The following is a 72,089-nucleotide window of genomic DNA, read 5'->3' as shown; positions in this document are numbered from 1 at the left end:
GTATCACCAGCACCCTCCTTAGCCTGCTTTTCTTTGTAATAAGAAAAAAAATGAGGAGTTCCCGTCGTGGCGCAGTGGTTAACGAATCCGACTAGGAACCATGAGGTTGTGGGTTCGATCCCTGGCCTTGCTCAGTGGGTTAAGGATCCGGATTGCCATGAGCTGTGGTGTAGGTCACTGATGCAGCTCGGATCCTGCATTGCTGTGGCTCTGATGAAGGCTGGCAGCTACAGCTCCAACTAGACCCCTAGCCTGGGAACCTCCAGATGCCGTCGGAGTGGCCCTAGAAAAGGCAAAAAGACAAAAAAAAAAAAAAAAAAAAAAAAAAAAAAAAGGGGAAATTCTAGGGACTTCTAGACACACATTGCCATTTACATAGAGGAAGAGAGAAAGGGATTTTATTCCAGGCAACCAAACAAAAGTTGTGAGGCTTACCCTGACTAGACGGGATTAAGACTTAATAATTCATGGGGCTAGGATGATGAAATACAGTGACTGAATCTAAGTCAAGGGTTCTGAGGATACAGGAAGGCAAGTGTAATACGCATAGAAGGTGAGTGTAATGCACCCCCATTGGCTACCCAACAATCCTTTCACCTTTCCAACAGAAATCAGATTTTATTCATGTCTCTACCCAATATTCATGCAGTCCATGTGACCCAGAAGAAGCCACTCTATCTCTGAGCTAAATTTCATGGTTAACTCCTGATTAACCTAATACAGTCATCATATGGAACTCCCCTGGTGACCGTTGAACCAACCAGATAAAGAGGAAAGATTATATTCCGTGCTTAGAGAAGAAATTTTCCTCTCTCCTTGATGGAAATAAATACAAAAGGCTAAGGCCCGGATTCTCACTGGCTGTTGTTTTGGGACAGACTTAGAAGGAAGCTCTTGCTTTTGGAGATTGAAAGGACCTGGTTTGCCGGAGGCCAGCTCCGGTGGCCAGGGACGACACATCTCGATCGGAGATGGCAGCGTAGGCGAAGGAACGGAGACAGCCTCTTTGGCCCTTCTTTCAGGGCACTGGACTGCTCAAATTTTATTGGCATAAGTCATTAATTATATAGACAGTTTTTCAGTACAAATTACATCATAGTGTTAAAAGTACATTGGTGAACTATTAGGCTTTGTTTTTTGATCACATGGTACAGCAGCAATAAGTCATGTTTTAAAATCTTTGGTCTAACTAAATGTAGTGAGAACAATTTAAGAACAAACAGACACAGCATATCATGTGGGAAAGAGGAGACCCAGCCCAAACCGTCTCATGGCCAGCTAATTCCCACAAGCTGAAGAAGTTACAAACACAAGAATCCTGTCTTTAGACTAGTTTCTATCTTCAAAGTGTCCTTGGCAGGGAGACAGTGTGAGAAAATACAAATCAACTTAGCTAGCTATCGCTAAAAGTTTCTAAAATCAAGGACAAGACTCACAGCTGGGTTTATTTTGATCAAGAATAATATATGTCTCACTTCTATGAACCTCATTAAAATCCTAACTCTAAAGTTTACTGTATAACTGGTTAGTAGATAAACACTGTGTTTAATTAAGTTGGATTAAATAGGGGAAAGTCCCTTGAATGAAATTCTTATTATATTATTATTGTTAAATCACAAATCATCACAGGAAAATAAGAATAATAAGTAAATAATCAGGACAGACTGAGGAAACCTGAATAACAAATAAAACAGCAGGAAAGACTAGGTCACCTGAGAAACAATCCATGATCTCCGGCGCAAACATGGAAATTGTTTTCCAGGAAAGCCCCAATTCTTCCCCATCAACATCAAAATGAGAGCTATGTTTAACCTGAGGCCTGCCCTCGGCTTGTACCATGCAGGCAGGCTTTTATCCTGTCCAGAGGCCCACCTTCGGCATGTACCGTTCAGGTGAGCTCCCTTCCTTGGTTAGAAACCTGCCTTCAGGTTTTTCTGCCATCAGGCAAGGTCCTTTTTTTGAGTCCTAGCATCGCCTCGGCTCCCCGCATTGGTTATCAGCAATATTGTTGACCACCTCGTAGCTCTAAGCCTGGGCCCTTCCCACCCACAGCTCCTGTACTTTCCATTATTTAACTGTTCGGGTGGGGATTTCTACTCACTGAACTCAAAATGATCTTTACTGCACAGCTAGAATGGATGTAGGAGAGGCTGTAATAGGCAGATGTAACCTCATGGGATTCCTCCGTCATCTATCCATTGGTTCAAAATCTACCATTGAAGAATTTAAGAATGAGTGCCCTCCAAGATGGTGCAATATCTTAAGTCAGCTAACATGCCTACCTTCGAAGTCTATCCTTCAGGCTCTTACTCCCAGGGCATTTGATAAATTACCTTATGACATGGCATCATCATGTTGGTAATTCTCCTCTGCAAATATAACAAACCTTACAGAATTGGGCACCATATGCCAAATGCTGTCTGGTCTCTAGGTGTGAGGAAACCATTATGCTCCATACATATGATTCAACTCGGTGTAATGGAAAGAAAACCAGAGTAAGTGTGATTTTAATGGATTCAGGTCCAGGATCCACCCACTGTAAGCAAATCTCTTAACCACACTCAGCCTCAGCTTTCCTTTTGATAAAGTGGGGAAAATAATCCCTGTTTACCTCAAAGTGTGGCTATGCAAATCAGATAGAAGAATAGATATAAAAGTTCTTTGTAAATTGTAAAACTATTCAAATGTAAGAAGTGATGATTAATGCATCTTAAGATGGTGTCAGCTTCCTTCGGCGGTTGTATCACACGGTTTAATTACACCCTGCCTTGTTTCAGAAAGAATTTCAGGCATCTTACAAGAGGACATAAAAAAGACAAGACGGCATAAATTAGAAACACAGTTTTTTAAAAAAGGAAAAGAACAGTGCCAGGAAGCAGATATTGAAAATCTGGCTCAGCGTAGGCACTGAATAAACATTTTTCAATGAGTATTGGAGTTGTTCAAAAATTTTCCTCTGCGTTTTCTAGAAGCCCGTGTGATTACAGGCATGACGTCTATTAATGCAGTTCTTGATGCCCGTGAAATAGAAATGAATGTAACCTCTCTGTTGGTAGTTTTCTGGATTTCCTAGCTGAGAAGACACATTATCATGGCATTTACATGAAAATTTCAGGACTCATGTTTACATAAATTACATTAGCATATTACAGAACTTACACCTCTGAGTTGTGGCTCTATAGGTCCAGAGCCATCCTATGAAACTCTTCACTGCGTTTCTCCTTGACTAGCTTCCAGGCTATCTTCACAGGGCAAAGGGTCATGGATGCCCTTTGCACCATGAAAGCATCTTGTGCGTGTTCCTAGTCCCAGCCCTGAGGCCCTAAGTGCCCAATAGCTCAGAAGAAAAGAGAGATTCTATTTTTTTTTTTAATTTTTTATTTTATTTTTAAGGCTGCATGCATTGTATATGGAAGTTCCCAGGCCAGGGGTTGAATCGGAGCTGCAGCCACTGGCCTATGCCACAGTCACAGCCACAGCCATGCAGGATCCTTAACCCACTGAGAGAGGCCAGGGGTCGAACTCACATCCTAGCCAGCTGGGTTCCTTGCCACTGCACCACAACGGGACCTCCAGAGGTTCTATTCTGACCCAGACCAAAGGCCACCTTCTGTATCCTCATTTTCATCGCACGATCTGCATCTGCTCATTAGATTGGCAGACTGTTCCCTGCTTTCAGGAAACCCAACCTGATCTAGAGACATGTGACTCTCCTCTCCGGCCCCAACAGGACAACCACATCAACGTGCAAAATTTCCACCTTAGTACAATTCCCCAGGGTAGCGTTTTTCAGTCTTAGACAATGTCTACTGTGTTCAGGTTGAACTTTGCTCCTCAAAGCTGGTCTGCACGGTCCCTTTAGTTTGAGGGGAAGACCAAACCTCCTCCAAAAAGCAGGTTTGAGAAGGAAAGCATGAATAAATAATGCATGTGTTTTAAAGCAACTCTTCTGAGTTACGTTTGTATAGTTGAAGTGCTCACATCTATCAAAGCAGATGTCATCATTACTGAATAATTTTATACAGCTTCCACTTAATTTCAAAGAAATGCTGCAATTAAATGTACACATAAGGAAATTGGGGATTAGAGTCAATAGGAACCCTTCAAGGTTGGCAGAACTAGTGAGCAGCAGTCCCAAGGGTTGGATTCAGACCCACCTAATTGTCAATCCTATCACTTAACCTGGCATTACTGCAGTGATGTAGGACAGGACCTACAGAATTAGCAGAAGAGATGAATTAATTCAACAAATATCCCTTGATCTCAAACTATGTGCTAAGCCTTGTCTTTAGCCCTTCAGCTCTATTACTTATCTTTTATTAATGAATTTATTAATTTTGCCAATAAAATCTTTAATCTCTATTTCAAGCAGTACAGAGACTCCTACTTGGGTTTCTCCTTCAGGATATTGCCTAAGAGTTGGTACCAAAGTGACAGGTGCCCCTCAAATGCAGAACCGTTAGAGAGAGAGCACAGCACTTCCTCCCTTCCCCCATGCTGTACCACTTAGTTTATGCATCCTTTCACCTTCCATTAGCCTAGGGAGTTCCTTCCAAAGCCTCAGGCAACTCTTTCCAGTCTTGGCATTTATCACAGTTCACTTTGTCTTGGGTGGCCTGTCATCTGCACTGGGGGACCTCCATCTTTGTTTTTCCTACCAGGGGGCACTGTAGCATCTGCCACTGTCCTACCAATGCTGACTCAGGACCTCACTGGAGTCTGGTTCTGATAAGCACACAGAGGGGGCTATTACGTTAGCCTCTCAGGCCAGTGAGTGACTTGGAGAGACAGGACAGGTCCCTAAAGCCGGGACAGTCTATGCAGGAGAATGCGTTTGTTGGAGGCGTGCAGCTGAGAAAGGGTAAATCTCCTGGTTAGCTGGAAATGAATACAAATCAGCCCTCATTTGTATTCATTGATTCTGCAAGTGAGCAGGTTTGAGAGGCTACGGGGTGTGGAACACTCCAGACAGGGAAGGAAATGCTTGGCTTCTTGTCTCGGCCCTGCCACTAGCGTACAAGAGAACTTGGGCATATTATTTGCTGTCTGAATCTCAGAATTTCTCTCCGTAAGGCAGGTTCATTAATAACTGCCTGTCTACAGGGCAGTGGTGTTCTCACGGGCCAGACAGGCTCATTCTTGGACCCCAGCTCCGCCGTTTGCTGGTTTTGTACACTGAGCATGATACTTAAACCTCTGAGCCTCAGTTTCCTCATCTGAACAGTGAAAATGAAGATAATACCTAAGTCACGGGGCCATTGCGGACCTAAAGGAGGCAGAGCATGTACAGTATTTAACATGGCACTTGGCACATGGTAAGCACTGATATAAGGTCAGTGGTTGTCATCAGAGTTATTCTCTCACAGGGTACTTGTAAATGGCAAATGAGACTTTATGTGTACACCCATTTGACGCAACCCCCTGAAGTAATTGTAATTATATATGAACAATAAAAACTGCATCATGGGTTTACAGGATCATTGATACTGAGCTGTACTCAGCAATATACTAAGATAATAGAGACATCTGTCTTTAGACTAACAGGATTTTTGAGATGATCTCATCAGCTCTCTTGTTTTATAGGTGAGAATCCTGAGGCACAATGAAATAGACTTACTTGCCAATATCCAGAGCTAATTAGGGCCAGATTGGGACTGGAAACCAGATCTCATGACTCAGCATATGGTTATACTTGCATCTGTTCCATTGAATGTACCAGGAAGCCAAAGCTGGAGAGACCATGAGTTGGAGAGACAATGAGTTGCCCGTGGTCTCATAGGTAAATAGCAATCGAGCTAGAACACATATTTATAAGAGCTTGCCCTTATGGCGGTTTTTTGTAGATGCCAAGCATTGTTCTCAGTGCTTTGCATATATCAAAAAATGTAATCGTTCCTACAGCCCTGTGAGTTACTCTTAGGACTGCCATTTTTCAGAGGTGGGGATGGAGGCACAGAGAGGTCAAGTAAATTGTCCAAGGGTGCACAGGAGTCAACTGCGTTAGAACACAGACCATCTGGATTTGAGTATGCATGCTGCCTCTCCACAGTGTTCTGAGTCTCTCCACCTGACCCTGCTATTCCCCTGCTCCCCAAATACCATTACGTTTGAGCTCTAGCTAGAGAAATAAGGTATAAAGATAGGGAACAGTGTCACTAGCAACATTCCAGCCAGTCCCTGGGTGGTGCGAGAGAGCATGTTTGCCCGGAGGTAAAAGAGCCTGTGGGTAGCAAAGGGGTTGGTATTTATTTTGAGCCTGTTGCTTTTAAGTTTCAGTGTTATTAGAACCTCCCTGAGGATGGCATGGGACATATTTATCTAAACTATCACTAATCTGTCATAGCCCGGAGAAGGATCGATAGCAGTACCTGCAGCTCAAGGTGGCGCTAGATCTGAAGGATAGGCCAGTGGTGGCCTCCTGGATCAAAAATCTGCATTCCACAGGCTGTGGAGACTGCCATGCCCTCCACCTACGTATCGTGGGAAAAACACTTCTGGACCAACCTTGGTCTCACAGCAGCGGAACAGGAGCTTCCTTTACAATGTGGGCCCAGATTTTCAAGTCAACCCTGTATGAAGCGATGGCAGCAAAGGGAGGCCCACCTATGGCTGGACTGTTTGCCAGCTCTCTCTGTAAAAGCATCTGTAAACAGACCTGCCTCCTTTGCACTGATGAAACATTCTCGGATCATTGGAGAAAGGAGGAGGTTCCCCCATAAGGAAACTCTGAGCTTCTTGGTAATCTGGGCATAGGGGAAGCTTGAGCAATTAATTGTACTATGAAAAGAGATATGACTTTATTTGTTCTCCAGCTAGTTACATGAACTAATAGCGGGGACACTTAATGAGAACTGATGAGGCTCCAGGCAGTGTGAAGTCATTTACATAACTTACCCCCTTTCATCTCTGCAACATGAAGGCATGGGCTGTACTAGCCACATTTTACACCCAAGGTGACTAAGTCCCGGGAAAGGAAATCACTTGTTCAAGGCCACAAAACTGGGCTGTGGCAAAGCCAGAATTCAGACTCAAGATTTCTGAGAGCAAAGGCTATCCTTTCCCACTGTGAAACACAGCCGTGCTTGAAATGAAAGACGCAGAAATATTATAGCTAATGTGCTAGATTAAAGGATGTGTAGGTATTTTTTTGTGAGTTCTCTGGCACAGAACAAGCTAAATCCTCAGTGTGTCTTACTTTTTAGAGAGAAGGTTTAGTGGAAGAAACTGGTGTCCAAATGGAATGGATGGCCCTACTGAGTTTACCGGCTGCCAGGTAGACGTGGCCAAATGGATTTTCTCTCTAGTCTAAGAGCAGCCCAGCTGGAAATCCAGGCACAGCACAAGTGGCTTTGATCTGAAAATCAAATCTCGTAACTGAGCCAGGCTTTGTCCCTGGGGGAAAAAATGCCACAAAATGAGAGGCATGGAGCGTCCTTTTCTAACCACCAGAGCTATTCCAGGGCTGTGTGAAAATGTGCCAGGAGGCAACGCAATTAGCAAATCCTGACACAGTGGCTGCTTCTCTCCTGGGCAATGTCTGTGTTGGAGCCAACACCTGCCGGCTTACCTTGCCCATCCAGGATGGACGGAAACTGTGCCAGCCCTGCTACCCACACACTCCACACCAGGCACACTCGGCAGAGCCCTGTCCCCCGCGGGGTTTGTGGCATGCCCATCTTGAAAAAGGGCCCAGCCTAAAGGCCCCCGGTGGCTCCCCAGTCAATGCCTCTGCTGCCCACAGAACCCCTTCCTTGCCTGTAAATACTGACCACGGCCCGGGAAGACAAGATAAGCACAAGAAATAAGATTGAAGTGGACACTGAGAATATTAGAAGGTCTTCGCCGCAAGGCGCCTGCAAAATTTGTTTGTTCAACAGAACTAATAACATTAGCTCGCACCGCCTGAACGGAGGGATTCCGTGCGGGTTCTTCTTCCACGTGTTTAGTGCACATTAGCTCTGAAGGTCCTTGGAGCGCGGGGAGGAAGGTGAAATTACACATTCCATTTTGCAGATTGGGAGACTGAAGCTTGGTGAAGATCTGATGTAAGTTAAGAGACTGGCTAAGCTGAAGGTCGTGAAGCCATGGTTACCGTTAGAGAATGGAACACCGGTAACTTGTAGTACCCAGTGGTAAAAATAGTACCTAAACGATCACGTGTGGTCATCTGGCATGAAGCTTCTCTTGAAGGCATAGCTTTGGCCAACAGAGTGGTAGCTGCGTGTGCTCTGCTAACACCTAGTACTGGCATCTGACAAAGGTAGAGTGGACGAAGATAGTGAGCGAAGGAGCGGGTCTGGCTTACCTTCTTCTCCCAACAGGTGTCATACTTTTAAAACAATTTTTTATTATAGCTGATTTACAATGTGGTGTCAATTTCTGCTGTACAGCAAAGTGACCCATTTGGACATACATATTACTTTCCCCTCAACAGTATTTGACATTTTGCCTGAAATTGGCGGAGGCACCGCCACTCTGCCCTATCATTCTAACAAATGAAAAATTACTACGCTTATGGATAAGTGCGTCTGTATGTGTTTTTACATCGAGTGAGAAAGAATTACTCCCTCAAAAATAACTACAATTCATTTTAAGGAAAATAAGGCTGGCTTTATGGTCTTTATGGATATGCTAATGCGTTTTTGATTTTTTCCACAAACTGTCCAGCCCTCAATTTCTTTCTAATTTTTAACGATTTTTCTTTTTCCATTATAGCTGAATTGCCCATTTATCAAAAGCCCTGGAGAATGTATGCTCTCTCCACTTCACCCCTTCCCAGACTACTTGACAGGTCCTACCACTTGGGAGATTTGGACTGATCCTACTGGCAACATCCATAAAGAGCCCCCAGAAATCCTCCCTCACAATTCAGAACTGTGTTTACTAAAATATGCAGTGAGGTTTCCTGTTCTGGTCCCAGATAATATTGCCTACATGAGAACAGACTGAATCTATGCCACGCAGTAATTGCCAGGCGCCTCCAAAGTTGATGTGTTTGACTATGCAGCAGAGATAAAGTTTCTCTAAGGACTGACTCTCAGCATATTCGGCAAATTTAATTTTATATTCTTACTTACAAGTTTTTTTTCTTGCATTACTTATTAAAAGAATATAAAAGTGCTGTGACCGTTTTTCTTTTGATAAGACTCAGGCAGCCACAGCTCAGTCTTCCCTTGGGTCCTCAACAAAGCAGTTTTATCTCTCCACCTCCTGACCACCGACCACTCAGAGATCAAGGCTTCTGCAGCCCCTTCTGTCTTTAATAGAGAAGAGGAAAAGAGAAGCTGGGCTGCTGAATATGCAAATCCTCCCCAGCAGACAGCCTTTGTTGTCTGTTCTTGATGTGGGGAGGCTGAACTCTAACCCCAGCATCCAAAAAGCTTAGAAGGAGGCCCTCTGAGGTGTCCACAGAGAGGATACTGAAGGTTAAAGAAGAAAGCTAAGAGGAATCTCAGTGAAAAGGAATGGACCATGGTGGATTTTTTTTTTCTTCTTCAATTTACAGGATAAAATGGTAGTTCCATGTTGAAAGAAAGGAAAAGCATGTCCCTGGCCACACTGACCCTAATGAAGTCTAGTCTCTAGACCGTTTGGGGGTTTGGGGTTTCTCAACCAGGTCCTGTAGGCTGCTCTAGTCTTTAGGGCCATCTGACCATAGACCAGATAATGTCAGTAGTGATACTCAGCAATACTGACTCTAGATCCAGGGGTATCTAGAAGTTCCCATTGTGGCGCAGTGGAAATGAGTCTGACTAGCATCCATGAGGACATGGGTTCGATCCCTGGCCTTACTTGGTGGGTCAAGGATCTGGCATTGCCAGTGAGCTGTGGTGTAGGTCAAAGACAAGGCTCTGATCCCATGTTACTATGACTGAAGTGTAGGCTGGCAGCTGTGGCTCCGATTCAACCTCTATCCTGGAAACCTCCATATGCCCCAAGTGAGGCCTGCAAAAAAAAAAAGATCCAAGCCAGCAGGATAGAAGAGTGATGAGTTCCAAGTACCAGGGTGTGGCATCTAGGATTAGAGTTTTGCTACCTTAATTTCCACAGGTGTGTGTGTGGTGGGGGGGGGGGGTCTTTTTCTCTCTGTTTTCCTTATTCTGCCTTACTTTTTTTTTTTTTTTTTTGTCTTTTTGCTATTTCTTGGGCCGCTCCCGCGGCATATGGAGGTTCCCAGGCTAGGGGTCTAATCGGAGCTGTAGCCACTGGCCTACGCCAGAGCCACAGCAACGTGGGAAGCGAGCCGCGTCTGCAACCTACACCACAGCTCTCGGCAACGCCGGATCATTAACCCACTGAGCAAGGGCAGGGATCGAACCCGCAACCTCATGGTTCCTAGTCGGATTCGTTAACCACTGCACCACGACGGGAACTCCCTGCCTTACTTTTTGATTGACTTCCCAGCACCACTCTTAGTACTAGAACCTGATCTCGCTTGGTCCCTACCCGCTGCAACCTACTTGACAGGCTTCTGAAAAGCTGCCTGTTCATGTCTGTCTGTTTCACCACTGTTTCTGCCTCCTCAGAACAGGGGAGACAGTTCTAATCCAGGCTGATGGGAATCCTATGGTTTCTACCATAAATGACTCAAGTATTGCTTCTTCCTAAGATTTCTTCTGTGGGCCCCACTCACCAGATTTTACCCCTATAATAGCGATTTGACTCTCATCAACTTGTCATGAACTTTGAATAGCAAAACTATAGCTTTCCCTGAGATGAAACTTTTTTCATTCATCAAACATTTCAGTCTTGGGATCTGGAATCCAGAGAAGAGTAAGGATGTGATCCCTGCTTTTGAGAAACTTAGACCCTGGTGAAGCAGATGGGCATAGAAACAATATTTCAAAAGAATCAGGTGTTGCCAAAAATAAGTCGAGGGGTGTCTTATACTGTTTGGGTGCTATACCTAAATATTACAGATTGGGTGGCTTATAAACAATAGACATTTTTTTTCTTTTTTCTTTTTTGCAGCCATACTTGTGCCATATGGAAGTTCCCAGGCCAGGGGTCCAATTGGAGCTCTAGCTGCCAGCCTACACCACAGCCACAGCAACATCAGATCTCAGCCACAACTCGTGGCAACCCATTGATCCTTAACCCATTGAGTGAGTCCAGAGATTGAACCTGTATCCTCATGAACACTCATGTTGGGTCTTTAAACTGCTGAGTCACAGTGGGAACTCTAGCAACAGACATTTATATCTTCCAGTTCTAGAGGCTAGAAGTGTAAAATCAAGGTGCCAGCCTGGTTGGGTGAGGGCCATCTCAGACGTCTTGCTGAACCCTCACCTGGTGGAAAGGGCTAGGGAGCCCTCTGGGGCCTCTTCTATAAAGGCATTAGTCTCCTTCATGAGAGCCCTACTGTCATGTCACCAAAGGTCACCCAAAGGTCCCATCTCCTAATACCACACTGGGCAATAGGATTTCCACATACCAATGTTGAGGTGACAAAAGAACACTCAGACCATAGCAAGGAACCATGTGTGCTAAAATATAAAGAACAAATAGGAATTTCATTGGTGATGAAAGGGAAAGACCATTCAGCCAGGGGGAACAGCCTATAAGAAGACATAGCCTTGTGAAAGGCTATGGTGCTTTCAGGTTGCATGGGAAATTCCATTTATCAGGAGCGGAGGCTGTCATTAGGGGTTAGGGCACAGAGTGCTCAGATGGTCGCTGGGATTCGGATTGTGGAAAGGTTCAAGGTCTCATGCTTAAGGAGATGGGAGCCCTTGAGTGACTCTAAGACAGGGGTGGACAAGCTACAACCCATGGGCCCAGTCTGGCTGGCTGCTTCTTCTTGCATGACCATGGCCATTCATATACTTGCTGTGTCTGGCTTTTCATTAGCTCTGCAAGGGTAAAGTTGAGTAGTTTCAACAGAGGCTGTCTGGCCTAAAAAGTCTAAAACCTATACGATTTGGGCCTTTATAGAAAGAGTTTGCAGATTCTTGTGTTAATCCAAGGAATGATATGGTCAGATGGGCCTTTTAGAAAGATTATTCCGAAAACTGTGTAAAGCTCTGCAAGAGACCTCGTTTGGAAAAATAAAAGATGATGTTTCCAGAAGACTTGAAAACCTCCAGACTGCTTGATTATGTGCGGCATTATTATGATTTTTCCACTTCCCTCTAACCTGAAATCATGTTTGTATAGCGGTTTCTATAAACAAATTCCTTTAGAGCAAGGAATTTTAGCATTTGATTTTTGTTTTTTGTTTGTCTTTGTACCCCTGATGTCTGTCTCACTGCCTGCCACCTCTGGCTTCATAACTGAATTTAAAGGAATTATTGAATTACTGCCCAGGGGGCATGGAAAACCACAGTCATCTCATTCACTTGCTCTGAGTGGGTGCCCATTTGCAAGTGGGACTGCTGAGAGGTGATGCTCTGGTCTTAGAAAGACTATGACTTGAGAAGGCTATTATACTGGTGCATCTGCATCTCTTTTGCCTGCAGTTACCTGGAGAAAGTCTATTTTGAGGTCTTTTCCAGGCTCTGTCTCCAGGTAGGTATTTCCTTGCCTGAGGCCTTAGAGAAAAGGAAGCAAGGTGAGGGCTGGGTTGACTCCTGGCCACCAGGAGTCCTGTATGGGGCTAATCAGCATTTGCAAATGAAAATTAAGAACCAGGAGTTCCCGTCGTGGCGCAGTGGTTAACAAATCCGACTAGGAACCATGAGGTTGCAGGTTCGGTCCCTGCCCTTGCTCAGTGGGTTAACGATCCAGCATTGCCGTGAGCTGTGGTGTAGGTTGCAGACTCAGCTCGGATCCCATGTTGCTGTGACTCTGGCGTAGGCCGGAGGCTACAGCTCCAATTGGACCCCTAGCCTGGGAACCTCCATATGCCGCGGGAGCGGCCCAAAGAAATAGCAAAAAGACAGGAAAAAAAAAAAAAAGAAAAAAGAAAATTAAGAACCAGACAAACAACCCAGCAAGGGATAACTGCAAAGCTGGCCTAATCTTAATGAAATCTGCAACATATATTTATATAAATCATAATGACTCTCTCTTGCTATCCATGTAATTTGCTCAGATAGCTTTGGAACGCCACAGCCAATTGTTTTGCCACTGGCTTTGCTCTATTTTGAAGAGCCCCTCAGCAGCCCACGCCAGGCTCACAGTGACATCCAGCTGGTCCCGTGGGACCTCAAGCCCATCGGAAATGCATTGTATTTAACTCCTTCTCCTCCCCCCAAAGCCAGGAATCTTTTAACCTGAATCTCAAAGAGGATGTGGTGGAGGCAAGTGTGGGTGTGATGACTATTACCGGGGTCTCATTAGCAGTAATATCCCTCCATCTCATCACAATTCTCCATCCTGATGTCCTCTGGGATTCCAGGGTTCCCAGAATGGAATTCTTTAGCCTCCACTGCTGTCATTATGACTCAGCTTACCAATCTGGGCATGAAGAAGCCAGAACACGCAAGCACCACAAGGCATAGAAGCAGGAGGCTGATGGTGCACCCTCACATCCTCCCTCGGAACCCCTCCCTCCCCTGTCCCCCAACACCTGTCACACCCCTCCTGTGCCCACTGAACAGTCTCTCTTCTTGACTGTTTAATTCAGCAGTTCTCCAAATGTGTTCCATGGAGGACCTGCATCAAAACCAACTCAAGTGTTTGTTTAAAGATTTTCTAAATCTTTTGGGCGGTAACCCCTGAATGTGATTTTCTAACAGATTCCCTGGAGACTCTTATGCTCATTCAAGTTTGAGAACCATTGAGCTTAACCTAGATGTTGAGGGGACTTTATTCTTTCCCTGTAGTTTGGGCCTGTCCTGTTTTTAATTGCTCAAGACACCATTCTGTGATCCCCTCAATTCTTTTTACGCATTTCTCATCCTTTTATTTTATTCTTTTATCTGTAGAGTCTTTTTTTATTGTTATTTCCCCAGTACACTTTTTTTTTCTACTGTACAGCGTGGTGACCCAGTTACACATACATGTATACATTCTTTTTTCTCCCATCATCATGCTGTCTGTAGAGTCTAATACTTGCAGTTTTGTCTGGCTGAACCAGGCTTATCCCATCACCCTGCATGGTTGGCTCCATCTCATTTTTTTTTTCAGGTCTTATTTCAAATGCCGTCTCCTCACAGAGGCCTTCTCTGACCATTAAAGTTCTTCCTTCAGCTTGGTCCCTATTACGTCACTCTGCTTTTCTTCAGAGCATGTGGCACGATCTATAATTAGCCTGTGGCTCATCTATTTGTGTTTGTTGTGTTATATCCCATGGGAATATAAGTTTTATGAAGTCAGGACCCCACTTCATCTCATTTTTTATGGGATCCCCAGAACTTAGTCCAGTGCCTGACATGTACATGCTCAATAAACATTTGCTGAATGAGTGGGTGAAGGATGGAATCAGATTTCAACAGAAGTCAAGCCATATGTTCCATCCTCAGCAAACGGTCTGAAGGTTCTAGATGGTGGGGCAGAGGCAGAGGTATGGTGTCTCACTCTGGCATTCAGGGCTCCCTACCGTGTGGCCTTAATCTATCATTGTATCCCCCTCTCTCATTATCCCCTACAAGTGCCCTGTATTTTGCTTAACTCTCCCTATTCCTAAATGACACCCTCGTATTCTTACCCCTAATGTCTTTCTTCATCTGTTCCCTCTACTAAGAATACTACTACTAAATGCTACCTGCAAATTGTGGCATCATAATTCTATTCCTTTGAAGGTGCTGTTGTATAAGACTCCATACATAAACACAGAAATAGGTAGCAAGTGACTTGTAGGTGCCTGGCATTGGGGCTTCATGGCTGGAAAAGCTGCCAGTATCTCTCTGTGTGACCTCAGGAAGCCACTTCTGTGGCAGTGAGTTTTTGGTGACTTATTTGCCACTGTCTAAGGTGATTGGATGGTCTCTCAGGCTCCTGGCTCTGAAATTACTCTGATGCTCATACTGGAACTGTGGGCGTTGTGTTAGGTCAGAGAGAAGGAAGAATATCTGGGGCAGACTCTGCATCTCCTCGAATGCTAACCTGTAGAAAAACTCCACTTCGTCTTTGATCGGCCTTTGTTTTCTCTCGCCTCAGTGCCTTCCAGACAGCCGGGCAACGTTTAACATTGGGCAAAAATCAATGCAGCCAATTTCTGAAAAACAAACAAACAGCTCCAGTGTCATGTTGAGGGTGATAATAGATTAGCAGGACCTTTGGTTCAGAGGAGTCCTTAAATATTGGGTTCCCCTGAGCACTTCCAGGAAAAGAAGCTTCCAAATCAGATTGAACCTGCCACAAGTAGTCAACCTGCGTCTCCAGTTGCCTCCCTGCAGGAAGAAGAGTTTGTTTGAATGTGAAGCTGCAAAGAGGGTCATGGTTACAGGTGTACTTACTGCCCAGCCAGCATTCCACCTGCCCCAGCTGGGGCCTCCTCTTGGAACAAAAAACACTAGAATGAACTTCAGTTCTCCCTATAGCCACATCCTTTCAAGATACAGGTGAGCTCTACGGACTCCCCCTAAAGCAATGACATTCAAGACCTTGGGGTTTGAGGCCTGAGTCCTTTTTTTAATGGCTACAGGACATTTATCCCGTTGCTTAATGTCTTATTTTCCTCTTTTGTCCGAGGAGCCATTAGAAGAATCATTAGCTATCATATGAAGTGCCTGGCAACATGCCAGAGATATTGTAGGCGATCAATAAACAAATGAACCTATCCACAAAACAAAAACAGCTCAAGGACGTGGAGAACAGCCTTGCAGTTGCCAAGGGGAAGGGGGAGGGAGTGGGATGGACGGGGAGTTTGCTGTTGGGAGATGCAAACTATTACATTTAGAATGGATGAATAATGGGGTTCTACTGCACAGCCCAGGGATGTAGGTCCAATATCTTGTGTTAGAAGATGATGGAAGATAATATGAAAAAAAAAAAAAGAATGTATATATACATATGACTGGCCCACTTTGCTGTACGGCAGAAATTGAAGGAACATTGTAAATCAAGAATACTTGAATAAAAAAATAAAGTACTAACAGTATATAAAACTCAAAAAAAATTATGTTTCTTTTTCTTTTTGTCTGCTATTCAGCTTATCTTTGGCTATTCGGTTCTTTGACCATGCCCTGCCCCCCAACCTGTTTTTTCAGTCCAGTTGTATGGTGGGAGGTGTGAAGCTCTGCTCTCTCCCACGGGCCACATTCGTCCATCCAGCTTTCTGACTCACACTCCTCACATTGCCTATCTTTCCAGCGTTATGCTTATCAAAGTCGATCACGACTGTTTGAGCAGCGACTCAGCTTCCCTCCCAAGATGGAGAGTTATTTAAGGACCTGCGGGTTGTATTTGTTTCTATATCCCCATCACCGAGCAGAGTGCCTGGTATGTAAGAAGTGTTCTGATTTCCTGTGGCCCAGAGATTTGAAACAACACCCTGGATGAGGAGGAGGCACAGTGAAAGCAGGAAATTCAACAGCTGATGGTTTGGCATGGAGGGCAAGAGGGACACATCGCTCCATTTGTTACAGAAATCCAATATGTAACAACAGCACTTCATAGGGAAGAAATGACTTTTTATTCTCTGCACACTCATTCATTCAACAAATATTTATTGAACATCAATTCTGCATGCGATGCTATGAGACAGATCTAGAAATGAACTTCAAATCCAGCCTTCTTCAGCTCAACCCAGTTCAGTTTGGAAAGGACGGATGAGGTAGCCCTGAAACAAGAGCCACTATCAAACCGAAGATTTGCCCTTGGCCTTCAGGCAGCCCAAGGTCTGGCTGGAGAAACAAGATTAAAAGGCGAGGAGGAATGACAGTTTTAAGTTATTAACCACATTATCTGTCATGTTAGTGCAAATATTTTGTCAGTTGGCTGTTTGCTTTTTATTTTGTTTGTGTGGATTTTGACATGGAGAAACTTCTAATTTGTAGGCAGTCACATCTATCAGTCATTTTCTTTCAGCCTCTTTGGGTATGTGTGTGTGCGTATGAAGGGTCTGATTGTTTCTGTGCTGGTGGGATTTCTTTCTTTTTTTCTAACTGACAATTTTTGTTTCTATGTCATGAGACTATATTGAGTTTGCAATAAGAAAAACTTTTTTTTTTCCCCACTTTGCAAAGGATCATTAGAAAATCAATGGGAATATGTAGGAATTGAACAAAGAACCTAAGTATGTCAAGGAAGCATGAAAATACGTTCCAAACCTTCTAATGAGGTGAGGGAGGCAATGTGTATTACTTCCTTTAAGAAACAGGTCCATGAACAATATCAGACCAAAAAAGTTAAAATTCAGCTGTATTGAAAATACATTTTGGGAGACTAACTTCTTTCCTAAGCATTTTAATAAGTAAAGCATGATTGCAAAAATGAGGAAAGGGAGTTCCCGTCGTGGCGCAGTGGTTAACGAATCCGACTAGGAACCCTGAGGTTGCGGGTTCGGTCCCTGCCCTTGCTCAGTGGGTTAACGATCCGGCGTTGCCGTGAGCTGTGGTGTAGGTCGCAGACGTGGCTCGGATCCCACATTGCTGTGGCTCTGGCGTAGGCCAGCGGCTACAGCTCTGATTAGACCCCTAGCCTGGGAACCTCCATATGCCGCGGGAGCGGCCCAAGAAATAGCAACAACAACAACAACAACAACAACAAAGACAAAAAAAACAAACAAAAAAAAAAAAGTGTGTGAGGCATGAGGAAGGTTCCTCCTGTCACATCTGTGCCATCGTGGAAGTAACTGGGAAGGGAACAGACATGGGGGTTATTTGTGACTCAGATTCAACACACATTGATTGAGATCATTAGAATATAACGCATTTAGCCAGTGTAATGACTGTACAGATCTGTGCTTTTATTCCCATTGTAAAGATGAGGAAACTGAGATTCAGAGATATCACACTGTTTTCTTTAAGTGTGTACAGTTGAAATCAAACCTGTGACTTTTAATAAAATGCCACTGGAGACTCTCCAGAAAGTTCCCCACATGGAACCCCAAACCTCCCCCACTCCCCGCCCCAAGCTGCCTTGTGGCATCTTTCCTTTTTAGGGAAGCAGAATACCCAAGAAGACAAAACATTTCAGCCCTGTAGGCAGGGCTGAATTTAGCTTATTTCACGAACATAAGCTGAATGTCACTTAGGGTATTTTCTAGAACTATCTTTGATAATCATAAACAAACTTGCCATCTTCCTAAAAGAGTACAGGAATCTTCAATGGTCTGGAGACCCCATTGTAATAACCAGTCACTGTAAGGGGTTGTTTATTAAAACAACACCCTCATCTTTATAAGTCATCCTATAATGTCATGCCTCTGAGCATCTACCAGTTTTGGCTTTGATTTCTCCCAGTTTGTGTACTATTCTTTTTGTGCACGATAAACCCTTACTAAATTCTCTTTTCCTGATCTAGTTTTAATTTTTACTGTTTCTGGATTTGGGATGAGACACCCAGAACGTGGCTATTATCAACTATTTTTAGGAAGGATGCCCAGGTCTGGTTGCCCATCTCAGAGATGCACCATGCTTTTGCCACATGGGAGAAAAATAGGTCCTTGTTGCAACCTCCTGTTTAAAGCCCCTTTGGGAGTTCCCACCATGGTGCAGTGGTTAACAAATCCGACTAGGAACCATGAGGTTTTGGGTTCAATCCCTGGCCTCACTCAGTAGGTTAAGGATCCAGTGTTGCCGTGAGCTGTGGTGTAGGCTGCAGACACGGCTCGGATCCCGCGTTGCTGTGGCTCTGGCATAGGCTGGCGGCTACAGCTCTGATTCAACCCCTATCCTGGGAACCTCCATATGCCGCAAGAGTGGCCCAAGAAATGGCGAAAAGACAAAAAAAAAAAAAATAAATGCAAATAAAATAAAAATAAAGCTCCTTTGTTTGCAAGCATGCTCACTTGCCTGTTCTGTTTGTGTCAATATCAGGAAGATGTGTAGGTCCCTTTGGAACTTACATAAGACAAAAGATCTTATGAATCAATTTTCCCATAAGGGAGCAATTTGTCTCTTCAGGGGGTGGTTATCTGTGGGCTGTTCTCCTCTTCCTTCAGCACTGAGTGAGCAATAAGAGCTTTGGATCTCTTGCCCCTCATACAGTTTAAAAGAAGATGAAGGAAGATAATATGGCAAACTGTTACATTTGGAATGGATGGGCAATGGGCCCCTACTGCACAGCACGGGGAACAGTGTATGATTGGGTCACTTTGATGGACAGCAGAAATTGAAGAAACATTGTAAATCAACTATGCCTTAATAATACACACACACACACACACACACATATACATATATATATACATACACACATCTTTGGCTTTTTTTGTCTTTTGAGGGCTGCACCCACGGCATATGGAGGTTCCCAGGCTAGGGGTCTAATCAGAGCTGTAGCCACCGGCCTACACCAGAGCCACAGCAACTCGGGATCTGAGCCGTGTCTGCAACCTACACCACAGCTCACTGCAACTCTAGATCCTTAATCCACTGAGCAAGGCCAGGGATTGAACTCACCACCTCGTTGTGCCTAGTCGGATTCGTTTCCGCCGTGCCATGATGGGAACTCCTAATAAAAAATATTTTTTAAAAGAGAAAGAAGAGTGTACATATATGTATGACTGGGTCACTTTGCTATACAACAGAAATTGAAGAAACACTGTAAATCAACTAAACTTTAATAAAAAAGATTAAAAATAAAAAATAAAATAAAATGTATTTAGATAAGGCAAAAAAAAAAAAAATTCCCACCTTCACAAGGCATCTGGGTAAAGATGGTTCATTAAACATATATTTACTACTGCCACTTCCAACACCAAGTTCAATCAACAGTAGTCTTTTTGATTTTTGTTTTTAAGCCTAAACCTGTAAAGACAAAGAGAAAAGAAATGGACATTTTTTGGGGGATCTGGGAGTCAGATAAACCCAAGAAACCTAAAATGAAGTAGTGATGAAAGCAATTTCAGTGCTTGAGGAAGTCTCGGAACCAGGGTCAAGTCCAACAAATATGGAAGTGAATGAGGGGCTGCAAATAGAGGCATGATTGAAAGTCTCCAAAGGAGTTAACCCCATCCATTCCCCCCACCCTGGAAGAAGAGTGGTGTGTCCACCCAGGAGATAAGAAAAGAAAATGGCTGATAAAATGAAACGAGAATCGGTGGCTTTTTTTTCACCAAAAGAGTATATATGTCACCATCTTTCAGACCACAACACATAGAATTCAAACCAAAATATCAACTATAGAAATCCAACTTCAGGAAGGAATTTGATTCTTTTTTAAGGAATGTAGACAACAACATGTCAGCCGGAAAAAGGAAAGACCAAGATATGTTCAGACGTAGAAATATTTTAAGTGCAGAAGTTACAGAGCGTGAAGACCAAGACCCTCCCTACCCAACACACTCAAAAACTTTGAGACCAACTGATAAAATCTAGCCCCATAATCCTCCTTTTTTTTTTTTGGTGCACCTGCTGCATATGGAGGTTCCCAGGCTAGGGGTTGAATCAGAGCTACAGCTGCTGGTCTACACCACAGCCACAGCAATGTAGGATCTAAGCCACGTCTGTAACCTACACTGCAGCTCACAGCAGTGCCAGATCCTTAATCCACTAAGCGAGGTGAGGGATAGAACCCAAAACCTCATGGTTCCTAGTCAGATTCGTTTCCACTGCGCCACAACCAGAACTCCTGGCCCCATAATCTTGATATCACTGCAACAAAGTCTTTAGACATTAATAATAAGTTAGCTGGTGATCCTAGTATCAGCACAGTAAAGACTTTAGACCCTACAAATAGGTTAGTTCATGATCCAAATACCACAACAAAGCCTTTAGACACTAAGAAAAAAAATGAAAATGAGGAAGACATTTACCCTTTACGATGATGGGTTATTATCCTCGGCGTTTCGAGATGGCAGGGGATTGGCTAAAGAAGATGATCTCGTACCATTTTAGGAAGATTTCTTCAGTTTCGTTTCTGATTATCAGAGGCATTTACAGGAAATAAGTTAGGCTTAGCTTATGTTCATGAAAGAAGCTAGATTTAGTTCTGCTTACATGGCGACTTAAGGGGTTCTGTTTGGGAGATTTTTAAGCCTTGTCTCTGTTTTGTTTTATGGTAACACTTTTGACTGTAGAGGGTCTCATTGCACATGGTCAAGTAGATTACCTCAGTAAAGCGCCCGGACCCCCGGGAAAGAAGCCTTACCCCACCCACATAAGACTTACAATCAGCTTGTTAATGAGCCCTTCTCTCATAATGTGAACAGAAAGCCAGATATCACCAGGAAAGCTTCCAAAGACAGAAACAGAAAAGAAAAGAGAAGAAAGGAAAAAAGTGAAAAAAGCAAACGGTAGCTTGGAGAACATAGGGACTCATTCAGAGTAAGATAACTAAGAAAACTAGGAGTTCCCATCCTGGCGCAGTGGTTAACGAATCTGACTAGGAACCATGAGGTTGCGGGTTCGATCCCTGCCCTTGCTCAGTGGGTTGACGATCGGGCATTGCCGTGAGCTGTGGTGCAGGTTGCAGACGCGGCTCGGATCCCGAGTTGCTGTGGCGCTGGTGTAGGCCAGTGGCTACAGCTCCGATTCAACCTCTAGCCTGGGAACCTCCATATGCCGTGGGAGCGGCCCAAGAAATGCCCCCCCCAAAAAAAGACAAAAAAAAAAAAAAAAAGAAAACTAGATGTTCTGGCTGAGCCACTGTTACTCTGTATTCATGTAACAAACAAACAAAAAAAGATGCTATAAAAAGGAACATTCAAGAAACCAAAAAGAACCCTTCAAAATTAAAAAAATACGATCATATGAATGAAAAATTAAACAGCCAGTATGAAAGAGCAATGCGGGCAAATATCTCAGAACAGTGATCAAAAAGATAGAGACAAATAGAAACTGTAGGCAGAGAGAGAATACAGACAAGAGAGGCGGAAATTATCTTTTTTAAAAAAGAAGACTGTTTCCAGAACCTCAGGACACAAGTTTCTAGATCAAAAATTCCCCCAAATGATCAGTCTAATGGACGAAAAAGAAAACATCATGGGATTTCAGAACTCTACAACTCTAGAGAAAGATCCTAAAGATCTTTGCAGAGGAGATCCTTAAAATTTCTAGAGAATAGGAGTTCCTGTCGTGGCGCAGTGGTTAACGAATCCGACTAGGAGACATGAGGTTGCGGGTTCGGTCCCTGCCCTTGCTCAGTGGGTTAACGATCCGGCGTTGCCGTGAGCTGTGGTGTAGGTTGCAGACGCGGCTGACGTTGCTGTGTGGCTCTGGCGTAGGCCGCTGGCTACAGCTCCGATTCGACCCCTAGCCTGGGAAACTCCATATGCCGCGGGAGTGGCCCAAGAAATAGCAACAACAACAACAACAAAAGACAAAAAAAAAAAAAAAAAAAAAAAAAAAAAAAATTTCTAGAGAATAAAAAAGAAGTCGGAATCCAGAGACGAAGGGTCAGGATGGCAGGAGATTGCACAACGACAGCAAGGGAAAAAAAAAAAAAAGAAGAAGAACAAGACAAAGATAAGAGATGAAGAACCCTTTTATAATTCTAAAGGGATTGTAACAGTGCTGAACAACCTTCTTCAGCTCTACACTTGGCCAAAAGAATCAGTTAAGTATGAACAGCTACTAACTTAGATATGCAGACTTCAAAAGAGTTGCCTCCTTTGTAGGCTTTCTCAGGAAGCTACTGGAGGAGGGCTCTACCAAAATAAGGAACTGAGCCAAGAAAGAGAAGGTATGGGAGGCAAGAAACAGAGGAACCAACACAGGAGCGAGGCAAAGAAAATTCCCAAGGCGATTGTGAAAGATCCAGGAACAATGTCTGAGAAAACAAAGTTGATAAAAACACAAGGTGTTTGAGTGTAGTGAAGGGAAATTCACATACATGAGAGGTGTTGGGCGATTTGTAATAGGAACCCAGGGAATTATGTAACTGAATGCAAAATAAATTGTTAACTCCAAGGTAGGGTGGTGGGCATGACATAAGCAAGGAAATGAAGTCAGGGTATACTACCTGGCTTAGCTGTGAATGCGATTACCCAATCACGGTAACATAATCACGAGATAATTTCTCACCTTCTAATAGTTGGTCCTTAATATCTGATGACAAAAACTGGGTGGTTAAGATTTTGCAGTATAGGAGTTCCCCAGTGACTCAGTGGGTTCAGGATCTTGTGCTGTCCCTGCAGTGGCTCAGGTCACTGCTGTGGCCCGGGTTCAATCCTTGGCTCAGGAGCTTCCAAGTGCTACAAGTATGGCTTAAAAAAGGAAAAAAAAAAAAAAAGATTTTGCATTGTAGGTATGTTATTTTGAGATAGGAAATTTTATCCTAAAAAACACAACTAGAGGAGTTGAAAATGCTGAATGATGAGGTTGGGATCAGGGCCAGGGCAGAGGTAAGAACTGTTGTTTGTCATAATGCCTTATAGAGCTATTTGACTTCTCTCATAATATTCAGGTGCATCCTTAACAGAAATTAAAATTACATTTCAAAAATCAGGCAGAAGGCAGGTGATGTGCAGGTCATCCCTGGATAATGCTTTGCATTGCAATGGATAGGAAATAAAAGGAATGAAATGTGGCAGGGACCAATCATGCCATTGACGGAAACTATGGAACTAAAATAAGGATCAGAGTTTGGCTTGGAAAGGGAGGGATGACCTAAGTTTGCCAGACCCTGGAACCTCAAATTCAAAGCTACAAAGTGAGAGCACGCACTTTGTTTAATTCAATTCTCCTGCGGATCCATTATCCTTCTAGGAAAGGTAGTGATTTATCTACAATTTACAAATGAGGAATCTGAAACTCACAGAGATGAAGCTGCTTGCAAAGGGACCCAATTCATGAGAAGCAGAGCCGGGATGTCAAATGCCAAGTGCAGCACTCTTTCCAATGTTGCAGTGCCTGTTACTCTAAAAAAAAAAAAGAAAAGAAAAAAAATGAGCCTCAGCTTAAGGGTAGATGATTGATACAGAGAGCAAACAGCCAAAGAGGCACATTTATTTAAACAGTTCTTGACTAACCATCTACATTCACTGAGATGGTTACTCAGTGCTCAGCCAGAAGGTCACTAGTCACTGCCCACGTGTTCCGGAGCCAGATCCTATGGAGAAACCGGTAAAATAAAGTGACTCAGGTACTGGCGGCTTCCGCTCAAGAGCGGAGGCGTCTTTCTCAGACGTCCTGCCTTCTCTGCCTGGTTCTACTATCTATTTTCGGTCTGTTGATGTTCTCTATTTCTGCCTTTGGAAACGCTCCAGGCTCCCTATGGAGCTTAAGAAATGAAATCTGGTCTTGGTCAGTGACCAGCTTGTCTCAGTTTACCTGGGGCTGTCCTGGTTTTAGCACCAAAAGTGCACCCTAGGAAATGCCTTCATCTCAGGCAAAATGGGATGGCTGGTCAATCTAGGGGAGGCATTTCTTAGCCACCTTTAGGAATAAGAGCTAGTTCAACCCACATGCTCAAAGATGACCCAACACCACGTGAATGCTTCTCTGGGAACTCACTTTGTTTCCAGGTCATGGCTTCAGCTGACGTGAGAAGAAAGGGGACACGTGTTTACAAGCTTCCCTCTTGTTTTCCAGCCCCATGGGGCTCCTAACTGAGCACAGATCTGGCTACATGGTCTTGAGCAAGTTATTTAAACAGTTTTGGCTTCCTCTCTGGAGCTAGCAGTGCTTCAGCAGGGTGATATGAAGATTGAATTAAACCATTTGTCAAATGATATGGTTTACGATGTGCCAGAAATTATGCCTTTTCTGTATATTATAACTATTTGTTTTATTTTCTGCCTCCTTCTAAGAGAATGTAAGATTCATGTAGTTGGGATTTTTTTTTTTTTTCTTTTTATAGCTGCACTGGATGGCATATGGAAGTCCCCAGGCTATGTATGAAATCAGAGCTGTAGCTGAGGGCTATGCCACAGCCATGGCAGCACTAGATCTGAGCCACATCTGCAAGCTATGCTGCCGCTTACAGCAACACTGGATCCTTAACTCACTAAACGAGGCCAGGGATCGAACCGGCATCCTCATGGAAACAACATCAGGTCCCCAACCTGCTGAGCCACAATGAGAACTTAGAAGGTGGGAGTTTTATGTTTTCTTCAGTGCCATATCCCAGTGGTGGTGGTGGGGGAAGTGGTGGTGGTGGTATGTGTATACACACACACACACACACACACACACACACACACACACACACACATATCCTGAATATTTGTTGGGTGAATAAATGAATGATTATATTTAGTCTTATACAAAACTTTAGGGTAGCTATTCCCACCCCAGTTCTACAAATTAGGAAATTTTTTTTTTTTGTCTTTTGTCTTTTTAGGGCTGCACCCATGGCATATGGAGGTTTCCAGGCTAGGGGTTGAATCAGAATTGTAGGTGCCAGCCTACACCACAGCCACAGCAACTTGGGATCCGAGTCACATCTCTGACCTACACCACAGCTCACGGCAACACCGCATCCCTAACCCACTGAGCGGGGCCAGGGATCAAACCTGCATCCTCATGGACACTAGTCAAGTTCATTAACTGCTGAGCCATGACGGGAACTCCATGGGAATTGAAGCTCATTGGGTTTAGGTAACTTGCTGTGGCCATGAACAAGTGGAATACTTAGAATTCAAAATCAAGCCTGCCCAACCCAGAGGCCAGACTCTTGGCTGCTGTGCTACCTGGCTCATAGTCGGTTGATCAACCCCCTTCCTCTTGCTCTTCTATACCTCACTCTGATCACTGCTGCCACCAGCATAGAGACTCGGTGGCCTGTAAATTTAAAGCCCTGGAAACTGCTTCCTTGCTGCCTTCCTAGCACATCGAGGCCTGTTCCAATAAGAAGGCTGGGCCAGTGGAGCAGCATTAATCGCTGGTGACCAGTGTACACATCCGTGCCGAGGAAGTGGCACCTTCCATCAGCACTTGTCTCTTCACATCATCCTGGGCGTAATCCGACCTGACACCCCATCACCACTTGACAGGAATGTCACTGCCTGGAGACACAAAAATAATAAACAGGACATCCCCGGCAGAGTGACAGCCAGAACATCTGTGTGTGACAGTGGCGAATGGCAGCACAAGCAAGGCTCGACACATGCTGGTGGCTGCTCACCCCATTCCTCAGCCTGGAGTGCTCTCCATCTGGGACTGTCCAAAGTGTGGGTTAAGGGACATGTGCTCTCCTGGGTTTACATCCTGGCCGTGCTTCTTCAGAGCTGTGCTTACGCCAGCTCTTTGCTCTCTTCTTCCTCCCTGTCACTTACCTTCTCATTCTTCTCCCAAGGTCCACTGAGTTCGTGGAGGTTTGCAGCTGTTCTTTTATTCACTTTTATTCTCTCTTCTACTCCCAGAATTCACCTGCAACTAGGGCAAAACCCCTTGTCATTAAACTTATTTTTTTCCCAAATGTAGATAAAAATAGAATGCATGTGTGTATATGATAGATTTCAATGGAGACTTTGGGCAGCTGTCACAGAGCCATCAACGCAAAATCTCAAATGAGAAATTGTCCCAACGCCATCATAGATCTCTTCTTGCCCCTTTCTCTCTGCTCACACTGCCTAACTTCCCCCATCCTGCAAAATTCTCTCTCCCTTCTTTCTTTGCCCTTCAATTCCTCCCTCCAAAAAACAAACATACTGACAGCTAATCTCTGTTTTCCTTTGAATGTAACTCCGTATAGAATTGGTTTCCAGAAGTGCATACTTCCATGAGTTCCATGGTTCTTGTTACAGAAGCTTGCAAATATACAGTCAATTGGGAGAGTTATTGTGCAGGAGAAAGACCATCAGTGTTGGCTTTGAAAAATCTGCATTCAAATCCTGCTTCTCCACTTACTACTCAAGGCTAGGTGATAAACAGGGCTCACTTTCCCATCAGTTTCATCTTGTTATACGGGAAGAGAAATGTCAGGCAGTGAACATTTACTGAGCTCCCACTAAGTACAAACCGTTCCCCAGCTCAATTCTGAGAGCAAATCAGAGAGCAAATGGCCCTTCTAGAGCAACTGTCATCATAGCAAAGAGACAGAATACAAAGCAAACAAAAAATGTTTCAGGGTATCTTTACCCAGATGTTCAGACACATGACAACCTCAAAGAATCAGGGGAACTTAACATGATTTGAGAGGGTTGGGCATCCTTTAGTCCTGGTCTGTCTTCTTGAGGCTGTCTATCTACCTCTTAATGAGTCTTTTAGGTTTCCAGGTGATTTTATCTATATCCATTAAGACAAAACACTCGTTGGTACTCCATTTCCTGGACTTGTTAGGCATTCATTGGCATAAGTGAAATGAACTCACTTTTGCAAAGAGCCTGTCACCAGAGGAGGATTTGCAGCTAAGGGTCCTCATGTCTAAAAAAGATGTTTAGACTAGTTTTTGTCAAATTAGATATTTATTTGGCTTCCCTTTTTTCAGTCTTCTAAAAATCCTTCCCAGGGATTTGTGCATTTGTAAAATAGCTGGTTGTCTGACAGTTTTCTTTGTAGTTTAAGGTCTAGATGCCTGATGAGAATGATCCTTAAATAAAACTACTGTTTAAGAGACTCTATAGCCTCCTCTTGCTTTGTCCAGATCATTGAACTGTGTTTCAGAAATACCGCAGAAAGATGATTTCCCTAAATAGTGTAAAGATAATCAGAGGCTCAGGTGCATTATAATCACATAAACTAAACTCCTCCTTCAGCCCTATGCTTCACTAATTCACTGACACATTATTCTTTCCTGCTATTTTATGACTCAGGCAACTGGAGAAATGAAGCCACATGCACCAAAGATGTTCTAATGAGGTGAGCCCTAACAAAACATAACTTAAAATTATCTTTTAGATTCTTTGATAGCAGATCTGAATGGTTCCCTCCCAAATAGCCACTGACTTTTTCCTTGCAAATAAACCTCCTGTTTGTTAATATAGGCAGTGTGCTTAGCAAATAATTCTCATTTCCAGCCTCCCATGCAGCCAGAGTTTGTCTGCAGCATTATTCTTAAAAATAATAGCTATGGCAACCCTGTTATGACATGTAGCATTTGCTGATCTCTGTGATGTAAATGCTTCCAACATGGTTGATTTCAAGGCACCAATGGTTAACAAAAAACTGGCAAAAAAAAAAAAAAGTCCCTAAACACTTAATAATCAACCTTTGCAAGATAGTCAATCCAGGTTTGGCAGACAACTAGTTCTAGCCAATTGGACATTGACTAAATGCTGCTGGAATTTCTGGGCATTTTTGGCCTTGCTGGCAAAAGAAGATAAATGCTGCAGATCCCACAGTTCTTCTTGTCTTGAACATGGATGAGATTCTGCAATTTCAGCAGTAGTCTTATAATCCTAAGGTAACAAAATGAAGGGCTAATGTGGTAAAGTAGAAAGGTGGGAAAAACCAAGGAACCACACCTGCAGTTGTAGATAACCTATCTTCAGTTTTCTTGTCACGTAATAAAGACAGACCTCATGTTTATTAGGGAAGGGTGGAAGTATCTTAACTGTGAAAGGAGGCTCTAAGCTGAGAGTTGGTGTGGGGAGCAGAAAAGAGACGGGTGGTGGTGAGGAAGTTATGCATCATAGCAGGAGGCTGAAGCCCACATGAGAGAAACGATGGAGGCACCCTTCCCATCCCCTCATATGGTTTCCCCCCTCCAGTGCCTGGAGGTTTTATACTGTATTTCTATTTTTTAAGAACTATCCTAAGAATTTTAATGCACATACTTAATAAAGTCTAAAGTGAATCTAAAGTTACTCTACTACTGACAACTAAAGGAACTTAGGATATTTTAAATCTGACCACTCTTCCCCATTGCTGCCAAACATTTTCGTTCTATCTTGTTTTGTAACCTTCAAGTTATCCTTCCCCCTTTCTCTCTATTTTCTCCTCTGACTCTTTTTAAGAAACGTATATGAAAATGTCTTTTAGCTGGAAGTTTGTGCCTTGTGACTATCTTCACCTGTACCCCTAACTTCCCGTCCCCATCTCTGATTCTCTGTTTCTTGAGTTAGTATTTTCAGATTCCATACATAAGGTTATAATATACTATTTGTCTTTCTCTGACTTATTTTACTTGGTATAATGCCCTCGAGTTTCATCTGTGTTGATGCATATTATAGGATTTCCTTCTTTTTTTAATGGCTTTTTTTTTACATCTATCTATCATCTATCTATCTATCTATCTATCTATCTATCTATCTATCTATCTATCTATCTATCTATCATCTATCTATCTATCTATCTATCTATCTATCATCTATCACCTGTCTATCTATATTTTCTTTATCCACTCATCTCTTGATGGACACTTAGATTGTTTCCAAGTCTTGCCTGTTGTAAATAATGTTGCAGTGAACTTGGGGATGCAGATGTCTCTTCAAGAGCCTGTTTTGCTTTCCTTTGGATACATACCTGGAAGTAGGATGGCTGGATCATATGGTAATTCTATTTTTAATTTTTTGAGGAGCCTCCATACTGTTTTCTACAGCAGCTATACCAATTTAAATTCTCACCAAAAATAAGTTCTGGGATTGTAATAGTATAGCTAACATTACTGTTTGTGATTTTAAAGTTGTGAAGAGAATAAGCTCTTAAAATTCTCCATCACAAGGAAAACATGTAGAACTATGTGAAGTGATGGATGTTAAACTTAGTGTGGTAATCATTTTAGTATCTATCTATCCATCTATCTATCTGTCTATCTATGAAATCACTGTTATATCCTTTAAACTTATACGATGTATATGTCAATTTTATCTCAGTAAAACTGGAAAAATAATAAAAACACAGCCTTTTTAAAAATAAAATAAAATGGCATTATTTTGTTCCTTTTTATGGCTAAGTAGTATTCCATTGTGTATATATACCACATCTTCCTAATCCAATCATCTCTCCATGGACATTTGAATTGTTTCCATGTCTTGGCTATTGTGAATAGTGCTGCAATGAACATGAGGGTGTATGTGTCTTTTTTAAGGAGTGTTTTGTCTGGATATATGCCCAAGAATGGGATTGCTGGGTCATATGGTAGTTCTATGTAAAGTTTTCTAAGGTACCTCCATACTGTTCTCCATAGTGGTTGTACCAGCTTACATTCCCACCAACATTGCAAGAAGGTTGCCTTTTCTCCACACCCCCTCCAGCATTTTTTATTTGTGGACTTGTTAATGATGACCATTCTAACTGGTGTGAGGTGGTATCAGAAAGAGAAAGACAAATACCATATGGTATCACTTATATCTGGAATCTAATATATGGAACAAATGAAACTTTCCACAGAAAAGAAAATCATGGACTTGGGGAATAGACTTGTGGTTGCCAAGGCGGAGGGGGAGGGAGTGGGATGGATTGGGAGCTTGGGGTGAATAGATGCAGACTATTGCCTTTGGAATGGATTAGCAATGAGATCCTGCTGTGTAGCACTGGGAACTAGATGTAGTCAGTTATGATGGAGCATGATAACGTGAGAAAAAAGAAGTATACATGTATGTGCAACTGGGTCATCATGCTGTACAGCAGAAAAAAAATAATTTATTGGGGAAATAAAAAATAAATAAATAAAAATAAAATAAAATGTCTCTCTTGCCTATGTCTCTTCACATTTCCTGTATAATTTATCTTTACTTATCTCTGCGTTTACACTCTGCATTATTTCTTGAGATGTATCCTATAACTTCGAAAGACCCTAATTTTTTTCTAATTTTTTTTACTACATAAATTCTTCTGTTTAATCTTTCCACTGAGCTATTTATTGTAAATACTACATATTCTGGGTTTCTTCAAGGTCTGGTTGGTTCTCTTGCAACACCTCATCATTTTTGCCATCTTTAATCATACCAAATTTTTATGATTTTATAGCCTGCATCTGGCAAGTCTTTCTGTGGGATTGAGATAAAACTCAGTCTTTCAAACTCAAGAGCAGGGTGCTCTTTGTTTGTGTTGGTCTTGCTTAGATTCATGAAAAGAGAATGGAAGATGAAGACGGTCCTAAAAGGACTGCAGCCAAAGTCGCAAGGAGAGGCATGACTTTTCTGCAGCATTCTTGCCAGCAGGACTGACCTACAGCCTGAGTCTCCAGTGAGGGGAGACCACCCACTCTCAGGGCAGTATTTCCAGGTGTTGACACTTCTAACCATTAAGCATTTTTGTGGTTATTATTATTATTTTTTTTGTAAGTAGAAATCAACATTTCTAGTATTCTCTCACTGGCCATGGGTCTGATTTCTGGAGTTAACAGAAGCAGTTTAATCTTTATTTCTCCTGCAGCATTTCAGATCTATGAATACAATGATATTCACCTTAAGCCCATTTCACCAGATATATACATAGAGAAATAGTTGGTAGGGAAAAGGCAAAGGACATACAGTTTTTCCAGATCACCAGCTCTCTAAGGATAATAAGCCCCTTTATTTGCTCTGAACCTAACCATTTACAAGGCATTTTAATTAGCACCCATCCCTTTATCCCACTAGATTTCTGCGAGAAGAGTGTCGTATCTCCATTAGGCAGATGGCAACCATGAGGCTAGGAAAATTTAAGCGACTTGCTCAGACACAAGCTCTGAATAGTCGAGTGGAGGGAGAAACTCAGTGTAAAGCTTGAGGCCAAATGCATGCTTTTCTCACTTGTTTTCTCCTAAAATCCTGCTCTCTCTCTGCTCATCCCTGTTCCTGAACAAACATTTTGATTTTGTGATCAGTTACCAGTTGTTGATTTATTTTGGAAGCAAGGATGGGCACTGACTGAATGATACTCTGTACCCATCCCAGGATTTCCTATAGGAAAACTCATATAAGGACAGCACAGGCTCTTTATGAAAAGAGGCACAGAAAATGCCTCTCCTTTGGAAGAGGAAATGCAAATGGGTTTAAGGCAGATGGACATCCAGATTCAGTCCTAGGTTGGCAGGGACTTTGCCAATTATGGGAGATAAGTCAGCACATTCCACTCTGGGAAATTTGAAGACAAGCTTTCTCAAAGGCTCTTTGTCTCAGTCAGAGCCCAGGTGAAAGGTAGCAAGTCTGTGTCATGGCACTGGTACGTGGTTTTGAGGCATCATTCCTGGATCCAGATAGATTCAATGTGGGTTTTGTGGCTTAGCTTCAGAGAGAAGCATTAGAGGAAGAACTGGCTTTCTGGCAGCGTAGAAACAGCACAGGCATGGAGCTTAAGCCATCCGGGTTCCAATTCTGAATCATTAACTCAATTTATTCTTCCAACAAATATTTACTCGGGGCTTAGTCTACACCAGGGACTGTGCTAGGTGTGAGGACTCAACTGAGCTAAACCAGGCAGGTGAGACAACTGCTCTCATGTAAAGCCTTGAGCCTGCCCCATCATAATCGCTGTAATGACTCTGAACCTGGGACCAGTGTCCAGTTCTTTTCATGTTATTATCCCTCACTACAACACTAGGAGGAAGGAAGCCATCACCTGATAAGACTGAAACTTGCAAGGTTAAACAGTTTGCCCCAGATCCGGGAATTAGTAAATGGCAGAGCCAGGATTCAAACCTATAGCGGTTGACATCAAAGCCAGTATTCTTAACAAATCTCGGTGTCTTCATTTTATGACCTGTGAAACAGAACAATTGCATAACCCTGACTCATCTGACCTAGTAGACTCACCGTTAGTGTCAAATAAAAATTGACATTATTTTTGGCTATTAATTTTTTTCTGGGTAGAGGCCCACCTGGAGTTGACAATATTTTTCAAGTTGCCCTTGGACCTAGGTTTAGTCACATGACTAAGTTCTACATAAAGAAAAATGTTGTATGCAGCATGGTCACACTCTTAAAGGAAAGAGGCATATTTAACCCTTTTCCCTGCTGACCAGAAGTGCAGAGGCAAAGTGAGTTATTTTGGAACATGAGACTAAAAGCAACACCTGAGAGCTGGTGAAGCCATTAAGGCATGTGGAATCTGAACCTCTATCACCATGGGGAGGCATACCAGCCTTGGACTTGCTACTTGGCAGACTATTGTGGGAGGGAAGTGAACTTTTTCTTTTTTAATCTTCCTTATTTTAGACTTCCGATATATACAACTGAACCTATATCCTTACTAAAATTCCTCCATTAAAATAGAATTACAACAGAAAGGACTTGCGATTAGGGATCAAGAAACCTGTGTTTCTTAGCTTTCTCATTAACTTGCTGTGTGACCTTAGGCAAGTCACTCTCCCTCTCTGAACTTCAGATCTTCCTTTGTGGCAGCAACAGGGGTATAATGAGAAATAATAACATCCATTCCAGCTTGTATCCGTGAATCAAATAGATGAACTTAGAGAGCTATTAATTCTGTAACTATTTATAAAGTATCAACAATTTCAGGCAATGGGCTATGTGCCAGAGCTATGAAGATGAACAAAAACAGCCCTCTTTGGTTCACAAGATGTTGATAATCCAGTGAAGACAGTCATGCAAGAAAGCAGTTACCAACCAACGATCTTTGCAATTTGACAGACACGTCTGAACATGTAATAGGAGCATTGAGAAATGAGTTTCCTAGATCTGCCTGGAAAATCTGGGAGGAATCCATGGATGTGGTGACAGCCAAACGAAAACTTGAAGAATGAGCAAAAATCTCCCCTATAGATTGGGGTTGGGGGATCAGGTTAGAAAAAGGTCACACCTAGTGAAAAGAATGATGACATCAGAAGCAAGAAGGATTAAATTAAGCTTGTAGATCTGAGGAAGAGAAGACAATTCAAGATGGCCCCAGTGCTGTCTTGCTGGAGAGGCTGGTAGGACAGGAGGCCACCTGGGTGAGCAGAGAACAGACAAGGAAGAAAGATCAATGATCATTACCCTGGAGGTAATGAGCAGCTGTGGAAGAGGTTTACCGAGGAAGCAGTATGATCATCTTTGCACAAAAGAGAAGTCGTAGTGGCCAAAACGAAGTAGAAGAACTTAATGGGAATAGGCATTAGTTAGAAATTATATCAATAGTCTAGGAAAGATGCTTTTTGTGCCTGACTAGTTCTATGACAAGAAGATGGATTCAAGAACATTCAGGGAATGTGTTTGACTATCTGCAAGATCTTTTTCAATACGGATGAGAGGCTAAAGAGAAGGCAATGTTTAATTTAGGTTTTTGGCAGAGAGGGATGGGAGAGATGAAGGTGGCATTAACTGAGACAGACAATGGAGGTGGGTGAGCAGGTTTCTGTGTTCAAGAGGAAAGAGATGAGTTGGGAATGCATATATGGAGGGGAAGTGTCTATGGGGCTTCCAAGTAGGCTTGGATGTTGTCTAGTGACAACAGTCACAATAACCAGCACTTAATAGGAACCTGGCACTGTTCCAAGTGCTTTTAACCCTCACAACAATCCTATATAGGTAGGATTACTCTCCCTATATATAGAGAAAGAAATAGAAGCATGGAGAATTTCAGTAACCAGATCACATTTATTTTATAAGCGGAAGAACTAGGACTCAAAACCTGGCAGGGGACTCCAAAAACCATATTGCTAACCACTGGACCATCCAGGCATGAACTATAAGGTGATGGGGTTCCAAAGCAGATCCAAAACTCTGGAGTAGAAATCTGGGCTGGGAGGCATCTACCCCTTCACAGCATGATGAACTATTAGACTGCATGAGATTATTCCAGGAGGGAAAGTTGAAGAGAGCTGAGTATGTGGCTCTGGAAAAATCAATATTTAAAAGGGGGGGCCAAAGGTCTCCAAAAAGATAACAAAAATGCAGGGATCAATAGGGGTCATATCACACAAGTAAAGCAATTAATTGTTTGGAAGGTTATTGAGCACCTGCTGAGCCCTAGCTCTGGTGCTGCAAGTTTCCCTCTTGTTCTTGCATGTATTTATTGCAGGAAGAACAGACACACTAATACTCAATGTGCTGTGTGTTGACACCTTGTGTCACGATACAGGGTAGTGCAGAAGCCCAGAGGAAAGAGCCCCTGATCATTTTGGCTAAGTTCCAGGAGATTGTCACAGATGTGGGAGCACTTGAGCAGAAATTGAAAAGAAGAGCAGGAGTGGAGTTCCCACTGTGGCTCAGTGGGTTAAGACTCTGACTGGAGCATTTTGAGCCACTGAAGAGGCATAGGTTTGAACCCTGGCCTGGTGCAGTGGGTTAAAGTGTCTCGTGTTGCCACCGTTGTGGAGTAGGTCACAGCTGTGCCTCGGATTCAGTTCCTGGTCCAGGAATTTTCATAAGCCATGGGTACACCAATAAAAAAAAAAAAAAAAAAGAAGAAGGGCAGGAGTTATTTGATTGACAAGGAAATAAAAGGGCATTCTAGTCAGAAGTGAAACATTATGTTCTGGACCGATTTGGACTCACATTTTAGCAGCAGCTAATCCAAAAATCGTGGCTTCCTGCCACAAGAAGCAGGCAGAAGCAGGCAAGGTTGTGTTGGTGAAGTGGCTCGAATGCTAGCCCTTTCCATCATTTTTCTCTGCCATCCTTAGCGTTTGATCCCAATTTATCACCTCATAGTCCCAAGAGAGCTGCTGCACTTCCAGACACCTGTGTTTACGTTACAGTCCAAATGATAAGGGCCCTAGGCTGATGGAGAGTGCTGAAGCTGTATTCTTTAGAGTGGCTTCTCAAACACTTCACATGGCCAGTATGGCCCATGTGGCCATCCTTAGCTGAAGAGAAATACAACGAGATGAGTATTAATAACTGGGCACATTGTTGTCCTTCCTTACAAGAAAGGGAGAATGAATGTTGAATAGGGAATGGGTGTCTACCATATTGCTATAGAAAAACTGTGGGTCTGGAAGACAGGAAAACCTGTCACTAGCTGTAGCTATGACTTCAGCCAAATCAGATAAAGTCTCTGTGTCTCAATTTGCCTTCTGTTAAAAAAAAAAAAAAAAAACAGGCAGCCAGTGATACGAATCCCACCCATGTCATGCAATTATTAGCACTAGAGGGAGAGGCACATCCCAAAGTGCTTGGGACAAAAAGTAAAAAGCTTCCCCTATGTACAAAGAAGCCCTGCCATATCCTATTAATCCTTTTGATAAGGAGGCTCAGGAAATGGACCACCATCCTTTCAGGAAAACGCTCTTCCAGGTACTAGGGGACATAGGCAATGTGTGTTTCACTCTGCAGTGACATTTTTACCATATGCATCTAATGCCTTAGACTATTCCAATTTAGCAGGGAGTTGTTCTTTTAAGCATTCACAGATAAAGTATGTATTGTTGGAACATATTGAAACCAGATTAAGGAATAATAATGCTGGAAGCATGAGCCTGTTGTGCTGGGACTCTGTCGCCCTGGGTGGCTAAGTAAGCAGCAATAGAGAGAAAGGAGAGGAAGCTGATAACGCTGGTATCTGATGTGGAAAAGGGGGTCTATGGGCCGCCTCCTCCAACAATCCCATCCACTGTCTTCGTTTCCTGAATAATGCTGCCAGTGGCAGGGAAGAGGGCAAGCTGGCATTCTTGCTGCCTGCCTGCTGAGTAAAGCCAGGATGATTAATTTCCACTTGCAGAAAGCTGAATTATCTCTGCCCCCCACATGTTAACGTGCATTGTCCAGTAATTTCTTTTTTCCCTCCAATTTCATTTCTGTATGAGTCTAGATGGGACTTTGGGCTAGCAAGTCAGGATCACTCAATGGCTGTGTCTTTTGGGAATTAGTACGTTTGTCTGAAGGTGATACTCCATGAATATTCATTAGTAATAGCAGTAATAGGTAATGGTTATTGAATGTTTAGTATGTATTGGACTTCAGTGTACATGGTTTTACAGATGATGAAATCGAGGCATGGGGAAGGTAAATTACCTGTCCAATACCTTACAGCTAATAAAGAGTATAGTTGGAATTCAAAGCCAGGTTTCTGGTCCCTGTATCCTTAACCATTATGATTACAATGACAAGATCTGGCACCAACTATGTCCCAGACACTGTGTTAGGCATGGGGAATACTGTTACTGTCCTTGAGGAAACTGGTAAGTGTTAAACAGGCTTGTAATCTAGTAAGTGTTATCAGTGTTCATTGAAATCTGGACGGGAAGGTGCCACGAAGGGAAATGGACGGTTCTAGCAGGGAGGAAAGAAAGGCTCATGAAGCACTGATGCTTGAGCTGTGTATTACTGGCCACAGAGTCGGGAGTCCTGAATGTCATCTCTTCCGTAGTCTGAGTGGCCATGTGACATTGGGCAAAGGGATTTACCTCTCTAAGCCTCAGTTTTCCCATTTGTAGAGTGGGAAGCATTGCCTTGACCATCCAGCTGGGTGGTGAGGCTTTGTAACTTTGTCAGTGTCGTAGTTGGGTAAAGCTAGGAGGGTTTACTTCTATAGACCTCTCTTATGCTGGAAACACGAAGGGCTGGAGCAAAGAAATTTTATTTTCTAATTCTTCCTTTGCTTTCAAGCTCTCCCCTTGCTCCTTTATCTATTAGTGCATTTCATTCTGATGAGCACCCTAGGGCCAGAAACCTTTGCCTGTCCCTCAGATAGACAGACATCTGGTGCGACACTCTCAGAACAGAGGACATTGTAACAGTTCATGCACAGATGTGAATCACCCACACTGATAGGTAGGGGCCCGAGGACAAGTGGGCAGCTTGGCTGACCTCCCAGGACTCTCATCTTAACTCAGCTTTGTTATTCTTTAAACTTTAGAGCATATATGCTTCATAGAGACCCATTTGGGGATTCATGAATTGCTTGCTTTCTTCCTTCCTTCCTTCCTTCCTCCCTTCTTTCTTTCTCTTTCTTTCTTTCTTTCCTTCTTTCTTTTTCTCTCTTTCTTTCTCTTTCTTTTTTTTTTTATTTTTTATTTTATTTTATTTTTTTTTGTCTTTTTGTTGTTATTGTTGTTGTTGTTGTTGTTGTTGTTGTTGCTATTTCTTGGGCCGCTCCTGCGGCATATGGAGGTTCCCAGGCTAGGGGTCGAATGGAGCTGTAGCCACTGGCCTACGCCAGAGCCACAGCAACGCGGGATCCGAGCCACGTCTGCAACCTACACCACAGCTCACGGCAACGCCGGATCGCTAACCCACTGAGCAAGGGCAGGGACCGAACCCGCAACCTCATGGTTCCTAGTCGGATTCGTTAACCACTGCACCACAACGGGAACTCCATTTTTTTAAAATTTTTTTTTTATTTTTTATTTTTTTGTCTTTTTGTTGTTACTGTTGTTGTTGTTCTTTCTCTTTCTTTCTTTCTTTCTTTCCTTCCCTTTCTTTCTTTCTTTCCCTCTTTCTTTCTTTCTTTCCCTTTCTTTCTTTCCTTCCCTTTCTTTCTTTCTTTCCCTTTCTTTCTTTCTTTCCCTTCTTTCTTTCCCTTTCTTTCTTTCCCTTTCTTTCTTTTTCTTTCTTTCTTCCTTTCTTTCTTCCTTTCTTCCTTCATTTCTTTCTTTCTTTCTTTCTTTCTTTCTTTCTTTCTTTCTTTCTTTCTCTTTCTTTCTTTCTTTCTTTCTTTCTTTCTTTCTTTCTTTCTTTCTTTCTTAGGATCTCACCCACAGCATATGGAAGGTCCCAGGATAGGGGTCTAATAGGAGCTGTAGCCAACGGCCTAAGCCACAGCCAAACAATGCCAAACCCAAGCCACATCAGCAACCTACACCACAGCTCACAGCAACGCTGGATCCTTAACCCACTGAGCAAGGCCAGGGATGGAACCCACAACCTCATGGTTACTTAGTTGGATTCTTTTCTGCTGCACCACTCTAGGAACTCCTGACTTGCTTTTTTCAATCAACAAATATTTATTGAGTTCTTGCTGCCTCTCAGGCACTGTTATAAGTCCTGGGGGTACAATGGTTAGAAAAATTGGCAAAGAACTTGCATTCATGGAGCTTATATCCTGGTGGTAGAGGCAGAACAAAACTGAGTAAAGAGGGATCTGAGGAAAACTTGGTAACAAGCCTCCAAGGCTTCTGTAGTGTACTCTCATGGTTCATAGTACCTTCTCCATACTCCTCCACTGAACTCCTTATAGTGTGTTGTTGGGTTTAGCTCCCCCTCCCCCACTTTTGTCTCTGCTTCTCTGTACATGCGGGTCCCTCTGACTAGCCTTCATCACCTTCTTTTTTGGATAATGCCTCTTTATCTTTAAAAATCTAACTTAAATGTCACTTAAGAAAGAATTTCCTACATCCTCCCACACTGACTCCACACTATCCCCATTATAGTATATATCATAATATATTAGATTTACTGGCTTTCCCTCTTAAGGACTGTTCCAAGTCATTCAAGCACTAAATTGGTAGTAAACATATTATGATCAGTTGTATACCAATACATTGACCCAGATGAAATGGACAAATTCCTTGAAATATACAAACTACTAACAAAACTGACTGAAGAGGAAATAGAAAATCTAAAAGCCCTATACCAAAGAAACTGAATGAGGAATTAACAACTTCTCTGTTTCCATAGAGGAAAAAAATAAATCTTAATACCTACCTCACGACATAAACTTAAAATGGATTATAGACCAAAGTCTAAAAGGTAGAACTATAACATTTCTATCTAGGGAAAAAAACCTAGACATTTATGACCTTGATGCAGGCAAAGGTTTTATTGAAAGGACCTAAAAAATTCACTAGTCATAAAGGAAAATATTGAAAAATTAATCTTCTCCTCAAAGGTACTGCTAAGAAAATGTAAGCCTCTAATTGGGACAAAAAAAATTTCACAATGTATGTATCGAACACAAAACTGGTATCCAGGTTATAGAAAGAACTTCTTCAACTCAGTAACAACAACTAAAAAAGTGGGTAAAATTTTTTAACAGATAATTCATAAAAGAAGATATATGAATGGCTAATAAGCACACATAAAAAGAAATACAGGTTAAAACCACAATAAGAAGCCACTACACAATAATGAGAATGGCTAAAAACTTTAAAATAATAAAATAAAGAGAGAAAGGGGGAACAAAAAAAAAATCTGACAATACCAAATATTGACAAGTTGTGGAGCAAGCACAATTTTCATTAATTTTGACATAAAATGATAGACACACTTTGAAGATAGGTCTGGCAATTTCTAATAAAGCTAACCTTTGCTATACAGCAGAAATTGACACAACATTGTAAACCAACTATATTTTAATTTTAAAAAATTCTTAAAAGTAACTCAGATATATCATTCTTTGCCTCCCAAATTCCATTGACTATTTAAATAAAGGGCATGACAATTACTTGTTTTTTAAAAAGCTAACTATACCCTTAGCCCATGATGCAGCAATTTTAGTCCTAGATTTACCTAATAAAAAGAAAAATACATGTTCATAAAAGACTTGCACAAATATTCATTACAGCTCTGTTCATAATAGTTCAAAACGAAAGACTGCCTACATGTATATCAGTAAGGGAGGTGTTACACAGAAGTAGCTAAGGGCCCTTCCATATATTCATTGGGGTGGGGTGGAGGCTTAGGCAAAATATTGACGCTCCTGTCTTAGTCAACTAGAGCTGCCATAACAAAATATCCTAGGCTATGTGGCGTAAACCACAGAAATTAATTTTCTCACAGTTCTGAAGCCTGAAAAATCCAAGATCAAGGTGCTGGCAAATTCAGCGTCTGGTAAGTGGTCTCTTCTCTCTTCTTGGCTTGCAGACAGCTGCCTTCTTGCTTTGGGCTCAGGGGGCCTTTTCTCAGTGCTTGTGCAAGAGCAGGAGGTGGGGTGGAGTGAGCGAGCTCTTGGGTGTCTCTTCCTATAAGGACCCTAATAAGGGACACACCTTTACTCCTCATGTAATTTTAATTCTTTCCTTAAAGGAGCCATCTCCAAATACAGCTACAATGAAGGTTAGGGCTCCAACACAGAGATTTGGGCCGGGGCAGGGAACACAAACATTTCGTTCACAGTAACTGTCTTAGGCTTCTTTAATGTAGCAAGCTGCCTGGTATATGATACACATTCAACAAATATTTGTTGAACTAAGAAGACTGGATGATAATTTCTTTTTTCTTCTTCTTCTTTTTTTTTTTTTTTTTTTTGCCACGTCCACAGCATGTGGAAATTCCTAGGCCAAGGACTTCCCTCTTCCCACAGAAGTGACAATGCTGGATCCTTAACCCAGTGAACCACCAGGGAACTCCTGGATGACGTAATTTCTAGGAGTCCTTCCAAGGTGGTTTTCTTGTAATTTTTTTTTGTTTCTTTCTTTCTTTCTTCCTCTCTTTCTTGCCTTCTTTCTTTCCCTTTCTTTCTCTCTCTCTCTGCTGCAGAGTCATCCAGAATTCATGAGAAAGGGAGCAGTGTCCTTCTCTGTTGAATTAAACTGGCAGGGAGTAGGGAGATGCCTGACACGTAAGTGCACATAAGTATATTTAATCTTATTGAGAAAGGAACTCAGCTATTTCATTCCGTGTGGTTTCTCTACATTCTACATTGGCTTTTGGTATATAGTAGGTACCTCAGTATATTTAAAGAATAAAAACATTAATGATGGAGTTAATGAATCAAACCAGGGCTCAGGCTTGCCTGTAGCGGTCCTCAAAGAGTTCAGGGAAATGAGGCAAAATGAAGTCTGAGTCATTGGAGACACGGGGTCCTCAGCTTGACTAATAGGAACTGCAACGATGGAGGTAGAGGAAGTTCTGAGCTGTCCTAATGGGTTGAGTTCCCTTGGGGCAGTCAGCAACTCCCACCTAATTCCTCTGCTTCCCTTCCTGATTATCCCTCCACCCCAATGTCCCACAGGCATGTCAGCTGCAACTTCTTCCAAACCATGCTCATTTTCCAGCTTCTTTCTCCAAAACTAATTGTGCTTGTCCTCAGTATCGGCCTAGTTGTCAAAGTGAGAGAGCTGAGTCATTTGCTTCCTTAAAACTGTTCCACGGAAATGGAGAAATCCAGTTTGATCTTAATTACAACCACTGAGCTACCATTTGCTGGGGATTTACCATGGGGCCAGGCACTGCTCTAGATGACTCATGTGAAAGATCCCATCAAATCCTCAGAATAACCCCATGAAGTGGGTATACGAGAGTGAATAAATATGGACTCAGAAAGGTTAAGTGACTTTCTCAAGGTCACAGAGCTGGATAAAGGGATTTGCACCTCATCAGATGGACTTAAAAATCCTTGCCCTTTCCTCGCACTTGGGTTATTTCCAGCTCAAATAGAACCCTTCTCTTCCTTCTCAGTTGTCTCCATTCTAAAATCAGATGCTCATCTCTGCTCCCAGGTAACATGCTCATCTCTCTGAGATCACTCTTATTATGTGAGACGGCAATTATTCATCTGCTCACCTGTGACCTCCTGGGAAGTGTCTTACACTTCCCTCTATTTCCCATTCTCAGCTCTGTGTCAAGACTACAAAGCACCTGCTCCCTAAATACTTTGAGAAAGTAATTAAATCCTACATTTCTAATGGTTAAATATGTTACCTTGCATGGGGTAGAGGGTTACATTTTACATAAATTTTAAAAGAGAAGAAAACTCCCCTCTCAGTCTATTCTTTCCTGGAAGAACAGCTTTTTAGCCCCCAAATGTCCAAGGTTCTCTTCAGGTACACCTGCCATAAGACAAGAACAGCAGAATTATCCCCACCCATCAATGGTTGGAGGTTCTGGAACACCAAGGGTCTTGCTGCTTTTGAAAGGAAAGACCTTCCAGGGGGATGCTTAGCAAGTCCAGCTGAGCAGGGTTAAATCAGAGACCCCCTTTCTTCTAGAAGTCCGCAGCAGCTTCGTCCTGTTCGCTTACTGCATTTTCTAGACCTTGGGGCCACAAGACACACTCCCAAAAAGCAAACAAGCAAACAAACAAATAACAACCAAAACAAAGAAAGTAGCGCCCTTTGGCTTCCTGTAGGTAAAACACGGTTCTTGGTACATACCTGCATTTTCCCTTCCTTTAACGTGGTGGCTCAACTTCCCTTCAGTCATTTCATTCTCTCTGAATTTCAGAATCCATGCTTGGGCACCAACAGACTCAAGAAAAAAACTTCTAAAAATTGCCTGCTGTTCCAAAGAGGGAAAATACAGCAGGACAAGCCCGGTTTCCTGGAGAAGGGAGGGGAGGTAGCCATCTTGGCTGCCAACTCATTCCAACATTCAAGTAATCCCTGAATTTACTTGGCAAAACCAAGCCAGCAATTATGCAAGATAAGAAGTGAGGTGGTTTTTATCCTTGCCTGCTTTTTTTTTTTTTGCCTATGTGAGAGAAATGACTGAAATATTTTTATCTTGCTCTCAAAGATATCTTGGTCCAACAGAGAAAAAACAAACAAACAAACAAACAAACAAACACTGCTGTATTATGTCCAGCACTGAGACTATTTCTAGGATGTTCCAAAGATTGAGTCATGGACCTGAAGCCTTGGGAAACACGGTGAGGGCCACTGATATGACCTGGTGAGGGCTGGAGTTTGAAGAAAATGGATGTTTCTGTGAAAAATGTAACTTCTGATTGTCCTGAACCTTGTTCAGACTCATCTCTGCCCTTACCTGCTTGACGTTAGCTTCTTAGGAATGTGAGTGCAATGACTTCTGAAAACAACTCCCCGGAATTAGGCCAAAGTTCACAACCCTCCAGGAGACTCCCATTAATTCAGACATCAGTCACAGAACTGGGGGTTCCCAGGACCCCTCATTTCTGACCAGCTGTCACAACTCAGGGGTTCTCCCCACCTCTTCAGGTTTGACATTTCACTAGAATGACTTGTATAATTCAGAAGAATGCTAGACTTATAATTACATTATCTTTATAGCGAAAAGATACACAGGGACAGATGCACAAGGTAAGGTTTGGGGAGGATCCCAGACACGATGCTTCTGCTGGATGAGGATGTGTGCCCTCTGATGCCCTGTGGAGTGTTACCATTGATGGGATCTCACTGGAGATTACTGGGATTTAATTACACGAGGAGGATCAATCATCTCATTGGCCAGGTACTCAAACTCTCAATTCCAGCTGCTCTGTCCTTCTAGAGGTGAGACTGATATCACGTAATGCAAAGCATCAACCCTCTTATGACATGGTTGATCTTTCTGGCATGAACAACCCCTATCCTCAAGCCTCTCATTTGCCTAAATTATCTAGGGGTGCACCAGAAGTCATCTGGTTAGCACACGATTGGGTGATCAGGTGTGGGCACAGGTACTCACCAGGAATAACAAAGATACCCCAGGTACTCAAGAAATTCCAAGGATTTAGCAGTTATCTCCCACAAATGAGGACAAAGGCAAACCAAATACTTTTTATTTTGTTTGCACTAGAGTACAGTTGATTTAAAGTGTTGTGTCAATTCTGCTGTACAGCATTGTGACCCAGCCATACAGATATATATGCTTTTTCTCATGCTATCTTCCATCATGTTCTCTCCCAAGAGATTGGATATAGTTCCCTATGTTGTGCGGTAGGACCCCATCGCTTATCCATTGTCAGTGTAATAGTGTGTATCTACCAAACTCAAACTCCCTGTCCGTTATTTCACAATGAGGGAGCTCAGATTCAGATTTGTAGGATGATCTAAGGGATTTCACCATTTTATCTCTTCTAGGCTTTGTCTCTTTAGACTGTGTGATCTTAACGCATTTACAGCGCTTCCAAATCAGCATAGGATCCTCAGAAGTCAAACACCTGAATCTCTTGGATCCTCCATCTCACAGTGTAATCTTAGAAGAGTCTTAAGTGGCTGAGAGTCAGCGTCCCCAGTCATAGGTGAAAGCATTCGGACTGCAATATTTCTATAAACGACATCAAACCGATGATGCTCCGGGAAGCCACTAAAGCTCTCTGAGACTCCATTTCGTCATCTTTAAAATAAGAGGGTTGGATTAAATGATTTCTAAAGTCTCTTGATGAGCTAACAATCATGATTTTAGTGCCTCACAACCTCCTCAGTGTGTAAGGATAAGATGAGTCATCCCTCTTCCACGTGGCGAAAGCATTTTCTAGTTTATTGTTCTCTCCTCTCCAGGAATAAGATGTTGGCTGGCTGCTACCTTATCAGCAGCCCCTCACACAGATGCATGAGAGAATGCCAACGGTTTTTCTATCTTAGTTCCGGGGAAATGAAAGAAACAGAAGGTAGGAAACATGAATAAATGTAAACTCTGTCCCATAGAAATCTGGGTGATGGACCAGCCAAGAAGGATTTGTGTACCCTAGATAGATCTTACTTGTGCATTAAATACTGTGTTGCAACAAACAGGAAACCACTTACAGGAAAAGGGCAGAATTCCAAAATGTGGGAATTTTCTGTCAGGAAAATGTGTTTTTCTGGAGGCCCATGAATATTTTGTACTTACAAAATATGAAGTTGGAGTTCCCACTGTGGTGCAGTGGGTTAAAGGATCGAGCATTGTCCCAGCTGCAGAGTAGTTTACAGGCACCACTCAGATTCAGTCCCTGGCCCAGGAACTTCCATATGCCAGGGTATGGTCATAAAAAAAAAAAAATGAAATAAATAAAAACATGATAATGCTGTCCCCAAATCGAAAGCAAGAAGTGTCCCTTTTGGGTGTTCCTAAGGCCCCCTATTCCATGCCCTTGCCACTGATGTTGACAAAAACAAACAAATATGGACTTGCTAGTGTGTCTGACCCTCTGGAGCAGTGGCTCATAAACTTTGATCAGATACCTCCAAAACAAGTATAAAATTTGAGCACATACCCTAAACGTATATTATTTATTTTTAAATGACACATCTGGAGTTCCTGTCGTGGCGCAGTGGTTAACGAATCCGACTAGGAACCATGAGGTTGCGGGTTCCATCCCTGGTCTCGCTCAGTGGGTTAACGATCTGGCGTTGCCGTGAGCTGTGGTGTAGGTTGCAGACGCGGCTCGGATCCTGCGTTGCTGTGGCTCTGGTGTAGGCCAGTGGCTACGGCTCCAATTGGACCCCTGGCCTGGGAATCTCCATATGCCGTGGGAGCGGCCCAAGAAATAGCAAAAAGACAAAAAAAAAATAAAAAAAAATAAAAATAAATGACACATCTTATTTTATTAAAACATTTCTATTTTATAGAAAATAATAGAAAAAAAGAGAGCTAAGTTTAAAACGAATTTATTTACAGTAATTTTATTTTACAGAACACCACAGAATCTTGTTTTTTCATTAAAACCTCTTACTATTAAAACTATTTTAGTGAAGACAATGTGATTAAATATGCTTTATTACTTTTGGAAATTATAGTTTACTGTAATGTGATATAACAGTTTAAAGATCTGGCTACAAGTCCAGTTTACTTTGATATTTGATTTTAATGGTCATCGTAGCTGCCAATTATAAAACAAATAGTATAGGGTGCAAATAGAAGAATGTCATTGGCTGAGCTGATTATTTTTCAATTATGCAAAGGTTTTCATTCAAATCTGACCAGTGTTATTTTTGTAGTCCCTCATTATTTTTCCTGAATGAAGTGGAAGGTACCACATTGCTATATACATGTGTGTATATATGTATATATAATATTTCATATACATATCTGTATATACAGTATTATATAATATATAAAATACATGTAATATGCATATAATATTATATTTAATGTTTACCTATTTATACTTTATATTTTTAGAACAGTTTTAGGTTAGCAGCAAAATTGAGTAAACAATAAAAAATTCCCATACCATCCTTTCCCTATGTGCATGGCTTTCCCCATTATCAACCCCCCATACCATAGCAATACATGTTGTGGCAATCAGTGAACCTACATTAACCCATTATCATCACACCCAAAGTCCATATTTTTTTAAGAAGGAAGAGATTTTTTAAAAATTTTAAATAATTTTTATTTTTTCCATTATAGTTGGTTTACAGGGTTCCATCAAATTTCCACTATAAGCAAGGTGACCCAGTCACACATACATATATATATATTCTTTTTCTCACATTAGCATGTTCTATCATAAGTGACTAGATATAGTTCCCAGTGCTATACAGCAGGATCTCATGGCTTATCCATTCCAAAGGCAATAGTTGGCACCCCAGATTCTCAGTCCATCCCTCTCTCCCCATCTCCCTTGGCAACCGTAAGTCTGTTCTCCAAGTCCATGAGTTTCTTTGCTTCAAAGTCCATATTTTACATAAGAGTTCACTCTTGGTGTATATTCCATGTGTTTTGATAAACAGAATAGTGTTAGTACTCTAAAAATTCTGTGCAATCCCCTACTTATCTCTCTCTCCCCCCCAGCTCCTGGCAACCATTAATTTTTTATGGTTTCCATACTTCTGACTTTTATATAATGTCATATACTTGGAATCATACACTATGTAGCTTTTTCAGATTGGCTTCTTTCACTAAGCAATATGCATTTAAAGTCCCTCCATGTCCCTTCACGGCTTGCTGATTCATTACTTTTTAGTGCTGAATAACATCTCATTGTATGGATGTACCATATTTCATTATCCATTTGCTTCCTGATGGATATTTTGGTAGCTTCCAAGTTTGGGTCATTATGAATAAAGCTGCTGTAAATGCCTGCGTCCAGGTTTTTGCTCAGATGGAAAAGTTCTCTTTTGGGTAAATATCAAGGAGTACATTGCAGAATTGATAATCCATGCAGTAGTGGATAGAACTGGATGCACTAGTATCAATTCATATTTTGCTTAATATAGATAGTTGTCTACATATACAAATATTTATAGATATTATGTATAAAGCAATTAGTAGACACACATACATGTTCTCATTTTGGTGGCTGGGAGGACCTGGAAACAGTCACTTCAGCAGCAATGAGAATACCTTGTATCCAGGTCTTGGATTTTAATAACATTTTCTAATAAAAGGAACTGGTGCTCTTTGGGGAAGGGGCTGATTTGCAGACTGAGGCAGTGAATTTATAAAGTGAGTCTGGAGCATCTTGTAGTTCCAAAAAATAACAAAGTGATTAAAAAAAAATGCAATGATGGAGGTTGTCGAAGGGACACAGGTTCCTATTGAAAGGGTTCCTGAAGGGAAAGCCGGACTGATTTGAGCAACAAAATATGCAAAGTGCAAAATAAAGATGTATGAATCCACTCTGATGGGACATATTATTGAATAGAGAAGGGGGGGGGAAATAGACATCTCTCATGCAGAACCCCAAACAACTTACGTAGATAATTTACCCTCAAGGAATTAGAGCATCTCTCTCTCCACTCCTTACGTGGGCACCATACAGAGTGATTTCCTTGCAAAGAGTACCGTGTGCAAAGAGGCGGGTGAGAATATATGGGAGACACCAGGCAAACGCTGCCAGATGTTCAAGATTCACATCTTGAGGTGAGGATTCATGACATGTGTAGGTACCCTTGATATGATGTGATGAGAATGGCCTTTTACCCCTTTGGTCTTCTTCCCAGAACTTATCTTCCCAGTTGAAACATGAGAAAAACATCAGAAAATCAAAGGAGGGACCGCCCACAAAATAACGCCAAGGTTATCACAAACAAGGAAAAATCGGGGAAACTTCACAGACAGAAGGGGTTTGGGAAACATGGTGACTAAATATAATATGGTGTCCTGGATGAATCGTGGACCAGAAGAGGCATATTAGGTAAAAAATAAGGAAATCTGAGAGAAGTCATGACTTTAGTTAATGATAATGGATCAATATTTGCTCATGAATTGTGACAAGTTTATTTTAGTAACATTAAGATGTTAATTAGGAGTTCCCATCGTGGCGCAGTGGTTAACGAATCCGACTAGGAACCATGAGGTTGCGGGTTCAGTCCCTGCCCTTGCTCAATGGGTTAAGGATCCGGCGTTGCCGTGAGCTGTGATGTAGGTTGCAGACGCGGCTCGGATCCCGCGTTGCTGTGGCTCTGGCGTAGGCTGGTGGCTACAGCTCGGATTCAACCCCTAGCCTGGGAACCTCCATATGCCGCGGGAGCGGCCCAAGAAATAGCAACAACAACAACAACAAAAAGACAAAAAACAAAAGACAAAAAAAAAAAAAAGATGTTAATTAATAATAAGGGAAAGTAGGTGTGGAGTATATGAGAGCTCTGAATTATCTTCTCAATTTTTCCATAGATCTAAAACAATTCTAAAAATAATAAAAACGCATTTCGAAAGTTGAATTGGTATTGATAAATGACTCCATTAAAATGCATCAATATATACGTCCACCAATTGTGTGTGAAAGTTTCTCTTTCTCTGTACCCTTGACAAAAGTGAGTGTTATCAATCTTTTTAATATTCGTACATTTGAAAGGTGACAAATGATATCTCATTTTTAAATTTGCATTTTAAAATTACAAATGCGATTTAGCATCCTTTTACTCATTGATTGGCCGTTTATATTTCTTTTTCTACAGCTGTATGTTGTTATCCTTTGCTCATTTTTCAAACTGGCTGTGGGTCTTTTTCCCATGTAGAGCTTTTGGTATGGTTTAAAAAAAAAAATCTGTTTCTTTCATAGGTTTATAATTTTTGGCAAACTGTTTTCTTTTGACATTCTTTATGTTTTTTTTTTAATATGAGAACATTTAAACACTTGGTAATCAAATCTCTCTTAATGTGCAATTTCAGAGTTTCATCACCCTCCTATTTTATTCTCAAATTAAGTCCCCCATGGCTTGATTGCTATAAATGGGTTCCTTCAAGCTAGTCCCTCATGATTCTGGGTGTTATTGAAAGAATGTTTCACATGGGTTCACGGTCCATTGTCAGTTGAAATCCTTCCTGGGATTTGCTCTTGTTCTTCTGCGGCCATGCCACTTATTTTCCAAAAGTCATGTGGAAACAGGCGCCTGTGTCAACGGGGGAGACACCAAAGCCCAGGCGATGTCCTTCCACCATTCAAGTTCTAGTCCTCGAGAGGCCCATCTCAGTTTTGAGCAATGGTAGAAACGTCTTCCTTCTGGAGATACGTTTTTTTAATTTGGTTCCTATGCACCTTTGGCCCCTCCCCAGTTATTCTTAATGTCCTTTGCTGCTTTCTCCCAACTTCCGGGTGAGTAAGTGCCAGATTTATGCTGCAGGACCCAGACCCTGGCCTCCTCTCTAAGCAGTAATGATTTCCTAGATAATCTCAGTTCACACGGGGGCTCTGGATAATGCTTCCCAGCCTTACATGTTTCCCAGCTGCAATTCCACCCTGGGTCTCCTGTCTCCTCTCCAGACTCAGGTAGCCAAGCCTGTTCAGCCTTTCCACCTGTGTACTTAATAACCGTTCAAGGTTAACCTGTCCCAGAGTGAAATCCTGATCTTTGCTCCTCGTCCTCAACACCTCGGTAACCAGGAACTCCATTATTTCAGCTACTCAGGCCAAGATCGCTGGAGTCCTTCCTTGTAATTCATCGCATACCCCGACTCCACTCTGTCTGGAAATTCTGTTAGCTCTAACTTCAAAATATATCCACAGTCCAAACGTTTTCCAATACGTCTATGGATAAGTCCTAGGTCGCAGGCACCATCATGTCTCTTCTGGAAATATGCTTATGCATTCTCACTGGTCCTCCCACTTCTGCCTTTGCCCCTACCATCTAGTCTTTATATGGCTACCAAGGAGATCTTTTAATAATATCAGCATAGTTTACGTCTCAACTTAAAACCCCCAAATGGCTTCCCATAGTACTCCTTAACCCCCTAAGCCTTCCAGTTGGCCTCAGGCTCTAAATTATTTTAGTCTCCATGCTATTTTTTGGACCTGATCTCCAGGAGTCCCCTGCTTTCCCTGAGTCCTACACACAGGAGGCTCTTTGCTGTTCCCTGAGTACACTAAGCATGCATCCACATCACGGCCTCAGCCCTGGCCCTTTCCTCTATCAGAACCCTCTTCCCCCCAAATAAATACTGGACTCCTTCTCACTTCATTCAGTTCTCCGCTCATGTGAAGTTTCCCCCACAGAGGTCTTCTCCAAACACCCCAAAAAGGTAACTTCTCCCTCTCATCCTTTCACTTGCTTTATTTTCCACCATTGCCCTGGTTGCCCACTGACATACTATGGCTGTTTATTTGTCGATTGTAAAACTCCCCCCACTGGTGTATACACTCTATGGGGAACAGATATTTTATTATATTATTAGCTCTATCCCTAGCAAAGAAGAACAGTGCCTAGAATATAGTCATGGATGTTTATTGAATTATTGAGTACATCCCATTATGTGCCTGGTAGCCAAATCTGAAGTAGACATCAAATTCTACACCTGATCCCATCTCTTGCCCTTTTTTTTCCTGCTAAGCTGTGTCTTCTGTCCCCTGGTGTCTTCCTGGCTGGCCCACTGACCACGTAAGGCTTTCTCAATGAATAGAATTGAATTCTAAGAGCCTTGCACACTGGAGAGGGGCCAGAAAGGGAGCAGAATCGTTTCTGGGAGCAAGTTCAGAGGCTGACGCTGGGGAATGGAAATAAAAACACCAAGCAAAGACAGTTAATGAGCAACATTGGGCCCGAGCTAGTGTCAGCTGGGTGCAGAGATAAGTGCACTCAACTCAGTCATTTTTCCATGCCCTTCTTCCCTCCATAGGAGCTCATTTTCTCTATTGGATTCTAATTCCCAGCCACTCTTAGAAAAGGAAGCAGGGTCATGTGGTGGAAAGAGTCCTGAATTCTTAGAAAGACTTGGCATAGAATCCTGCCTCTGATCCTGATGGCTGCATGAACTTGGACACATTTTTTTTTTTTTGTCTTTTGTCTTTTGTTGTTGTTGTTGCTATCTCTTGGGCCGCTTCCGCGGCATATGGAGGTTCCCAGGCTAGGGGTTGAATCGGAGCTGTAGCCACCGGCCTACGCCAGAGCCACAGCAACGTGGGATCCGAGCCGCATCTGCAACCTACACCACAGCTCACGGCAACGCCGGATCGTTAACCCACTGAGCAAAGGCAGGGACCGAACCCGCGACCTCATGGTTCCTAGTCGGATTCATTAACCACTGCGCCACGACGGGAACTCCTGGACACATTCTTTAATTTTGAGAATGTCACTTTCCTCATCTGTAAAAGGCAGCTAACAGTGATGACCTCTCTAGGTCTGTCTGAGTATTAAATGAGAAAAGGTAGGAGAAAACCTTAACATCCCACACCCAGCTTAAAACAGGTACCGTGAATGGAAATGGAAACGATCCAGTTGGCAGGAATTAATCCAGTTTACATAGGACCTTACATCTATCTTGCTTTATTTATAGCATCAGCTGATGGAATCTGTCTTGTCGGATTGTCTCTTTTAGACTCTTTTCCCACTCCTTCCTTGACTATCCTTTTTTTTTTTTTGTCCGATTCTCTGGAGCTGTGGAATTCTTATGGCAATCTGACTCCTCTATGCACAAGATGATAAACTCTAAGTTTTAGAACAAAGAGGAAGGAAAGAGAAGTTAGTTGGGTATTTTATCTGGAGAAGTAGAGGAACCAGTTCTCTCTCTCTCTCTCTCTCTCTCTCTCACTCACACACACACACACACACACACACACACACACACACACACACACACAGACACGTACATTGCCTGAGGTGATGGAAAGGCATGAAAATGGAAAGGAAGTGATTTCCATATCCCTGCCTCCACATGGCCAGCTGCAAAAGCAGAGCTGCTTAACAGAACCCCAGGATGCCCCCTAAATGCATCCCCCCACTGTGGCATCAGCAGGTTCCATCTTTAGGAAGCAGCAAGGACAGGTGAGGGTCAAGAATAGCATGGGCCTCTGGGGTGTGCAGAGCTGCCTTGATGAGAACAGACTGGGGCCCCCTTGGGAGCTCTGGTTTCTGACCCACGGGAGGGAATAAGAGGCTTCAAGAATGAGAACGAAGCTTCATTCTGGGGGGAGGAACTGTCTCCAGAACCAGTGAGTGTTAGCCCAGGAGGGACACACTTGGAAACATTAGAGAAAGGGAAAGCCGCCCCCAGGGTTGGTCTGTCTGAGCAGCTACTGCTATTTCTTCGTGCTCCCCTCTGAGTTCCAATCCACTGCAGAATAATTCTCATCTTGATTAAGATGAAGTTTTGTTCCCAGCATGGCGTCTTCAAAAGGTACACCTTTTAGGGCCATAAAACTCTGAATTCCATCTCTGCTGGTCACTAGTGGTTGGCTTTAGGGAAGTTCCTTAATATCTCTGAGCCCCAGTTTCCTATCTCTAAATTGAGGGTAATAATATTTGACTCTCAGAGTTGTTTAAAGTAGCAAATGAGAGAGCATCTGTGTGTGATATGACTGTGTTCTTGCTAATCCTTTCTTGTTTACATAGACTATTTTCGAGTGGCAAAGCTGCTTTCTCTTTTCCAGTTCTCGGGAGAATTTCTGAAGTGTGGGATGTAAATGTTAACCAAAGGCAATGTGGTTTATATTCCTCTCACCAGTCCTCCCTGCCCGTGTTATTTCTCCTATTTTTCCACCTCTCCAAGATCTGTCCTCACCTCCTTTTTTTCTCTTTAGAAAGACGGTATGGTCACCCATGGACCCCTTCACACCACCGGTCTTCCAAAAGTTTCTCTCTTGAACTGTCTTGTATTTCTCACATCTGCTATCAACGAGGGAGGCCTAAATAGTCTATCCTTATAAATAAAGGTAACAGAGTATGCAGGAATGCATAATTCTCTGCTTTAATGCTCTCTTCATCCATTCTCAACATGGCCATGGGAGTGCTTGGTTAAAAATTCCTAAGGATTTCACTCCTCTGCTAAAACCCTCCCGCAACCTCCCATCTAGGGAGTGGTACAGCCTTTACAATCAGCTACAAGGCCTCCCTTTGTCCTTCCCTCTATTTCTCATGCTCCTTCTCTAGGCTAATAAGCATGTATGAATGCTCAGTTATGTCTCTCCTTCATTCATCTCGCTAGATAGGCAGCAGAATAAACTTCCTAAGTAATCAGTCTTATTACTTCACTTCCGTCTTAAAATTGTTTTCCGGAGCTCCCATTGTGATGCAGTGGAAACGAATCTGACGAGGAAGCATGATGTTGTGAGTTCAATCCCTGCCCTCGCTCCGTGGGCCTTGCAGTGAGTTGTGGTATAGGTTGCAGAAGAGGCTCGGATCCTGTGTTGCTGTGGCTGTGGTGCAGGCTGGCCGATGTAGCTCTGAATGGACCCCCCCTCGCCTGGGAACCGCCACATGCCATGGGTGTGGTCCTAAAATGCAAAAAATTTAAAAAAAAATACAAATAAAGTATTTACCAGCTTATGTTTGTTTCCAGAGGGAACACTGAAGAAATTAATTCATGAGCTCTGTTCAGGCTCATCCTCTGGAGTCTGTGTAACCCTAGAAAATGAAATTCCACTTTCCTCTTTTTATTTATAAAATAAAATGGAATTACTCTTACTCATAAGAGAACCCTATGTAAAATGGTCAGTCCAGTGCCTGCCACCTACTAAATAACAAACAATGGCAACTAGTTTTTCTGAATTATATGGCAGAACCCAGACTCTTGCTGTATCAGGTAAGCCCCTTTTTTAATATCATCTAAACCCGTCTAACTTTTAGATTCATCTTGTCTCTCTGTCATAATGGATAGTGCTCTCCAGCTATATTTAACTTTTTATTGTTTCCTAAAGAAAGTATATGTTTTCATAACTGCCTTGCCTTCGTCTCCACGTCTACCTGGCAAGTACCCACTCAATCTTCTAGACTCTGTTCAAAAATTGGGTCAAGATAGTAGACTGAATTCACCAGATTTTTATACCTTTTGCATAAAAAGCTCTTTGAATGATGGAATGGGTATTATAAAAGACAGTCAATACCGAATAGCCGTGGAAGATGTCAGTGGTCCATAAGTTTGATGTATATTTAAAATACAGAAAGCAGCCAGAATATCTCTATTTCTGGCTGTCTGAGAAACTTTTAAAAAAAAAACTGAATATAAAAACAAACAAACAAACTTGGAAATGAGGGATAAAATGTTACAAGCATTCTCTTAAATGCCTAGCTGAGCTGCTGAGAATGAGGGATAACTCTCCAGGGACCTGAAACAGAGACAGACATGAAAATACACGTTGCAGGTTGCTGCCCATGTAGAGTTGGCCTGGGGAGCATTTGCTACGCGTATTAACCAAGAGGTTTGAGTATTTGTGACTGTCACAGAAGAAAACCAGGCTTTTGGCTTTTTAAAGGTGGAATTTGGGACTGAAACTGCATAGACTTGGAACTCTCAGGGGGCTACACAGCGGGTAAAATGATGTATTAGAAAAAACACCTGTAGTAACAAAGGAGCCTGCAAGGAAAGTGTCTGTCACAGCGTGGGCTCTGGGAGGAAGATATCTTCCCTGTATATTTATAATCGTAGGCTGCTTATTATGAGGAATTGAGGTTCTGAGAAATCCCAATCATATCAGGGTCCCTTTCAATAATAAAAAAACAATCTCTCAGGAGAGAAATGCCTTCAATTTAGGCTTTACAGGATTTTGAAAGCTGCAGATGCACAGAAAAAAACAGCCAAGTTCAAGAGGGAACACATGAGAAAGTCAGGTCAGAGAACAAGATTCAGCAGAAAGAATAAACACAAGAAATAGACCCTCAATAACCTCAGCTAATAGAATTATTTGATTTGGACTATGGATTAGTAGAAAATTAAAAGCTAAATGAAAATCTATGCAATAAACCATAGACAATAAAAGATACAAAGTAAGGTTGACAGGGACCAAATGATCTTCTTCAAAATAAGATACACTTAATGAAATTTAGTAAATGGTTTTCAAAAGAGAATAGGTAAATTTCTGAAGTGGAATAAATATTAGGAAATTTTCAGAATACAGCACAGAGAGTAAAAGAGAGAGAAAATATATAAGGCATAGAAAATAAGTAGAGAAATTTATAGTACATATCAAATCAGATTTCTAGGGAGGAAACTGAGAGAATGGAAGATGTGGCAATTGTTGAAGATAAAAATTTTCCATAATTAATAAAAGAACCAGTGAAACTAGGAAACCATGAACACCCACCAGGATAAATTTTTAAAGCCCACATCTGAACACCTCCTTATAATAACTGAAGAACACGAACATAGAGGAAATTTGCTGAAACAGGAAAGGAGGAATGACAGAGAGAAAAAGAGCTTTCAATCTAAAATGTAATAGCTTATTATTTTTCAGGAAAACAAATGTGGGTTTTTTACTGAAAGTTCTTTACTAACAAATGTCTAAAAGACATGTCAGAAGAATAAATATGTCCAGAGGAAGTGAAACTGACAGCACTAAAAGCCTGAACCTAGCTGGAACACAGACAGGGCCTTGAACCCACATGCCTGGACTCAAACCCAGGCAAAACCCAGTTTGGGACTCGAACCCAGCCACAACCCAAACTGGGACATATACCCACAGTTTTAAATCAGCATTCACCTGATGTCTGGACTTACCGAGGTTCTGGTTCTTTATGCCTCCTCGCAGAAGGAATTCAGCAAGAGACAAAGTGATAGGCAAGAAATAGATTTGTTAGAATAGGATGCTTGTGAGAGATGCAAGCAGGCAGGCAAGGAGGCTCTGCCCCCAGGGTACTTTGGACTACAGTTTTATCATCCAAGGGAGTGAGGGTTGGAAAAGCCCACCTCTTCCTTTCTGGGAGTAGTAGTTCCTCCTTAGGGTTAGGTAAGTTATGTATGCAAATCTGCAAAAGGGCGGTCCTCAAACTCCTGCCCTTAGTCTGAATCTGAATGCAGACCTCATCCCTTATCCAACAGCTTGAGGCAATTCTCACTCCTCCACTAGTCCAGCAAGCCTGCCTTATTCTGCTGGCTTTCTTGAGCAATTATTAACTTACAGTGACCTCCCAACATCCCCTAAATTTCCCTCTTTATCTAAGATCCTTTACTGAGACTTCTACAGCTACCTGTGCCTACTCCATCCCTATCAGAATTATTTAGATACAAAAACGCGAGTAGTGAGCAGTGTAAAATAAATGTATAGAGTAATTTAGAGTTTTCTTAATATTATCGACATGAAAATATAATAATGACTAACTTAGAAGTATATTAAGGCAAGTTGAAAATAAAAATACACTGTGTAATAATAAAATTAATATGAGCGCATGATAGTGAAATTCTTTCCCCCGCCTCTTTTTTTTTTTTTGCCACTTCTGAAACCTGTGGAAGTTCCTGGACCAGGGACTGATCTGAGCAGCAGCTCTGACCTATGTCACAACTGTGGCAACACCAGATCCTTAACTCACTGCTCCACAGAACTCTGATAGTAAAATTCTTTGAAGTTCCTTGTATACTTCTGTAGGAGATTGTACACTTAATTAAATTTTAAATATTAGCACAAAAAGAATAGAGACTTAGTGTGTAACTTCCCAATTTTTTTTTAAAAATCTATTTGATCAATCAAAAACAAGACAGGAAAAGAGAAAAATAACTCTAAATAGATAAAATAGAATGTAAAAATAGATAGAAATTCAAATATATATGAGTACACAAATACATATTTTCTACTACATATACACTGTATATATAAAATATTTATATTATTGTATATAAGACAATCAATATATACATGCATGTTATATACACATGTAATATATGTAATATTTATTTATTTTTTAACTTGGTGTTATGGGTGGAATTATGTCTCCTCCCACATTCGTATGTTAAAGTCCTAATCCTTGCTACGCAAATGTAATCTTATTTGGAAATAGGGTTATTGCATGAGAAAGTTAAGATGAGGTCATACTGAGTAGGATGGGCCCACTTCCATATGACTGGTGTTCTCAGAAAAAGGGTAAATTTTGGACTCAGAGACATACACCAGGGAAGACACATGTAAAGATGAGGCAGAGACGGGGTTCCCATTGTGGCTCAGTGGTAAAAAAACCTGACTAGTATCCATGAGGACCTGGGTCAATCCCTGGCCCGCTGAGTGGGTTAAGATCAGCGTTGATGTGGCTGTGGTGTAGGTTACAGACATGGCTCAGATGATTGTTATGGCTATGGTGTAGCTGGCAGCTGCAGCTCATTCAATCCCTAGCTGGAACTTTCATATGCCCTGGGTGAGCCTAAAAAAAAAAAAAAAAGAGGCAGAGATCAAGGTGATGCTTGTATAAGCCATGCTTCTATGACCCAAAGTTGTCATCAAATAACCAGAAGCAAGGGAAGGTCTTTCAGACCTCAGAAGAACCAAGCTGCTGACACCTCGTCTCAGACTTCTAGCCTCCAAATGGTGAGACTATAGATTTCTGCATTTAATCATCCAGTTTATGGTATTTTTTTTTGTAACAGCACAGTTATGGCAGCCTGAATAACTAATATACTTAATTATATGTGGTTTTACAAAAGAGACATGTGTACTTAAAAGATAAGTACAACAAAAGTTCAAAGTAAAATAATTAAAATAAAAATATATCAGGTAATCCTGGAAAAAGAAACCTGGTACATTACAGTATTATCAGAACTTTAAAAATAACCTTAAACCAAGCTTTGTGGTAATAAAAAAGGATCTTTATGTGATGATTAAAAATAACTGGAAAAAATGGACATTTCTGAAATCGTATGCATACTATATAACTACTTGAATGTTATATACAAGCACCTGTATATACACATGTAAATGAGTACAAAGACATAAATTGCCAGAAGACTGCAATTCAATATGATCAAGAAGAATTAGTATCTAGAACATATAAGACACTCTTAATTGGAGTTCCTGCTGTGGTACAGTGGGTTAAGAATCTGACCGCAATGATCTGGTTGCTATGGAGGTGTGGGTTCAACCCCCGGCTCCAGAGCAGTGGGTTAAAGGATCTGGTATTGCTGCAGCTGCAGCATAAGTTGCAGCTGTGGCTCAGATTTAATATCTGGCCTGGGAACTTCCATATGCCATAGGTCCAGCCATAAAAAAAAGAAAAAGAAAGAAAAGAAAAAAAGAGAAAAGAAAAAATTCCTTGTCAATTCAAAAGTAAATTAACCACATTAATTCACAGAGGAAATAAAAAATACCAATAAAATATGAAAAGATCCTCTATATCACAATATTTAGGGAAATGAAAATTGAAACTATAAGATGCATTGCATACCTGTCAGTTAAGCTAAATTTAGAAATATGACAGCAGAACCATGAGGACATGGATAAATGGGAACTCGTGTGCTGTGGCGGGATTGGACATTGTTTCAAACACTTTGGTGAACAATGTGGCAGTATCTGCTACAGGTGAAGAGGAATATACTTAATGACCCAGCAATTCCACCTACGATTATAATCACAGAAAAACAAAACATCAAAAGGAGAAACAATGCGTATCGGACGGGTCTCAAGGAGAAACAAAGACAGAAAGTCAAGTTTTGGGAGAAGCAACTACTGATGTTACAGCTGGTTTTCTCACAGCATCTCCAGAGAAAGGCCAGGCTAAGGGTGAGCATACACAAAGATGGAGAGGGAACATGAGGGAAGTTACTATTGGCTCTCTTTCTTTTTTTTTCCATCTGGTGGCAATGGCTTTGCCCTTGGGAAAACGCCTCGGGAAACCTATATATAAACAAAGTGGGATAGCTTTCCTAGAAGGGCTCTTAGCGAAAGTGTAAGCACTGGAGAAATAAAAATAGAGTCTGAGGTAAATCTGTAAGAATATACATACATTCAGACAGAAAATTTCATTTTGAAATGTTACTGGCAGTTAGTTACCAACTGTCAATGTAGGTTTAGCTTAGGAGACTTAATTTTCTGTGTCCAAGAAACAAAAAACACCAGACTGAACCAAATAATATATGCTCCTTCCTTTACTTTCAACATCTGAATGCTTTTGTAATGTAGAATTTAGATTCATTGCAGGGAACAGAATAAGTATTTGATCCAATAATGTGATACAGCTTCCACTATGGTTCATTTCTAGACTTAGCTACTGATGGGAACAGATAAAAATCATCAAATATTTGAATACATATGCACCTTGAAAGAGACATCAGACAGAATAACCATAAAAAACTGCCCTCCTCCTCCAAAAAAAAAAAAAAAAAAAAAAAAACTCAAATCTAACTGAGGATATAGAGGAAATATTTCAGAATAAATACAGTTAATATCCTCAGGGAGATTAAAAAACCATCTGCTGTGAACTTAAAATAGGATATTAGAGAAAATATATTAATAGATAAATGGCAGAATACAAATAGCTGAAGAGTCATTAATGAATTTAGAGACCGAGCCAAGTAATTCGCCTAAGAACCTAGTCCAATAAGAGAAAGGGATGAAAAATATAAGAGAAGAGTTAAGAGGTATAAAGAATAGATACAGAACTTCCAATATCAGTCTGTGAATATGTCGGAAGGAAAAATCATAGGTAAAGGGGGGCAGTAGGTGGAATAATGCCCTCGCCCGGTTTGTTTATAAACCTCATCTCCAATCTGTGACTATGTTATGTTACACGTTATAGTAGACGGCATAATACATAATGCTCCCCCTCCCGGCAAATACTTCCATGTTCTAATCTTCAGAACCTGTGAATGTTAGTTTATCTGACCATAAGGGACTTTAGAGATGTAATTAAGTTAGGGATCTTGAGATGGGAGAGATTATTCAGATAGGCTTGCTGTATTTTCAGTGACCCTCTTAAAAGGGACAGAGAAGGGTCAGAAACAAAGGATAAGATGATGTGACAACAGAAGCGGAGGTGGAAAGATGTAGCCAGGAGCCAAGAAATGCCAGCAGCCTCCAGAAGCTGGAAGGAACAAGGAAGAGTGTCTTCCTTGGAGCCTCCAGAGAAAACCAGCCCTACTGACACCTTGGTTTTAGTCCTTTAAGATTCCTATTGGATTTCTGACATCCAGAATTGGAAGAGGATAAATACTGCTGATCTCAGTCACTAAGTTTGTGTAAACTTTTCCATCATAGGAAACTAATCCTCATGGGAAAGAGAAGCCAAAATTACAGATGAATTCAAAATGGCTAATCAGCTGTCCGTGGACATCTGAAAAACAATGTAATTTGCCTATAACAGAAAAAAAATGAAAAACTATGCAATCATCTAAGGAAAAGCAGAGCAGAGAAACCAGCACTGGATAAGTTTTCCAATAATGTCATTACCCTAGATTTGTAAAAACAAAATCCCTCCAATTCAAAGGCAATAGGAATAAAACACGAGAGAGAATGGTGATTTAATGATTCTATTTAATAATCACATAGACTATAAACTACTAGAAAAATACGTGAATTGCAGTGTTGCAGGATATAACTCCAAACGCAATCAGTTGTGTTCTGTACACCAACAACGACAATCAAAATGTGAAATTACAGAAGCAATACCGTTTTAACGACATCAAAAAATACTTAGGATAATAAAACCGACAAGGATAAATCATGTACACGGAAATATCAAACTTGGCAAAGAGCACAAAGAGGATCTAAATCAGTGAAGAGTGTGTCATAGACTGAAAAATCCAATACTCAAAAAAGATGCTGAATTTTCCCCAAGTGGATTTGCCACACCAATGCCAATAAAATCCCCCATTTTTGGGGTACAAATTCTGAATCATTTATAGAAATGCAGAGAACCAAAATAGCCAAACCAATTGATAAGAAGCATGAGCATTTAACTATTTGAGTTATTCTAAGGCTGCATAATCAAGACAGATACTGGTATAATATAGACGAATAGATAAATGATCAGTGCAGAGTTTTTACAAATAGACCTTCGTTTACACGGTCAATTAATTTAGGCTAGGTGGAAAAACATTCAAGTGGGTAGAGTATATAGTTTGTTTCAGCAAATGGTGCAAAGCAATTGATGGATCTATCTGTGGATCTATCTATTTATCATCTACGGTTCTAGATCCAAGAGCTTTGTTTATACTTTTAAATTAACTCTAAAGAATCAGAATAAATGTAAACCCTAAAATGGGAACATTTCTGGAAGGAACATAGAAGAAATTATTTATTGATCTTGGGTGAGGCAAGATTTCCTAGAACTAAGATCATGATCCATAAAACAAATATTGATCAATTAAACCTTTTTTAAAATTAAGTACAAGCTCTCAAAAAGACCTTTTTAAAAACAATGGAAAGACAAATGACTGGAAGTAATATTAGCAAATAAATTACCTCTCTGATAACAGACATATTTATAGCATATAAAGAACTTATTATTCACTAATATAATAGAAAGCTCAATAAATGAGCAAATGATTTAAAGACACCTTATCGAAAACATGCAAATGGCAATAAGCCACTTAAAATTACTGCGTATCAGTGATCATGAAGGAAATACAAATTAAGATACACATAATAGGGAGTTCCCGTCGTGGCGCAGTGGTTGACAAATCCGACTAGGAACCATGAGGTTGTGGGTTCGGTCCCTGCCCTTCTCAGTGGGTTAAGGATCCGGGTGCCCTGAGCTGGTGTTAGGTTGCCAGACGCGGCTCGGATCCCGCGTTGCTGTGGTTCTGGCGTAGGCTGGTGGCTACAGCTCGATTGGACCTAGCCTGGGAACCTCATATGCCGAGGGAGTGGCCCAAGAAATAGCAAAAAAAAAAGACAAAAAAAAAAAAAAAGTACACATATAAATGCCGCTACATATGCACTAGAGTGTCTATGATGGAAGGTTGACCATACCAAGTACTGCTAAGGCTATGGAGTAACTCAAAATCTCATCCACTGCTAGGGTCAGTGTGAAACAACATAGCCACTTGGGGAAAAAAATCTGAGCTTCTAAAAATCTATACATTTACCTTTCACTGTAGCCCAGGCATAGCATTGCTGGGCTTTAGCCAATGTTAACAAAATGTGTGTCCATATGGAAGACTTTTACATTAATGTTTATACCGGCCTTAGTTATAAGAGTCTTAAACTAGAAGCCAACCCCAATGTCCATCTCCAGGTAAATGGGGAAACACGTGTTTATCTGGACCAAGGGACTTCTGAATAACAAGAACTGAACTATTTTACTCAATTAAGATACGTACCTTTTTCTGCAGGCACGTTATCCTCCACATTTCTTTTTTTTTTAAAGAATAAGAACTTTTTATTATGGTATTCTGAGTTGTTAAAGAAATGCTTATTGAAGAACTTTATAAAGATGAATATATGTCTTTGTTTACTTATAAATGATTCAAATGTTAAAAAAGAATGGGGAAAGCCTTTACTAATGGATTGTACTTTTATTCACAGGTTTTATAAGCATTTGCACAGCCTCTTTTGTAAGTTTTTTTAAAATTTTCTGCCCTTAAAAATGTGTGTTTTTTCTTATACTGTGTGAGAATTCTTATGTTCTTCATTTGAATCTATCTATCTATCTATCTATCCTCACTGTGCATTTTAATTTTTTTTAAATATGGTCTTTAATTCACACAAGTTTTAATTTTAAAACAGTGATGAGAGACAGCATCAGGAGAGAGAATTTTCAAGATTTTGAAACAAAATAGATTAAAAACTCTAAACTTGCAGAAGAAAGTGGATGGAGGGAGGAAGAAAAGAGAAGGGGAAGAGGGAAGGAAGAGAGCCTTCCAAAGCTGGAACTGGGGGAAAATGGTTGTCTATCCTGAAGATGATCAAACAGCCACAAGATCCTGGTGGGACACTAAGACAGGATTCAGCCCTGCATGGTAAGTGAGAAGAACAGAGGATCCTGCTGGGGCTGAGACTGAGCTGGGGCTATCAGGGCATCCTTACCAGAGAGAGATTCCTGAGTTAAACATTGCTCACATCCTCAATTAATGTCTCACACCAGGAAATCTAAAGTAATGGATCCTGGTGTAGATCTGCCTTCAAGGATGTCCAGATGTATCTCTGGGTCTTGTCTTCAGCATCTGGGCTGTTGTCTCATGTCTTGAGATAGCTCTGTAACTTAGGATTTCATCCAACATCCACGGAGGAAAAAAGAGAAAAAGGCAAATGATCCATCTCTGGGCTCTTTAAATGCTTTCCAGCACCCTTCCATGACTTGGGTTTTGGATCTCTTAGGCTGGGCTCTGCACATGGCCACACCTGGCTACACGGTAACCAAGAGATGCAGATTCTGGTATGGGTGTGTCTTATTAACCCTGGGCTGCCACTTCACTGAATACTATATCTAATTGGTAGGCTTGATCCCTTGTCTGGTCTTTTGGACTGAATGGCTCCTTGCTTAAAACTTTCTGCGGTCCCATAGCCTCAAAATTAGCTTAATCTCCTAAATTGACATCTAAGTGACATCTAAGTGACATCTAGGTGATCTGGATCCTGACACCTCTTGTCCTACCTACCGAATGCCTCTCTGAATAATTTTTGTTTCGCTGCATGTTAGTCTACTCATCCCTGCACCTTCTCAAGTGCAATCTTTCTATCTAAAACACCTTTTTACTCCCCTGTCTAATTAGTGTTTATCCATTCCTGACTCTGGCACAGAACGCGCTCAGTATCTGTCCTTCGGATTCTCTCATCACCTGTGCATTCCTTTAGAGCAGCACTGAAGCTTTATTGCAATAGTTGCTTAGTTATTTTACATCCTTATTGATTGGGAGTTTTAGTGGCAGAAACTATGTTGCTTAATTTTGCAATCACAGTCCCTGAGATAGTAGTTGCTAAATTAACGTTATTGAATGAATAAAGGATAAGAAGAAGGGCAAGAATGCACCAGTCCTATAACTTTACGCACCTCCAATCTCAAAACACTTGGAAAGGCGTTCTTCTCCCACAAGATAGGCAACATCTGGCGGGCATCTGCAAGCTTCCTCTGTTGAGAAGCTTCTGGGTAATTGGAAATGCATGTAATAAAGGTTTGAGCTTTCTTCTTCCATAGGGGGTTAACCGAACCCCGTGGAGAGCTATGGGGAGGGGCTCAGTATAGCAGCCAGGCAGAACCTGATTACAGATCAGCTGTCAAATTCCAAAAGAAATCTTTCTCAGCTGGACTGATTGCTTGCTGAGGTTCATTAACCATTTAGGACACATGACATTTTCTTCCTTTAAATTGCTTTCCAACCTAGCAATATGAAAATGAAACCTCATCATGACAGAATCATCTTTCCGTTCATTATTGGAATCTCATCTTTCAAGTGTGATTAGAGAGAGTTTGAAGTTGCCTCCCCTTTCTTGAGTTAGACGGTAATCGGTAAATTGGTGGCTTTGTTGAGAGGGGCTGAGGTTTAGGTTTAGCAGAGGTGGCCCCCATCTTCTTATATACAAGCTCCTACTGTGTGCAAGAAACAGACGTTATTACCCTTACTCTTACCATGATGAGGTTATTGCTGTACCGACACAAGTGAATCTCAAAGAGCAAAGTAAGGGGCAGAGACTCAGAGACAGTGACAGAACCATTATTTAATTAATTATTCATTCAGAAATAAATAATTGTCAGCTGACTCACGTAAACTCTATCCCTGGATACAACCGTGAGAACAATATGGTCACAAACATAGCATTTGGTTGTCAGAACTGAGGGAGTGGTACTGGCCTCTAGTGAGTCTTGGCCGGGGGTTCTGCTAAATGTACTCCAGTACAGGGATAGTCTCTCTCTTCCCAACCAAGAATTATCCAGCCCCAAGGTCAATGGTGCTGAGGTTGAAAACCCTGATGCACACAGACCCATAGACATGCACACTTCATCACACTAGCACAAGCACGCTCACAGCTCTCACTCACATTTCTTATATAATGCCAAGCTGATGAATGTTAATCTAAATTCAGAAAATCCAATTCTATTGAAACATCCAGATATGGTACCGCGTAGACCCATGTTATTATTGAATAAATAAATAGGAGTAGATAAACATTGGGACTCATAAGATAAACTGGTGTTATTATTTTAACCCATTAGAGGTACTCTAAGCAATGTCCATGTCTTTAATCATTATCTTGAAAAGGTAAAGACTACAATATTGCCAGAAATGAGTAACTAAATGGTAGGGTTGGTAGGATTCTAGGAGGTGTTTGGTTTGAAATTTGGAATAAAATGTTTCCTACAGAAATCTAAGAAGACCCTTTTCTATTATTTATATGTCCCAAACCTTGTCTTTGTCTAAGTTAGGGGCAGAAACTTAAAGCATTCAGAACAAGGCAGTAACAAAACAGGTAAGGGTATCGGATGAAATTGAAAGGGAGATGTAGATCTTGGTAATTAGGGACTTATCCCGTTTTCTTACAACACTCTATGTGTCAACCAAAATGTGTTTCTGTTGGATTCAGTCCATAGGTTGGGAATTAGCAATACTCTTTGGCTACATCTCCAAGTGCTCTCAGAGCCTTGGTGTAATTAGCACTTCAGCATCGATGTGACAGCATCAAGTAGGTTGTTAACACACAATAACTGGGTACAGATACATACATGCAATGTTGTGATGGCCAACCTGTCTAGGTACCTTCCGAAGCTTAAAGCTGGTAAGTTTTTACACTAATGATACTCAGTATTACAGCTGCTGTCTTAGAAGTCTGTCCAAGATCAGGTAGGGGAGCAAAGAGAAAGGGTGAAAGTGGTCAATAAAGGGACTGCTGAGCCTTTAAAGATGAACAAAGGACCAACCCATCAGTGGAGCTGTAGCGGGAACAGAGCACAAGGGCACTCCAGGCAGCATGAACTAAGTCTTAGAGGCTCAAACAGCCTGGAATTAAGAGGGAAATTTAGAAATACCCATCTGGCCAAAACTAACATACCCATCTGGTACAAGAAGGAGGGGACAGCCAAACAAAAAGCAAGGCAAGAGTTTTTGTCTGGATACAAAATTGCTTTAGTTTATGGGCTAAATAAACTATTGATGGGTTTTAAGATGACCATACCATGACCAAGAAGGTTAGATATGAGATAATTTAAATGTAGGTGGACAATCACAAGCTTCTGGATTTTTTGGATGGAAAGGAGGGAACAAAAAAACATTTGAGAACAATAAAAATTTGAGAGATGGAAAATATGGCATCTCAAGGACTTGCTAGTTAATTGGATCCAGAAGAGCAATCAAGGGTCTAAGATAATGGCCAGATTCTTGGCTTTAGGAGGGTAAATGCATGGTAGTGTCATAATGGACTATAAAGAGCAAGATTTGAGGGAGACTATTAAGAATTTGGGTGCTTGAGAAATATTTGGGTGGAGGTTTCTAGTATGGTTTTAATACAGAGTCTGAAACTCAAAGAACAACTCTGGGCATAGTTGAACCTATGAGAGTAGATGATTTCAAGCGGATGCAATATATATATATATATTCCTTTATGTATATAGAAGAGTCATGACAGAAGGAAATCAAGTCAACACCCTCAAGTAGGCCACAGCCACAATAACGCAGGATCCCAGTCACATCTGCAGCCTGCACCACAGCTTACAACAATGCTGGACCACTGAGTGAGGCCAGGAATCGAACCCGCATCCTCATGGATACTAGCTGGATTCGTTTCTGCTGCTCGAGAGTGGGAACTCTCAGCCAAGCTCTCCTTCAGTAAGTATTTATACAGGAAGTTCTCCGTGTCAAGCTTGTTCCAGATGCTGGGAAAAAACAGTCAACAGAAAATCCAGTCCCGGCTCCTCTAAAGCTTACATCCTAGCGAAGTGTGACAGACCATAAATGAATAAACCGATACATACCATGTAGGTGGTTAGAAGTATCAGGAAGAAAAACAGAGCGGGCAAGGGGAGTGGAGAGTGATGCAATTCATACTGTTGTGTAAGATGGTCCAGGAAGACCTCTCTGGGCGGTGGCTGGTTGGGGTGATGGAGTGAACACCGAGGTAGCTGGGGAAAGGGTTCCTGATAAGGGAAGGGCAGGAACCCTCGAGAGAGGAGGGCAGATGATGTGTTTGAGAAGAGCAAGGAGGCCAGTGTGGCTGGAGCAGGTGATACAGGGAGAGAGTGGAAGCGAAGGAAGAGAGGTGGCTCAGGAGCCACAGTCAGGACTCGGCATCTCATTCGGCGTGCACTGCGGCAAGTCAGAGGAGAGTTGCATCTCAGCAGTGCAAGGAATAGTCAACAATTTGGTAAGCATTGCTCTGTTTGCTGTGTAGAATTTAAATCAATGGGAACGCCCCTTTATTTCTTATTAAATGTAATATATATCTGACTTCTTCCTAGGCAGTAGTATCCATATGCTGGTAGTATATAAGGCATAGTGTACTGGTTATATATAATCTTTTTTCTAATATATTCTAATTTATAATAAAACAAGAAATATGTTTATAAAATATTGTTTTAGATGTTTATACACGAGCCACTTGCAGTCATCTTGTACATCACCAATGCACCGGCCCCCACTTCAGGAAATGGTGCCTGACCTGCAACCGGAAGACTCAGATTCCATTACTTGCTCTTTGACCCTGGGCTGTTCCTCACGGGGCTCCTCTGTTGAACAAGGAGCCAGGAAAGTCCATCTCAGGGTCTGGTTGAGAAAACTAGTTCAGAGAGGGCGTGGGGAAGGACAAGACTGTGAGCCTGCACGGAGAGCCGTGCAGCCAAGTCCAGTGGAATCAGAAACCCCCAGCACACAGAGTTTGTCTTTGTTACCCTCTGAAGAAGGGTCAGCTGTGGACATCTTCTTCCTTTGAGGATTTGGGGACAAAGGTAGCAGTTTTAGAACCAAATGCCCGTGACTGTATTCTTTGCTGGATACAGACGTCTTTTCTTTGAAGGGTGGGGTCCTGGATCTGCCATATAATTGTCCATTCTTAGTTCCCGTGAAGACAAGAGCATACAGAGGCCGAGGGCAAGGTGACCTCCAAAGCTGAGTATGTCCTTGAGACAGCGGCTCCCTTCTGCCTGCCTCTGCCACCTCTGTTTCATTTTTCTTACCACCTGTGCCTCAGACAGGTTCTGGAGATAGAATTTTCTTAGAACGGGGGGGGGGGGGGGGGGGGGAGAATCTTTATGAGAGCAACGCAGTGCCTTATCGCAACTGCCTCCGCTGCCTCCACCTCCACCGCCTCTTTCTTATCTCTCCCGGCTCTTCCAGATCTCTGACTCATCACGTGTCCTGTCATTTCTTTCTTTTTTTAAAAGACTCCCCCATCCCCGTCTCTCGGGTTTGCTTTGCAAGACTAAAAGGAAGTGAATGTGCTGTCTGAAGACCTGATGTGACATTTGGGTCGCTTCTTTTTTTTTTTTTTTTTGTCTTTTTGCCTTTTCTTGAGCTGTTCCCGTGGCATATGGAAGTTCCCAGGCTAGGGGTCGAATCGGAGCTGTAGCCGCCGGCCTACGCCAGAGCCACAGCAACGCAGGATCTGAGCCGTGTCTGCGACCTACACCACAGCTCACGGCAACTCCGGATCGTTAACCCACTGAGCAAGGGCAGGGATCAAACCCGCAACCTCATGGTTCCTAGTCGGATTCGTTAACCACTGCGCCACGACGGGAACGCCCCTTCTTTCTTTTCAAAACAAGTTTAACTGCTTTCCTCCCGTCTTCCATCCCTGATGGCAACTTCAGATGTCAGGAGTGGAGAGTTCTGGTTTCTAATCACTGCTCTAGTTGCATGACTTTGGGTAAGTTAGCTCTCACACCTCCAAGAGGCCCATTTTCCTCTCTTGGAAATCCTCTTTTCTGGGGAAAATAAAATCAGGAAATATACTTAAGTGACCTAGCACAATTCCTGAAATGGAACACCCATTCAATCAATGTTGTTTTTTTTTTCCTTCTTCTTTGCCTTCCTTTAGTTTTCTTCACTGAACTTCTAATTGTTCCATCACTGCAAAGCTGTAGAGTTTATCCACAAATAGTTGAAATCCCCAAACTCACAACTGGGGCCAGAAAAAGGATGAATTTATTTATTGTTGATATTAATGAATATGATGCTAGGTTATTGAGTATCTACCTTGGTCAGGTCATTTTTATACTATTTTTCATGTATGTGAATTCATTTAAAATCTTTTCAGTACTCCTAGGAAATAAGTATCCTAGTCACTGGCTAGAGGTTGCAGATCTTGCTCAAAGTCGCTCTGATAAAAAAGGAACCAAACTTGAATATATTCCCAGGTATCTTTTCTGATAAAGGTGTAACACTTTCCATACTCTCCTGCTGGGGTGAGATGATGCATTATTCTGGTCCACTCAGAAACGCAAAAAAATACTCCATGTATCTAAAGCAAAGGGAATTTAATATAGGGAATCTGTGCACAGGTGATGAAAGAGCTGAAGACCCTACAGGATTCCAGCAATAAAAGGCTTCAGGAAACTTGGTGGTTCCAGCAGTGAAAAGGGGCTGCTACCCACCTCCCACCCTTAGGGCTTTAGCGTTATGGGGAATTGATGGAGCCAACAGCGCCTGGAACTGAAGATCCTCCAGTGGGATATTCCAGTGAAACTGCAGTGAGGACTGTCCTGCAAGAGCTGAATCCCAGAAGAGATGGCACCAGTGCTTGGAGATGCTCTCAGAAGCCCGAGGAGAGAGAGAAATACCCCAGCTTCTCTCCTCACCAGTCTTCTGCCAGTGCCTCCCTTGGCTGAAAGCACTTGAGCTAAAGGGCAAAGGATCCTGGGAGTATAGTTCCCTGGGTGGGTGAGCCCAGCTGGTGATGACCTGGGAGCGAGATTTTGAGAACAAACAAGCTAATGGTCCACTAAGGTGGCAATGACAGAATAGGAAGACAGCTTAAAAGAGGGACAAATTAACATTTTATATGCGCACTTAAAGAAAGGAACCAAGGACAGTTGTTTGATGAAGGAAGGAGAGTTCACTTCCATTTGAGGTGATTTTCTGCCTGTCTGGTTTGATTGAGAGCCTAAGATGAAACACTGTTTTCCAGGGAGACAGAGAAAAAGCACACTTAGGGGAAAGAAACAATCCAAGGGTATTTACTGTATAAGGAAAACCCATACACCTACAGGTAAATTGGGCACAAGTACTTGAGGAAAGGTTTGTTATAGATACTAAGGACCCACGGCAGGGTTTTGAGGAAGGGAGAGCTGATTAGAACTGGGAAGAAGGCCATTTTCAGGACGGCAGTCGGTTGTGGTGGTATGAGCTGGATTTCCCTATGTTTGTTATAGCTGAGAAAGGAAAAGCCTTGGAAAAACATAAGAAGACTATCCCAGGTCCCAAAGGGTGCTTCAGGAACCTTGCCCCTCTTGCTTCTAGGAACTGCAACCTGTCTACAACCAGGAGCTCTCCTCCATTGTCCGTCCACAGCCAAAGGGGCAGAGCCGATTCTGTGTCAGAGCTGACATCTATCATTGTCTGGAGCTAACGGCACAAGGGATGGAGAGACACCCACTACCCTTTTTCCTAGTTCCTTTAGTTTCTGTTTGTTCCCCTGTTCTTCTCCATCTAACAGATAGACTGTTTCCTGGGGCCATCTTGTCTTCTGGTTTCTCATTGGGAGGCACTGACTTGTGTCTGAGAATGGAGCAGAGAGTCATACAGCACTTGTCCCCTGCTCCCTCCCTGCCAGCTTCAGGTGGCTTCTCTACTTGAGGTTATAGTGCTTTAAGCCTAAGGCGACAGGTTCCTATGGTTGCTATTCTCTGGCTGCTTTACCGGTCCTTACTGGTCTTCCTAACTCCACCCCAAACTCTGTAAACAATCTTTTGTATTCAACTTTATCAGCAAATCCTTGCGTTATACTCTTTTTCCCTGCCTGGACCATGATGGATCCAGCATCCCTATGATACTTTCATAGTGACAGAATCTCGATCAACAGGAGATCGTAGAAAACCCAGATGGTGTCAGTGGGGAGAAGGACCTTGGACATCCGCAGGTCTAACTTCATTTTGTGGTCGAGGGAACCGAAGCTCATGATAGCCGAGTACAGCTGAATGAGAAAAGACTCTTATCTCAAGGATATTTTCCACAACATTACACCAATTTTTTTTGCCTTAAGTAAAAATATTTTTCTGTGTCAATTACCTCTTGTAAAACTAAAAAAAAAAAAAAAAAAAAAAAGTGTCATCCCAGCAGAACTGCCTTACATAACAGAGATTCAATAAGCTGCTATTAAGCATAACACACACTGAAGATAATAATAATTTATGTTATGCCTCATCGTCTTGTTTATGCTGAAGTTTGGCATGTTTGTGGAATCAAAAATTTCCTCCTCAAATCCCATGTCTGTTTAGTCAGCCTTTCTCCTTCTACATTTCTAAGTGAAATTTAAAAGGACATCTGGCATTATAAATTGTAACAATTTACCGGGGACATAAAATGGGGGGAGCCAGCCAGTAATCAGCAACCTTGGTTCTCAAGGAGGATTCCAGAGATTTCTCTCCAATTTTTTTGTCAAAGTGAACATTTCAGATAGGCTGCCCAGGTTCTAAGATCTTCGTGCACAGCTCCATCACCTCCAGGGGTGGTCCCCAGGAACTGTGTGTGTGAGGTCATCCTGGGTTTCTGGCCACAGATGATTAGACCAAGAGATGGGAGGTATTCGGCTCAAGTCAGCCAACAAGAATTCTCTTCCCCGGGGATTTGGAAGTAGGAGAGAAGACTCCTGAAGAGAGAGAGGCAGAGAGACAGGCAAAGAGGGAACCAGAGGATGGAAAATCATGCGGCCAGAAAA

At 41.9% G+C, this 72,089-nt stretch overlaps 1 long non-coding RNA gene across 1 annotated transcript; it reads right to left on the bottom strand.

Annotated features, from left to right (window-relative positions):
• Window positions 1-23,752: 23,752 nt before the first annotated feature.
• LOC110258307 lies at window positions 23,753-42,867 on the bottom strand. The gene is made up of 3 exons (XR_002341047.1): window positions 42,712-42,867; window positions 26,207-26,306; window positions 23,753-23,848 (listed from the first exon to the last, which is right to left on the bottom strand). It is a non-coding gene; the product is annotated as an uncharacterized LOC110258307 (long non-coding RNA).
• Between the last annotated feature and the right edge of the window lie 29,222 nt (window positions 42,868-72,089).

This window comes from Sus scrofa, unplaced genomic scaffold (genome assembly GCF_000003025.6).
Source record: "Sus scrofa isolate TJ Tabasco breed Duroc unplaced genomic scaffold, Sscrofa11.1 Contig1878, whole genome shotgun sequence".
NCBI lineage: Eukaryota > Metazoa > Chordata > Mammalia > Artiodactyla > Suidae > Sus > Sus scrofa.
This window is presented reverse-complemented; position numbering and strand designations above follow the sequence as displayed.